Here is a 72,089-nt window from a genome sequence, read left to right as displayed (position 1 = left end):
CGGAAAAATCAGTCCAAGGAACTGAGAGGTTAAACTCCTAGAGGCAGGAAACACACATGTTCACAAAATACCTTGCAAAAGAAAGTGAATGGCAGCATTATTGATAACAATCAGGAAGGAGGATCAACCTCAGCCCCATGCATGGACTGGTAGGTAAGTGGAACAGCCACGCAATTGCACATTACTAAGCCATAGAAAGAAGTCAGGTACTGATGATTGCTAGAACACAATCGCTTACACCTGTAATTCTAGCTACTTAGCATACTGAGACTGGGAGGATTGTGGTCCCAGGCCTACAAGGCAAAAAATTTACAAGACCCTATCTGAATGGAAAAAAGTTGGGCATGGTGGTGCATACCTGTCATCTCTGAGAGTGGGAAGCACTACATGGGAGGGGCGTGGTCCAGGCTGGTTGGGGAAAATGTGAGAATTTTTCTCAAAAATAACCAGAGGGATTCCAAGATGGCAGCTAGAGGGAGGAAGCAGAAAGCAAGCCTCCTATAGTGAAATATTGGAGAGACACTGGAGACACACTATGCAGGCAAAATCACTGAGAAGGGGCAAAACTTTGACCCCTCCACACCTTCAGCTGGCACAGAGAATCTCCACTTCACATTAAATGAAGAAACAAGGAGGGCCCCCGGGCCACCAGTCGCCTGCACCCAGATGGCTTGGGAAGACGCAGACAAGGTGAGCTTCGCGGTACCACGGTACTCCCACAGACAAGCCTGGGCCAGAGCAGCATAGCCCCTGGACAGACTGACCCCCACCCGGGGAAAAAAGAGAAACTGAGTAATAAGCAATAAGAACAATAAAGACACGGGAGAAAAAGGGTGGGGAGCACTAAGCGCTGAAGATTGGGAGAAGGGAATCCTTCCCAGGACTGTAAATAAACAAGCCAGGCAGGCCAGAGAGGCTCTGGCAGGAGTGGGGGCAGGGCGCACAACCAGCAACCAGGAGTGGGAAAGCTGGTGAGAGTGGCAGAGGGAGGAAAACTCCACAGGAGAGGGGGGAAGACCCACTTCCCAGTGACCTGTAAACAAACATGGTGGCTGGCAGGAGGAGCAGCACTGCCCAGTAATCAGGAGCAGGAAAGCCTGTAAAAGTGGTGGTGGGAGGAAAACTGCATAGGAGAGGGGGAAGACCCACTTCCCACATGAACTGTAAATAAACACGCAGGCCTGAGAACGCAGGTGCAGTGTCACCTTTCCCAGTACTTGGAGAGGGGAAAGCTTGTAGCAGAGGCTCACAGGAAAACTCTGCGTAAACAACACCTGCAGGGCCAGGTGAGTGCTAAGCTCACCCCAGAGATCTCCATAAATAATGCTGCCAGCAACAGCAGGCTGACAGCAGCAGGCAGGCAAGCCACAGCTGCAGATACCATTCTCAGAACTGTCTCCAGACTCTTTTTTTTTCTTTTTTTCTCTTTCTCTTTACCTTTGATGAGAGAACAACCGAATTATACCTGCATGCTGAAAAACTTACTGAAAATGTATTGCATTTGAACTTGGGACACTTGGTGGGGATTTTGTGTGTGTGTGTGTGTGTGTGTAGTTTTGTTCTACTTTATGTGCCCCCTTTGATGAGACAACTACAGAACAACATCTGAGGCACCATCTCCAGGATTGGACACTGAGAAAGACACCCAAATTATTAGGACTGAAACTTCATTGCATTTGAACTTGGAGGTTTTTTGGTTTTTTGGTTTTTTTAAAAAAAATTTCTACATTTTATTTTATTTTATTTTATTTTTATATATAGATATTTCTTTCATTTACCTATTTTTTATTTTTATTCTTATCTTTTTTTATTTTTCATTTTCAATCCTCTCTCTGTCTCTCTAATGACTGTTCAGCTTACTGTCAATTAGTACACTAACGCTCCCTGTTTATACTTTTGAAACTTTCTTGTCTGATGCCTTGTTCTGTTTTCTCCTTCTTGTCTGTTTATTTGTTTTTCCCTTTCCGTTAACTTCTTGCTTTCCATCTCAGCTCACCCTTCCGTTCTAAATATTACCATTGTTATTATTACAAGCTAGAAAATATTTAATTGCACACAGTACAGGGACAGTAACAACACCAAAGACAATGACAGGAAGACAGAAAAAACAGGGAAACCAGTTTCCCTACAGCAAAAAATTAGTACAGGAACCAGAGGGGAATGAAGAGGACAGAAACTCAGATCCAGACTCCAACAAAATGAAGATAAATTATGCCAAAGGACCCAATGAAGCCCACAAGAATTATTTAAAAGAAGACATACTACAGGTACTCAATGAGAATTTTATAGAGATGATACTGGATAGGGTCAACCAGAATTTACAGGAGACACTCAAGAAATTCCAAGACAACAAAAATGGAGAATTTGAAAACGCGAAAGAAGAAATAAAGGAAACCATAGAAGCACTGGGTAAACACCAAAGTGAAACAGAGAACACAATGAATAAACAGATAAATGAACTCAGGACAAAACCAGACAACATTAAAGAGGAAACCACTCAGGATATGGAAAACCTCAGGAAAAAAAATCAAACAGAGTTGCAAAACAAAACGGAAGGCCAATCCAGCAGAATAGAACAAACAGAAGACAGAATCTCAGAACTTGAAGATTAAAGGAAAAACCGAAGAACTATTAATTAAACAACTCAAGACTTGTGAAAAGAAAATGCAAGAACTCACTGACTCCATCAAAAGACCAAACTTGAGAATCATGGGCATCGAAGAAGAAGAAGAGGTGCAAGCGAAGGGAATGAGTAATATATTCAACAAAATAATAAAGGAAAATTTCCCAAATCTAGAGAAAGATATCCCCATACAGATTCAAGAGGCCTCCAGGACACCAAACAGACCAGATCAAAATAGAACTACTCCATGACATATCATCATTAAAACAACAAGTTCAGAAACTAAGGAAAGAATATTGAAGGCTGTAAGAGAGAAAAAACAAGTAACATGCAAAGGTAAACCCATCAAAATCACAGCAGACTTCTCAACAGAAACATTAAAAGCAAGAAGAGCATGGGGTGAGATCTTCCAGGCACTGAATGAAAATAACTTCAACCCCAGGATACTCTACCCAGAAAAACTATCATTCAAAATACATGGAGCAATAAAAGTCTTCCATGATAAGCAGAAACTAAAACAATATGTGACCACAAAGCCACCACTACAAAAGATTCTGCAAGGGATTCTGCACACAGAAAGTGAAACCCAACTTAACCATGAAAAGGCAGGCAGCACCAAACCACAGGAAAAGAAAAAGCAAGACAGTAGAGAGTAACCTCAACTTAGGTACACACAATCAAACCTTCAAACAACTAAGACAACTAAATGACAAGAATCACCACAAACCTATCATTACTAATGCTTAATGTTAACAGACTCAATTCACCCATCAAAAGGCACCGCTTGCTGAAATGGATTAAAAGGGAAGATCCAACAATTTGTTGCTTACAGGAGACCCATCTCACTGACAGAAATAAGCATAGGCTTAGGATGAAAGGCTGAAGAAGATTTACCAAGCCAATGGCCCCCGAAAACAGGCAGGAGTAGCAATACCTATCTCTGACAAAGTAGACTTCAAACCTACATTGACCAAATGAGATAAAGAAGGACATTCCATACTAATAAAAGGGGAAATAGACCAAAAGGAAATAATAATCATCAACCTGTATGCACCCAATGTCAATGCACCCAATTTCATCAAACATACCCTGAAAGACCTAAAAGCATATATTAATGCAAACACAGTGGTTGTGGGAGACTTTAACACCCCATTATCATCAATAGATAGGTCATCCAAACAAAAAATCAACAAAGAAATCCAAGATCTAAAATATGCAATAGATCAAATGGACCTAGTAGATGTCTACAGAACATTTCACCCAACTTCTACATAATATACATTCTTCTCAGCAGCCCATGGAACCTTCTCCAAAATAGATCATATCCTAGGACACAAAGCAAGACTCAGCAAATATAAGAAAATAGAAATTATACCATGCATACTATCTGATCACAATGCAGTAAAAGTAGAACTCAACAACAAAAGTAAAGACAAAAAACATGCAAAAACTTGGAAACTAAATAACTCATTACTTAATGAAGAATGGATCATCGATGAAATAAAAGAGGAAATTAAAAAGTTCCTGGAAGTCAATGAAAATGAAAACACAACCTACCAGAACCTATGGGACACAGCTAAGGCAGTCCTGAGAAGAAAGTTTATAGCCATGAGTGCATACATTAAAAAGACTGAAAGATGCCAAATCAATGACCTAATGATACATCTCAAACTCCTAGAAAAACAAGAACAAGCAAATCCGAAAACAAATAGAAGGAGAGAAATAATAAAAATAAGAGCTGAAATCAACGAAATAGAAACCAAAAAAACCATACAAAGAATTAATGAAACAAAAAGTTGGTTCTTTAAAAAAATAAACAAGATCGATAGACCCCTGGCAAACCTGACTAAAATGAGGAGAGAAAAAACCCAAATTAGTAGAATCAGGAATGCAAAAGGGGAGATAACAACAAACACCATGGAAGTCCAGGAAAGCATCAGAGACAACTTTGAGAACCTATATTCAAATAAATTTGAAAATCTTAAAGAAATGGACAGATTTCTAGATACATATAATCATCTAAAATTGAACCAAGGGGAAATTAATCACCTGAATAGATGTATAACACAAAATGAAATTGAAGCAGCAATCAAGAGTCTCCCCAAAAAGAAAAGTCCAGGACTTGATGGATTCTCTGCTGAATTCTATCAGACGTTTAATGAAGATCTGATACCAACCCTCCTTAAACTTTTCCACAAAATAGAAAGGGAAGGAAAACTGCCAAACACATTTTATGAAGCCAGTATTACACTTATCCCAAAACAAGGCAAAGACACCTCCAAAAAGGAGAACTATAGGCCAATCTCCTTAATGAACATTGATGCAAAAATCCTCAACAAAATAATGGCAAACCAAATTCAACAACACATCAAAAAGATTATTCACCACGACCAAGTAGGCTTCATCCCAGGGATGCAGGGGTGGTTCAACATACAAAAATCAATAAATGTAATAAACCACACTAACAGAAGCAAAGACAAAAACACTTCATCATCTTAATAGATGCAGAAAAAGCCTTTGATAAGATCCAACACAATTTCATGATAAAAGCTCTAAGAAAACTAGGAATAGAAGGAAAGTACCTCAACATTATAAAAGCTATATATGACAAACCTACAGCCAGCATTATACTTAACGGAGAAAAACTGAAACCATTCCCTCTAAAATCAGGAACCAGACAAGGATGCCCACTATCTCCACTCCTATTCAACATAGTACTGGAATTCCTAGCCAGAGCAATTAGGCAAGAAGAAGGAATAAAAGGAATACAAATAGGTAAAGAAACTGTCAAAATATCTCTATTTGCAGATGACATTGTCCTATACTTTAAAGACCCAAAAAACTCTACTCAGAAGCTTCTAGACATCATCAGTAGCTATAGAAAGTTAGAAGGATATAAAATCAACATAGAAAAATCATTAGCATTTCTATATACTAACAATGAGCAAACTGAAAAAGAATGTATGAAAACAATTTACAATAGCCTCAAAAAAAATCAAATACCTAGGTGTAAACCTAGCAAAAGATGTGAATGACCTCTACAAGGAAAACTATAAACTTTTGAAGAAAGAGATTGAGGAAGATTATAGAAAGTGGAGAGATCTCCCATGGTCATGGATTGGTAGAATCAACACAGTAAAAATGTCTATACTCCCAAAAGTAATCTACATGTTTAATGCAATTCCAATCAAAATTCCAATGACATTCATTAAAGAGATTGAAAAATCTACCATAAAATTTATATGGAAGCACAAGCGGCCACGAATAGCCAAGGCAATACTCAGTCAAAAGAACAATGCTGGAGGTATCACAATACCTGACTTCAAACTATATTACAAAGCAATAAAAATAAAAACAGCATGGTAGAAATGTTATCATTCGCTGGTAAATGGATGGAATTGGAGAACATCATTCTGAGTGAGGTTAGCCTGGCCCAAAAGACCAAAAATCATATGTTCTCCCTCATATGTGGACATTAGATCAAGGGCAAACACAACAAGGGGATTGGACTATGAACACATGATAAAAGCGAGAGCACACAAGGAAGGGGTGAGGATAGGTAAGACACCTAAAAAACTAGCTAGCATTTGTTGCCCTTAACACAGAGAAACTAAAGCAGATACCTTAAAGCAACTGAGGCCAATAGGAAAAGGGGAACAGGTACTAGAGAAAAGGTTAGATCAAAAAGAATTAACCTAGAAGGTAACACCCACGCACAGGAAATCAATGTGAGTCAATGCCCTGTATAGCTATCCTTATCTCAACCAGCAAAAACCCTTGTTCCTTCCTATTATGGCTTATACTCTCTCTACAACAAAATTAGAAATAAGGGCAAAATAGTTTCTGCTGGGTATTGAGGGGGTGGGGGGAGAGGGAGGGGGCGGAGTGGGTGGTAAAGGAGGGGGTGGGGGCAGGTGGGAGAAATGAACCAAGCTTTGTATGCACATATGAATAATGAAAAAAATAAACAGAGCAAATCCCAGTATGGACAAAATAATTAATATTAATAATAATTATTATAAGTTATTTTAAAAAATGAAATAGAATTGCCTAAGTTTTCAAACATTTTCTAAGATAAACTGAAGCATTTGCTTTTACAAGGAAGGAATAATGACCTTTCTTTATAAGCTATCTGGAAATGTATGAACTATATGTTCACAGATCCTGGGCTGTGGACATGTCTCAGTGGCAGAGCACCTGTATAACATCTATTAGGCCTGGGGTCCATCCCCAGAAAACCATAACATAGAAACAAAAGCCTTCCTTGATGGGATGAAGAATGGTGGTAGCACACTTACCTAAGAATATGTTATAGAATGTCATTATTTTTAGGAGTCTTTTTACTGAAATAGGAGATAATAAGGAGCAAACAGTAACCCTTCTCAAAAAGTAGAAAATGACAAACAAATTATGGTCTCTGCTATCTACATTTTTACTCCTTACCTACCACTGGAAACAATTAAGGAAAACTCCACATTAACATATGAAGGGCATGAAATCACTACCTCAAACTTGAACATAGATTGTTATTAGCTAGGATTTTAAGATCCTGGAAAAATCAATTCTATGGAAAATGAGATACTGGAAAAATCAATTTCTGTGGAAAATGTTAGAAGTCTTCTCCTTGGACGAGGCCATTGAGAATGTCTCTACTGAACTGCTGAAGTGAAATGGACTTGGGTTAAAAGCATTACTTTCTCCAATGGAGAAATACTCTTAGAATCACCCCCGAAGTATGCACAGTGTGTATGTGCACATAGGGTTATTTTTGTATAATAGTCATTGTTTCTATTTTTATTTTCTTTCTTTTATTTTATTATTCATATGTGCATACAAGGCTTGGGTCATTTCTCCCCCCTGCCCCCACCCCCACCCTTACCACCCACTCCACCCCCTCCCTCTCCCCCCCACCCCCTCAATACCCAGCAGAAACTATTTTGCCCTTATTTCTAATTTTGTTGTAGAGAGAGTATAAGCCATAATAAGAAAGAACAAGGGTTTTTGCTAGTTGAGATAAGGATAGCTATACAGGGAGTTGGTTTTAATTCATCCATAACCTCCTTGGTACATTTAGTAGGATTTGAAATCATGAACACAGAAATGCAAACACACATATTTGAAAATAACGGAAAAAAATACTCATTTTCTCTGTCATCACATTTTCTTGCATGTCTTGCAGAAGTGATTTGCCAGAATCTCACCTTATAATATTTAGCATTTTGTTCTTGGGAAAGCCTTCCTCTAACCTATAGATACATAGAATTTTCAGTCTCACACCATTAGAAGGAATAGAAGGTTATTAAGGAAAGAACATTTAAAAAAACCTGTTGAGCTATAGCATGCTTTAACAGCACAAGAAACTTGAGCCCACATGAGTTAGTCAAATTTTCATTGTATAAACGATGGCTAAATTTGTCAAAAGCAAAAAGTGTTCTTGAATACAGAGAATTGTGAGTTAAAAATTCTTTACAAAGCTTTTAACCTGTTTCATTAAATTTTCAAAGCTAATTAACCACATTTTAATATACAAATGCATACATTAACAATTGTGTTAGTGATTAAAACCCAGTTGGTTTCCATTCAGAAAACAGATCAGGAGCATCTATTAGTTACCAAGATTTACAACAAATTATTTTAGCTACAAATATTCTAATTTATTTATTAAATTAAATTAATTTATTAAATAAAATGTTTTTATTTAAGCCTAAATAATACAATGATATATGGCATAACAAAGTTCAATCAACAGCAGCCTGCACATACAGTGATGGTTTTGTAAGATTGTATTGCCTACTGATGGGAGAGATGCCTTAAGTCTGTGCAAGTACACACTTGTGATGTTTGCACAACCACAAAATTTCTAAACACACTTCTCATATAGTAAATCCATTGTTATCAACACATATAAATTGCCATTGCATAATCTGTTGGTGGAAACAACAGATTGTTCTTGAGAACAACTTAGAAAAATTGACCCAAAAAATTTAAAATGTTTCTATACTTTAGAATAATGATTCTATTTGGGATAATTTATTCAAAATAAATAATTAGAAATATAGAAATGATTTATATAAGCAATGTTCCTTGCATAATTAATCACAATTTTAAAAAGGATTATATTTGATACTATAAAATTATCAGATTTCTATACCATTAACATTGATTAGAAGAGTATATTTTAATTATTAGAGGTATTCACAGCTAACAACCTTTTATATTATTTCCAAGAATTTCACAACCACAAGAATAAGAACTTTTCTCCCCTCCTAAACCCCAGAATGCAAGTAAGCAACTGCAGAAATTCTACTCTATGTTTGTACTATTAAGCACATACTTCAAACACATCCTTTTGTTGGTTTTGTTTGTTTGTTTGTTTGTTTGTTTGAGATAGTGCCTCACTATGTAAACCATGTTGGCCTCAAACTCATGATCCTAACACCTCAGTGGGAATTCTGAGTGCTGGGATTACAAGCAAGCACCACCATGCCTGACTCAAAATTTGAATTTTGATTTCCACCATTGTCCATCAATACCAAGGACATACACAGGCTAGGCAAGCACTCTACCACTGACCTGCACTGTAGCCCTCAAACTTTATTTAAAACTTGGATATCATACCTCAAATTGCTGACTTCCTATTCCTGCTCTATTTTATCATCCTTTGTTTCTTAAGCTCCTTTTGTAATATGCTGATAATTTTTCATGTTCTCGGTTTTCCTCATAAGTACATCACAGTGACTAATTTTAACTCACATTATTTTTATATGAATGAACTATATCTTAAATATTCAAAAGGCTATAAGAATCTGTATCAGGGAGAAACTAAGACAGAAATAAAATATATAAACACTTTTTTGTATATGCAGTACTATATATTTTCACATTCACTACTTCCTACATTGAGCAAATGCAGACCAAGTGTACATTTAAAACATATTGCATACTGTGTAACACATTGTAGTAAGCTCTAGAGTAAGAAAGATTAAAACTCTATGGTGCTTAAAGTCTAGTGGAGAAGGAAGACAAATAAAATAACCATTATAAAAGTATAGATGCTGTAAGAACAATGGAGTTCTCTGAACACCTAAGAGAATTTGACCTAAACTAGGACCAGAAAGGTTTCTCAGAGGAAGAAAAGGCAGCACTGAGAAATAAAGGATGAACTATGCAGTTAAGCAAAGAATGACAAGGAGAATTATAGCCTATTTGCAGCATGTGCTGAGGCTCTATTGTAATCTGCTTCTAGCCAAGATGAAGTAACAGGTACCAATTTATGTTACTTTCTGAAATACCCCCAAACAAGACTGACAAAATACATGAAATGACAAATTTCAAGGCAATGGACTTTAGGCAATGAATGATTCTTGAAAGACAGCTCCCTGCAGTGAACTAAATTTCAGGCCATGACACAGGAGAACAATCTGAAGTAGAGCCTACTGGATGCCCAGACCTCATGTGATGAAATTGAGATTGTGCTGAAACAAGGAGATCATAGCACAGAATCCTGGAGAACATAGAGTGATACAGAGAGAGAACCCTGAAGATCTGCAGAGAATATTTGGAACAGTAATGAAAACACATGCATCCTAGAAAAAAATACTTGAGACTGAAGGGGAAAATAACCTGAAAAGTGTATAAAACAGTATGTCTGGTGCCCACACAGTGTCCATTCCCATTAGCCAACCTGGACAAGCTCATACTTCACATTACAGTGGGCAGAGTAATCAGAATGTACTTACCTCAGCACTGGGGAATGAGTCCTAGGCTCACCACTGTTCTGATGCACCTAAAAAATCAGAAGAACAAGACCAAAAATAATCAAGCTCTTTATAAATAGCTGAACCATATCCCAAAATGAAATTCAAAAAGAGAAGTTGAGAAATGAAAGATATTTTGAAAAACAGACTGAACTTGTGGAGATGCAAATCAAACTGCATGTTTAACAAACAAAATTAACTACAGTTGAACTTTCAACTGTGAAGGTCCATGTATATGCATATCTTTTTTTTTGGATATTCAAGACAATTAAAAAAATTTGCCAGGTGTTGGTGGCTCACACCTATATTCATAGCTACTCAGGAGGCAGAGAACAGGAGGATCACAGTTCAAAACCAACCCTGGCAAATAGTTCACAAGACCCTATCTCAAAAACGACAACATAAAAAAAAAAGCTGACAAAGGCAGAGTACCTCAAGTGGTAGAGCACCTGCCTAGCAATTGTGAGGCTCTAAGTTGAAAGTCTAGTGCCACCAAAAAAAATTGCAGATGAATCATGTTGCCTGGACATGTCAAAACCTTAATTAAAAGGTATGTCACAAATGCCTAAGATAAATGTAAATAAGTCTATTTTTATCATTTGTTATCATAAAATACATACAAAGCTATTTTAAAATGTTACAATTCAGTAAAGTGGAAGCCATCAATATCTAATAGTCTGTGGAGTCATTCATTGTCTAGAGAATGTAAACAAGCATGAAGATGTCATATGACATAACTGCACTACTGTAGTATTTCATAGCCACCTACCAGTTGCCATTGTGGTGAGCTCAGTGTTAGGATGATCCTCACTTAAAACACCATGGAGTGTTAGTCACTTTCCTGCTCACAATTTATTTCTCCCATATATTTACTATCACAGGAAAAACTAATCTCACATATTTTATATACCTTTACCATGTATAATACATACAAAATCATAAATTTGTCTTAATCAGCAGTTTATGTTATTCCAAATGTTTCTAGCCATTAGCAAATTATTAGCAATCAAGTTTTTGGAGAGCCAAAATACAGAGAGACTTGTGGCTAAACTACAGGGCCACCCATCCCAACCCAAAAATCATATGAATGATGACTCCTATTTTATAATTGAGTTAACTGAGACTTGATCAGTGAATAGTCAAATGGCAAGCCACAAACTGTGCCAATCAGTTTGACTTTACAGCTTCTGGTAATAAAAATTTTACTTCAAACTAAATTAGTTTGTCTGGATGGGCTAGAGTCATGGTTCAAGAGATAGAGCACCTGTCTGGCAAGTACCAAACTGCGAGTTCAACCACAAGTACCTCCAAAAAACAGTTTGCCTGGAATCAAAAAAAATTACAATTCTTCAAATTAGAAAATACATGTAATATGATACCTCAAAATCTTTACCTGTTTTAATTTATTTACTCAATAAATCTCTAGTGCTTAGGAATAAGTATTTTATTTATATTTGACAAAAAACCAAAATGCAGAACCCCTGCAATTATGTGCTGTGTTTTGGATATACTTTGATCGTGTGTCTAAATGTTCACTTGTTAGAAGTTTGGGTGTCAGGCTGGTGTGAGAGAGAGGGCATGCATCCTTAAAAGCAGAGACTTGTTGGAGGTTACTGGAGGCCCTGCTCTGAGAAAGCACTTGTACTTGTCTTGCAAAATGAATTATTTGTTGGTCAACTGCTGAGAATCAAAACAAATTGTTAGAAAAGGGTGAGCCCAACCCTTGAACCTCTCTCATCTGTCTCACCATGTGATCTCTTCCTCTTGCACATGTCCCCTCCATGATGTAACATAGCCAGCGGTCCCATTCATTTTCTTTGGATTTGTAACTTCCATGTCTATGAGATAAATAAATCTCTTTTAAAATTTTTTCTTAAAAAGCATATGAAATGAAAATGATCTTAAAATTTCAAGGGAAAGACTGGTGGACAGACTGCATTAAAAAAGATACAACTACTCACTGCCTAAAACAAATGCACTCAATGTAAAGATGCAGATTAATTAAAAATATGGGAAACATTGTCATGCCAACACCTGATGAAAGAACACTGAGCTGGAATAACTGCATTAACATAAAGCTGATATCTTAGCAGAGACCACGCCAGCAATAAACAAGGTCATTTTGTGGTCATAAAGGATCAATTAATCAAGACAATGTACAATAGTTAATGTGTATACATTCAATAACAGCTTCACAACATGGGCCAAAAATTGACAGAACTGCAAAAAGTACAAAAAAAAAAATCAAAGTACAATCTGAGACTTAACTACCACTTATACAATAAGTGATAGGACATATAAGCCCAAAATCATTAAGTGTATATTAGACTTGAACACTTTTCCTCTTACCAAAACAGAACACAATCTACCACCACACAACCAATCTTAATAAGAGGGATTAAGTCAAAATCATTTAAGCCTGCAGCTTATGCTTCCTGATCAAAAAAATCAATAAAACTAGAAATCAACTTAAATCATATTTAAATAGCCCTAGGTCAAAAGGTTAAAAATAGAATCTAGAAAACATTTTAAACCTGAACAAAAATAAAACTACAAGACACCAAATTTTACTGAATGCAGCTTTCTCATTAACTCCAATTAGAAAGGTAACCCACCACACACTCTTGCCCCATAAAACCATATACTTTGTATTATTCGTTAGTGTTAACTCTCCCCTCCCCTCCTTATTACCACCCTCATTCACTAAGGACTTCCTAGATCATGAAGATTCAGCTTTGTTCCTATATTCCGCTAAACATACTGGATCAGAAGTGGTGACTGCCTGCCTTTACGGTTTGCCATAATCTCAAAGTTGTGATAGCTTTTGCAGCTAACCTTTCTCATTCTGAGTGCATTAGGGGACTTCACTCAGGGTCTTAAGTATTGAACTCAAACTGAAAAGAGGAATGACAACAATGATCAATGATACTAAAGAGGGATGTATAAGCAGCTTAATGAATTCAGAGTACATAAATAAACAACTGAACTCAAGCTGAATTCAAAGAACAGATGAATGAAATAAAGGAGACAATGCAACATAGGAAAAAGGAATTCAATAAAGATATAGAAATACTGAAAAATAGCAAATTCAAATCTTGGAAATGAAAAACTTAACACTGCAAATAAAATACTCCATAAAATGTTCGGCTAACATAATGGATCATGTTGAAAATAAGAGTATCAGGTACTGAAGACAAAGTACAGGAATTAGATAAATCAGTCAAACACAATGAAAAAATTTCACAAAATATGATTAGAAAATATAAGGCCACCATGACACTAGTAAAAGACAAAATCTATGGATTATGGGGATAGAAGAAGAAGTGATACAAATCATGGGCATAGATAACTTATTCAATAATATCATAACAGAAAATTTCCCCAATCTAATGGAAAACAGGGTCATCCAGGTAAAGGAGGCTTTTAGAACACCAAACAAACAAGATCAGAAAAGAAATAGACCCACACATGTTATAATTAAATCACTAAACATGCAAAGAAAAATATTGAAAACAGGAAATGAGAAGCAAAAATTTGCATATAAAGACAAACCCATCAGAAAAAGCAGCAGATTTCTCAACACAAATTCTAAAAGCAAGGAGGGCATGGAATGATTTATGAAAATCCCTGAAAAGCACTGAGAGTAAACAATGATTCTCCTAGGTAAGTGTATCCAACAAAACTATCCTTCATAATTGAAAAAGAAATAAAAACCTTCCATAATAAACAAAAACTAAAGGAGTTTATGACTACCAAATTGACACTAAAGAAGATACATAAAGAAATTCTATGCAGAGAAGAGGAAGATTAACAGAAAAAGGAAAACACAAGAAAGCATAAACCTCACTAGACAACTAGATTAGCAAACAAGGAATAGGGAAAGTAAACACCAGAAAAACACAATGACAGAAAATGCTACATAACTTTCAATAATAACACTGAATGTTAGTGGTCCCAATTATCTAATCAAAGACACATAATGATGAGTAGGATTAAGAAGCAAGATCCAAGGATAAAAATAAAGATTATATTATATTATGGTATATTATAGTGTAGTATATTTTTTCTAAAAATGCAAGATCCACCCATTTGTTACCTATAAGAAATGCATCTCACTGACAAAACATTGGAAAGGTGAAAATTAGTGAAAGGGTGGAAAAAGTTCTAAGCAAATGGACCCCTAAAAGAGACAGGAGTGGCAATACTAATATCTGCTAAAGTAGACTACAAATCACAACTAATCAGAAGAGACAAAGAAGGTCACTTTATATCAATAAAGAAAACAATCAAGAGGAAATAACAATGGCTCACATATGTTTTAGCAATATTTGCTAAATGCTGGTGTACCTAACTTCACTAAACACTACTAGAATTAAAAGCAGAGACAGACCACTACACAATTAGTGTGAGACTTCAATCCTCAACTTTCACCAATAGATAGGTCATCCAGACAAAAACAAAGACACAAAGAAACTACAGAAATGACACTATAGACTGAAAGGATTTATCACATATCTTTAGAATATGTCATCCAACAGCTACACAATACATATTCTTCTAAGCTGCCATTGTAACTTCTCCAAATAAAACATATTTAGGTCATTAAAAAAAGTTTTAACAAATTAAAGAAAACAGAAATAACCCACTGCATTCTGTCAGAACATAATGGAACAAAATTAGAACTCAGCAGCAAAACAAATTACAAAGAATATTTACAAACACATGCAGACTAAATAAAGCACTGGTGAATGACCACTGGATCATTAAAAAAACAAGGGGAGATATCAAAAAGTTCTTAGAATCTAGTGAGAATGAAAGCACAACCTACCAGAACTTTTGGGATACAGCAAAGCTTTTGCTCATAAGAAAGTGAATAGCTTTGAGCCTCCATACACCTGTAGATAGATATAAAACAGAGACACCACAAGTAACCTAAACATGCACCTTAAGCTCTTTGCAAAGCTAGAATAAGCCAATTCCAAAACAAGTAGGAGGAAAGTAATAATAAAGATTGAAGAATAAATTAATTAAATGAGGACAAAAAAACCCACGAAAAGTTGGTTCTTTGAAACAATAAATAATAATGATAAACCCTAAGTGAATGTGACTAAAAGGAGGTGGGAAAAGACCCAAATTAGTAAAATGAAATATGAAACAGGGATATTACAAAAAATGCCAATGAAATTCCTAAGATTTTGTGGTAATATTTTGAAACCCTATATATACCTAAATAAACTGAAAAATCTAAAAGAAATGGATAACCTTCTAAATGCATTTGCCCTATAAAAACTGAACCAAGAGGACAAAATCTACTTAAATTGATCTATAAGAAGCAAAAAGATTGAAACGGTAATAAGGATTCTCCAAGCAAAGGAAGCCTAGGACCTCATGGTTTTGATGCAGAATTCTACCAGACCTTTGAAGGAAAACCAACAATATTCTTCAAACTTTTCCATGAAACAGAAAGGGATGGAACACTACATTACACTCACTCCAAAACAGGACAAGGACAAAATAACAACAGAAAGAATTATAGACCAATTTCATTGATGAATATAGCTGTAAAAATTCTCAGTAAAATACTTTTGAACCAAGTTTAACTAGATCATAAAAGATCAGATTCCATTGATTGGGAAAAAAAAAGATCTTGCACCATGATCGGTTTCATTCTATGGAGGTGAGGATGTTTCAACATACATCACATACATCAATAAAAAATACAATACATCACACAAACATAATCAAGGACATACCACTCCAGGGCATATATCTAAAAGAGTATAAATAAAAAAGAGACATTAAAGAGAGATATTTGTGTACTCTTGATTATTATAGTTCTGTTCACAATATGCAAACTGGGGAATCAGCCAAGGTGCCTAAAACCAATGGATGGCTAAGAAAAATATGCAGAAATAATGGATGGAACTGGAAATAACCATGCTAAGTGAGATAAGACAGGCTCAGAAAGCCAAATTCCTTTTTGCTAATTTGTGTAAACTAGACCCAAAACGATGATAATAAGAATAATAATGTGCCATGAATGTAAAAGAGGGACTATCTGTGGAAGAATCAGCAGGAAGACAGAGAATGAAAAGGACAATGAGGGGTGAGGAGGACTGAAGTACATTACATACAGACCTATGAAGACAGCATAATCAAACCTACCACACAATGTTTGAAAAGGGTGAGAGGAGAGAAGGGAGGATGGGATTATAATGGATGGGGTGAATTTGTTTAAAATACACTGTACACATCTATGGAGCTATCAAAATGAAACCCCCTTGTATTATTATTGTATGCTAATTCAAAGCTTAAGTAAAAAATAAAACAGAAAAGAGAAAATTGAACCCAAACATAGCAGATCAAGGAAATAATAAACATTTTTATGGTCTATATGTTTGTGCTCCCTCAAAATTCATACGCTGAAATCTAATCGCAGAGCTGATGGTATTAAAAGGTGAGGCCTTTAGAAAGTGATTCTGTAATGAGGTTAGATCCCTCCTGAATAAGTTCAGTGCTCTTAAAAACAGACACATTTGTCAAGTGTAGTATTGGAAATTATTTGAAAATATTTGACTGTGTGATAATCAATAAATATGAATAATGATTGCCAAAAAAAAGGACCCTACAAAGCTCATTCATTCCTTCTGCCATGTGAGGAAACAGGAAGTTGATCACCTGTCAACCAGAAAGCAGATCCTAACCAGACATCAAATCCTCTGTGCTTTCATTTTGGACTTCCTGGTCTGTAGGTTTTTGGGAAAAATTAGACAATATATTAGCTACCTACATTATGGTATTTTGTTTACAGGAATTCAAACATACAATAATATCAAAGGTAGAATCAATTAAGCAGAAAACAAAGATACAGAAATCAAACACTTTGAGAATATCTACAGAAGTGATAAACCTCTGTCTAGATTTCATGTAAAAAGATCTCATAGAAGTAGAGAACATAATACTGATTATCATAGCATAAGAGAAGTGTGGCACAGGGGCGATGGAGAGAGAATGACTAAAGGGCACATAGTGGAGGTTGGATAGCAAGAATCATGTCTATATTCCATAACACAGAACCACACAAAACGCACTACAAACTACAAAGTATTATTGAGAAAATTAAATGTAACATATATAAAGGTATATTCTTTGCTCAGGAACTCAAAAAGTCATTATTAAGATGTAATTCTCCCCAATCTAACTGCCCAGGAGCCACCAAGTTTCCTATTTATAATTGACAATATGATTCTAATATTCATATGATGGCCTGGGTATTTCCCACAGTGGGAGAGCACTTGAGGAGTGTGAACATGTCCCCCAGTTCAATCCTCAGCACCACAGAAAACACAAAAACAAACAAACCAAAAAACTTATGGAAATCAAAAGATCTAGAATACTAAAATAAATGTTGGAAAAGAACAAAATAGGATGGATGAGGGATTTATTTGAAATATTACAAATCTATGATACTGAAAACATCATAATACTGGTAAAATTAAAGAAAAATCAGTCAGAAAATGCAGAAAGAGACCCAACACATGAATAGTGAAGTTATTTTTGACAAAGTCTTGAGGACACTTCAGTGCAGTAGTAAAAGGATACTTCTTTCAACCTTTTGTACTGGAACAAATGGATCATCTCCACAAAATGAACTTGGATCCATACATTAATACAACATACTATACATAAAAATGAGCTCAAACTGCATCATAGATCTAAATACATAGTCTGAAACTATTAAACATCTAGGAGAAAATCTTCCTTACTTTGTTTTAGGTGAAGGTTTCTTTGATATGACACAAAAATCATAATTGAATATATACTTAAATTGGACTGCATCAAAATTTAAAACTCCTCTTCATAAGATATAATTAAAGCTAACAGCTGAGTCCATATTATCATTCCATGTCTGAATATATTTTTAAACAATTTGTTAATTTTGCAAATATTATTTTTAAAATAAGAAACCTTTATTCATAGATCCTTTTGCAACACTCTTCTCAATGAATGTAGATTTATATTTTTTTCAACAAATTCATCAATAAACATCATTCATCTATTCAACTATCAGGAGAATCATTTAACAAATACATATTCAACATATAACACATATTAATGATGAGATTTCATTACTAGAAGTTAATAAATTAAAAGCAATAATCTCTGCTAATTTACTTATCATTTATATGCAGATAAGTTCTTCCCCTTTCCCAAGAAACTACACAGCTATTAAACTGATCCACCTGATTAATTAGAGTACCTTGCACAATCACAGGTACTCATGATGATGCTGGGAAGTAACAAAGAAAGAGTAAATTCTCTGTAGTATGACCTAGGTGTCTACATGCTTTTTAACATAAGTTTTAAAAGCACTGTGCATGGTAATCAATTGTTGGTCATCATTTACATGTTCAATTACATTAGGGTTTCCATATCTGTTCCATTTCAGAAATGGCAACTTCTTCATATATATTGTTACTGATATTCTCTAGTATTAATACATATATACACATGAACATACACAAGAAGAGTTCAAAGAACAATTAATCATAAATTCTCCAAGATGATGTATGAGGCTTTCTGATTCTCAGATGTAGAAACTAAATTTAGTTGAATATTCACACTCTCTACTGGATTGTTTCCAATGGCATAAAAGCATATTCTGACAGCTTTATTTTAAAAGGAAAACTTTTAAACCTAACATTTTTCTTCATTTGTTAACCACTACTGTTGCTTTTCACAGTCAAAATTCTCAAGTTGCTGTCTACACTCATCAGATACAGCTGAACATCCATGCCGACTATTTTTTCAAACTGCCGTTTGGGAAAGTCTCTTGTTCTCATCTTCTTCAGCCTTTCAGCAGCATTGATATAGTTGAATATTCTCTTGCTTTGTCTTCAGACCACACTGTTCTGTTTTATTCCCAGAAAATCAATTCCCAGTAACTTCCCTTCACGTGGAAAGAAAGAAATTAACAGTTTTTACCTTTCTTTCACTTGAACTCCATTCATCCATCTCTTGCACTAACCACCAGTTACTGAAGTGGACTTTATGGACACAGGTTTACTCTCAGATGTGATGGAGGTCCATTTTTCATCTTTATTTTCTTTATTCTCTTCCTATGCAAGGATTGACTGATCCTTCTAAATATTCAAAAAGAGCAAGGATTTCTAATAATTCTACTGGCCCAGATTTTTTAAAAATTAAAAAATTAAGCAATTCCAATGATTAATTTAAAAAAACAGTTATAACGTTCCAGCTAAAGGGCAAAGGGTGTGGCTCAAGTTGTGGAGTGTCTAGCAAGCACATGGCACTCAATTCAAACCCCAGCACTGCCAAAAAATTCCAGCTAAAGACTGCACATGTACATTCCTTGCTTCAAAAAATACCATTATGCAATAATAGTACAAAGTGTCATAGGAATTGATATTTCAATAGTTACAGCTGAGCACATGGAGTGACTTAATTAACTTATCAATCAACATCCTGCCTTTATTGAGAACAATTTACTTATATTGAGCAAAATCTTTTCTAAAATTTCCTGTAAGTTTTAGCAAATAATTCTATATTTAAGAATGTATTCAAAATAATCAGAAAGATAGACACATTTAAACAAACATTACACCTTGTAGCATTAATGTAACACAAGTACATGAACAACAACCCAAAATTATCATTGCCAAGTAAGCAGGATTGCTATATGCTGTGCCTGCTACTCATTAGACAGATTCCCAGATTAAAAATTGCCATGGTATTTCCAAGAATTTCACACTTCACAAAACTAAGAAGCTCTCTCCTTGCAAAACTCCAGAAGTTATTTAGCAACTTAAAATTCATACAAATGTGTAATGTAAAAAGTTGAAACATTTCTTCACACTACCTCAAATTCCAGACTGCTCAATTCCATTATTTCAGTCTCTAACTTAGATTTCATTTCTTTTGTTTTTGGAGATATTTTGTGCATAACTCATGTTATTTAATATTTTAACATCTCTTGTGAGTAGTTCACACTGATAATTGTTACGTTTTACTAGATTTTCATATAAATGAACTCCATCCCAGAAACTCAATGGGCCACCAGAATCTGTATCAGGGAGAAAACAGCACAGAAATAATAATACATATTATCACTTCTCTATGTGAAGTATTGCATATTTTCATGCTCATTCTTCTGTACACTGAACAAATGTAGAGGGCCTACAATGTGTAATACATTATACAAAGCTCTGCAGAAAAACAGATGAGACCCTGCTCTTAGACAGCTAAACATGTTGTGGAAGAGAAAGAAAACAAAATGACCACTATAAATTCAGATAGATGTTATGAGAAAATAGACTCCTGTGATTACATCACCAGAGGAATTGTCCTGAGGAAAAGAAAGATAATTGAGAAATGAAGGATGGGCAGGAATTAACAAGGCAGAGGGTAAAGGGAATTCCAGATTATCTACAGAAATTTTTGAGGCTGTTTGGCTTCTGATTCTATCCAAGATGTAGGAACAATTATTGATTTATATTCCTTCATGAAAGAACCAAAATCAAAACCAACACAAATACATGAAACAAAAATCATTTAAGAATTGGCTTCAGACACTGGATACAATTATCCATTCTTAATGGGAAATAAATGAAGTGCAACACCCCCAGTGTCACAGCTCTCTGTTATGAGAGTGTATGCAGGCTATCATGCAAGTAGAAGGAATACAAGTGTAGTCTACTAGACTCCCTGAGATGAGAGAATGAAGAGAAACCAATGCAGATATGAGATAACACTATTCCCCACAAATCATGTGCAGATGGAAATTAATGTGTTTTTAAAAATGAAAAAACACTATTTTTAACTTTACCAAATTATCTGAACTACCAATATTCTGATATGGAAAGATTTATACACTAAAACCCCCAAAGTATTGCAGGGAAAATTAAATTCAACCTATATAAATAATGATAGACTTTGTTTAAGAGTCAAAAGATTCATTATTTGATTAGTTCTTCCCAATGTAATATATAATTCCCTGAAGGCCAGAAGGCATGTTTTTAATTGAAAACATGGTTCTAAAACTCCTATGGAGTCCAAGCATTGCAGTGTCTTAGAGTTCTTCCCTACCATGCATCGTGACTTTAATTTCCAGCATATTCAAAAAATGTTTTAAATGTACAGAAAGGTAAAGTATCTACAATATCCAAAATAACAGTGAAAAATTATCAACAAAATGGCAGGGTAGGAGAGTGTTTTCATGTATAACAAATCTGTAGTAATCAAACCATGAGTTGATGGTATAAAGAAAGCAATATAAATAAATGAAATAATTGAAAGGTCAGAAATAGACCTACAGACAAAGAGCCAACTTACTTGTGACAAAAGCACAATGTCAGTGCAGTGGGAAAAGCACAGCTTTTCATACACATAGTGCTAGAGGACTAGATAACTGTGTACACAAAATGAATGTTGATCCACACCACAGGCCATATATAAAAATGAATTTAAATGGTTATAGATAAAAATGTAAGGCAGAAAAATACAAAATTTCAACAGGAAGAAATAAGGGGAAGTCTTTGTGACTCTATTTGAAAAAGGATTCTTGAGCACATATATTTAAATCCATAATTTAAAAAAAAACAGAAATTGAATTCCATAAAAAATTTAAAACTTTTAGTCTTTGAAAGATACTATTACGGCTGGTGCTATGGCTTGAGTGGTAGAGTATGTGCATAGCCCTGGGTTCAAACCCCAGTACCCTTAAAAGATACTGTTATCAGGATAAATATGGGGAGTAAATATAATAAAATAACTTACATTTATGAAGTGTGTTATAGTTGAAGCATATTATTTTATGCAGTTAATATACACAAATAAAAATGTTCTAGCCATAGGACAGAGAAATGGAACAGGATGTGTGGCTCAGTAAAATGACCTAGAATGACCTAGAATGTATGAGACTGGTGTTGGATGTCAGTATTGGAAAACAAACACTAAAGCAACAAAACGACAATCAAAAGAGAGAAATTTTCAAGCCACAAACTGAGTGAAGATCCTACTAAACATATCAGTGATAAGGATATGGTATCAGGCATGTATAATGGCTCTTAAAACTCATCTAATTTGCAAAAGTGAAAAAGAATTTGAAAAGACAGTTCACTGAATAAGATACACAAATGGAAAATAAACACATGAAGATGCTGAACGTTGCTAGATATTAAAACATACTGGTATGCAAAATAGACACTAGGATTGCTAAAACTAAAAAAATACTGTGTGCTTTGGAACATAGGGAGTAACTAGAACTCACATTCATCACAGATGCGAACAGAAAATGGTCCAAATGCTTTGAAGAAATACTTAGCAAATTATTAGTAGAGAATGTAAATGGGGAAGAAGAGATTTTGTGGGCGATGGATTTGTTAACCATTTGGATTACAGTTTTTAAATACGTGTTTAGCACATTGTCAAAATTTATCGAATGACACACTTTGTAAATGTGCAGTTCATCATATATCTAGAATACATAGTAAAATATTGAAAACAAAATGTTCTGTGGTGAGAACAAACATCAGACTTCACTAGGGACAGAGAAAAATGCAGGATAAAGTAGTAAGAGTGAGATGTTTAATCTTAGGAAAAAGAGAAGAAATAGCTGGGTCTTAAGAAACAGTTTAACATGATCAGATCTAAATTTTTAAAATGCATATATGAATGCAAACATGACCAACATGATAACACATTAATTCCCCACAGTGCAGTGCTAATTTATAACATATTACTACAATATATATTAAAGGGCTTTATGTTTATGCAGTGCCCTAACTCTACACTTCATTCAGAGTTGTTAATTTACCTGCACAACATCTTTACAGTTAAGGCAAGGCTACTCATAACAGTCTATGACTATTTCAGATGATGAAGCTAAGTCATCAAGGTCTTCCACAGCTTTTGTTTCTTTTCTGACCTATAAAATAAAAAATGCTATTTTAAAATGTTCCAACATATTCTTACCCTATATTGAAGATAACTATTTGGAAATTATGTACCATGTGTATAATATATAATTCCATTGAACCTTCATAGGTATTGGTGAAAAGAACAGGTTTTTATCAAAAGAACACCTTTATCAATGGCTAAGTAAATGTATTTATATAACAAAGGACTACTTTTTCATCCTTTTCTAATATATTTAAAATTTCTATAATGAATCACATTAGCTTTTATGCTGCATTTTTAATAAAATAGTATTTTGATATTGTTTACACTGAAGACCTATAATTACATGTGCTTTCAGTATCTTACTTTTTTGAAAAAATTCAACTACTAAACTTTTATTACATTTAAAACTGAAGTCCAGTAAATCTTCACATTATGAAGTGACTCATGCCTAAAATCCCAGCTGCTTGAGAGGCATCAGTCAAGAGGATTGTGGTTGAGGCTAGCCAAGCAAAATGTCAGGAAGACCCCATATCAAGAACAGCTTGGCAAAGTAGTCAATGCCTCTTATGCCAGCACTGCATGAGGCAGACATAGATGATTCCAGTCCTAGGCCAATGTAGGGGGGAAGGAAAGAAATGAGAGAACCTATCTGCAAAGTAATTAAAGCAAGATATAGCAACTACCCAGCACAGTCTAGACTATGAGTGACACCTCAAAAAAGAGAAGAAAAAATTTCTCAATTTGATAGTATGGGAATCTATTTTAAACCTGTAAAAGTATACGAGAAAAATCAGGTTTTAAAAAAATTATAATGGCAAATAGAGATGGTTTTAGGTACAAAATAATAAAACACCATCCCACACAGATAATGCAGAGAGTTCTAGTTATCTGGTCCATGGACACGAAGCAAGCACTTACGCTCTTTAGGTGCAGTGTGTTTTCATTTGTAATCACTGGGATTTCATATTTCTTTATTTCTTTCTTCGTGTTGGATGACTAAACAGGATGTGATAGGGATGGTAGGCCTGCATTTACTCATCCTCCTTCACCCACTGAGTCTGGGTGCCTGAGGAAATATCTGTTGGTGAAAATGCTTCTTTAGTCTCTTTACCCTCTCTACAAAAATGTGTAAAATTTGCTGCCTCCACACCCTTTTCTCCTTAACAAACATCAAAGAGTTTATTCATATTGGCATCAATATATCTTCCTTGGCACCATTTCTCTTGATGAACCCATATCCTTTCCTGACATTAAACCATCTTACTGTTTCCAAAACTTCCATTGCTATTGACTTCTTATCCCTTCAGATAGTCACAGCCTCTGAGTGACCACACAGATCTGCAGGCCAGGCAGAATGGTGGCAGGCTTGGCCTGGGCAGCACAGAGAGCAGGTGGTGTGGCTACGTCTTGGACTTACTGCTCAGGGATGCCATGGTGCTGATGTCAGATGCTGCAACTCAGGCTTCTCCCAGGGTCCGATGATCGATAGGCCTGCAGTGCATCGCAGCTGCTCAGGGTTCTGGGGTCCTCTCTGTTTCTGCTAATAATATAGCTATGTTTTTTACTTAGTTTTTATCAACACCTGCTCTTTTCTTTAGATGTATTCTTCCTCGGTCTTAAAAAATAACACAAAATGCTTTCAGGCAAGTTTTTCATATATAAAACACAAATAATAGTATTTTAGCAAAATGTCTGAAGTTATAATTTACTTCTATTCACTTTACAGTCTACTTGAAGTGCAATCATTTTGCACAAAATGGATTCAAGTATAAACAGAAAATAAACTTGAGAGACAAACAATAATACTACTAAATAAAACCAGGAATGAGTTTTGAATCTAGCTTTCTAACAGTGAAAGAAAGGATAAAAACAAATTACATTTGCATTATTTGATAGAACGAAACCTGCCAGTTGTTTTGTTAATGTCACGTATACAACATCAAAAAGCCCACAATCTTTTAAGGACAGCAAATTCCTTTTGGAAAATATTACATAAGTCTTCACAATAGAGAGACCCTCTTCTAATGATGCTAGCAGTTAGCATACTCAGGACCTTTTCTACAAACACTATGCTCAACCTCAGCACTATAGGGGTTCAGTTTCATTTTAGTTCTCACAATAAGTATGTGAGGTACATAAAATCACAGGTGTTGGAAGAGTCTAGACAAAGAAAGACCAAGTAACTTGTCCAAACATAGAAGTGGTCAGTAGCAGAGAAAGAAATCAAACCAACGAGTTCTGTTTTCACAACCTAGGCTTCACAATATTGTGCAAAACGATATTTATCTTCAAGTGCTAAGGTGATATAACAGCAGATGAACCCATAATATGAATCCTATTCTGGTTATATTTATAAACAGTAAACTGTGAATCTTGAAAGTACTTTTCAAAAATAAAAAGACTTAATACCTAAGCCTTTTGGGACCCTACTCTCAATAAATTCAGATGTATTTTTTTCTAAAGAAATTTATCAATAAGCAGCATTCATCCTTTAAACTGTCTGTTGAAACATTCATCAAATACCTATTCAGCACACAACATATGTCAGTTACACAGTTACTATAATGAAACAAGGTTTCTAGACATTACAACATTTTGTGCAAAAGCAATAATCTCAGCTAGATTGCAATATTTACTTCTCTATCATTGATAAAATGAGTCTCCCCTTTTCCTCAGGATCAATACAACAATTAAATTGATACACTTGATAATTTGGGAACCTTAAAAAATCATAAGGACTCATCATGCTTCTGGAAAGGCACAAAGAAACTAAATTCTCTGCAAAATGGTCATGGCATCTGAATGCAATTTTTATATAATTAAAAAAACACTGAGAGTAATAATTCAATTTTATATTATCATTCACATGTTAAGCTTCACTAGATATTCTATTTCTGATGCAATTCAGAAATAACTTCTTACTATATATATTTACATTATTATACATGTGTACTGTATATATGTACACAGACACATGAAGAGAAGTTCTAAGGACAATTTTGTGTACTACAAATCCTTCAAGAGGATGTAGCAGGCCTTCTAACACTTGGACATAGGTAATAAATTTATAGACTACACAAGACTTCTCTGATGGATCACTTCCCACAGCATGCAAACATACACAAAAAGCTTCATTTTGAAAGGAAAATTCTTTCTTAAATTTAAGAAATTTAACTTTATTAAACACTCTTTCTTAAATAGTAGTGGGTATTAGAAACCCACTACTGTTGTTTTCCCCAGTGAGAATTCTCTAAGGTTTTGTATAGACTTGTCCACTACAATCAGGCTTCCAGGATGAAGTTTATTCAAACTGCCACTTGTCCAAGTCGCTCATCCCCATCTTCTTCAGCATTTCAGCAACTGATATAGCTGAGTATTCCCGGCTGCAGACTGCACTATTCTGTTTTAGTGCCAGAAAATGAATTACCTTTAGCTTTCTTCACATGGAAAGAATTTATAGTTTTTACCTTCTTTGCTCTTGACTACATCACTTGAAATGCATTCATCCATCACTTGCAGGAGATCGTTGGTTACTGAGGTAAACTTCTTCATGTAATCACAGATTCTATGGAGGTAAATTTTTCGCTTTCACTTTCTTTTGCTTCGTGTAAAGCAGGACCACTCCTTTAAAATTTCATGAAATTATTGTTTTCTAATAATTCCACCACCCAGGATAAAAAACTGTTTGGTAAAATTCTAGTTTTTCTCCATCTGAAATCATGTATTAATTCAACAAAACAATTATAAATTACCAGATAAATACATGGAAATGTCTTCCCTGCCTAAAGTCAAATCAATAAAACAATTAAGGTACAATGTGTATTCAGAGTTAATATATGAATAGTTATGTCTGACCACAGGGAAGGCTTTCAGAAGAGAGAAAATATAGAAGAGGAGTTCACCATGCAAAAAAAAAAAAATAAGGTGGAAGGGAACTGGAATGTAAGCACGCAGCCATCGTCAAGCACTGAAAAGGAACTGTTGAAAACACACGGAAGGAAGTGGCCAGAGATGAACACCACACAAATCTTGAATCCTACACGACAGGGCTGGAGCTCACCGCATACAGGCAAGGACTCTTAAGGCACGGGGATAAGAATTAGATTGCTGGTTCATTTTACATCTCATTTTTAAATATAATAATATCTAAATGTACATAATACCAGAAACATTAAAGAAAAAGGGGGTTTATATCTTTGGGGATAAGCTATAATTTTTCAAATACTCTAATGTCTATATATATATATATATATACATTTAAAAAGCAAAATAATAGCTATTTTTTATTTTCTTTCAAAGGGTTATGATTTGACAAATAACCCTGTATCCAACTCTATTATAAAAAGCTGAATTTTCTTTTCTTTTTTTCTTTTTTTTTAATGTTTTATTATTCATATGTGCATACAATGCTTGGGTCATTTCTCCCCCCTGTTCCTACCCTCTCCCTTACCACCCACTCCACCCCCTCCCGCTCCCCCCCACCACCTCAATACCCAGCAGAAACTATTTTTCCCTTATCTCTAACTTTGTTGAAGAGAGAGTATAAGCAATAATAGGAAGGAACAAGGGTTTTTGCTAGTTGAGATAAGGATAGCTATACAGGGAGTTGACTCACATTAATTTCCTGTGCATGTGTGTTACCTTCTAGCTTGATTCTTTTTGATCTAAACTTTTCTCTAGTTCTTGGTCCCCTTTTCCTGAATTTTCAGCAGAGCATTGTAACTACATTTCATTTGATAGTCATACGATGTGACTATCACATACATACAAAATTTATAAAGACACTGGAATTTATTATGCTATTAATCCCTAAAAAGTACCATAGAAAGCTAAACCAAAATTTAAAAGAACATAGATAACACTTCTAGCTATGTGAACATATAAAAAGGATGATATTCCTGAAAACAGTATTAAACAATTCTTCTTGAGCAATTCTTCTTTAATCAATTAATGACCACTGGTCTCCCTCACCAACCAATCAATGTCAGCCACTTGCCTCCTGAACAACAACCAGTCAAAGACAAGGCACTGCCATAAACATGCCTTGAATGCTAAACTATCAACAATGATGTCACTTGAATTTCCAAGCTGCTACAGATTCAACCCTCCTGCCTTCTTAGTGTTAGCATTCTGAGGGTCTGCGTTTATCCTTAAATTATGCTCTTTCCAGATGTTCACCCAGCTACCTTCTGGAAGTTGCCTGATCCTTAAATACCACTTTTCAAAAACTCTGTCCAAGATAGGCAGGATGCAGTATGAGAAGTCACCATACCTGAGCAGCATAGCTCTCTCTTACTATACAAACACGAAATTCAAACTCTATCTTCAACTTTCAGGTACTGAAGACTTCAGTCTTTCAACAATATTTTAAGCCACTTAAAATTCTATGCTAGTGTACTATTTCCCTAGTAAAACACATATGAGCATTGCAATTCCTTTGATCCATATTACCATAATTAGAACTATCATATATACCAGTAAAAGAATAAATAACAGATCCTACAATATTGGACTTTTCTGCCTAATTGGGAAAGCACTAATATAGAGAATACAGACAATAAAGAGCGAAAAACATCTAACCCATATATTTGCAAGTTAAAACTCAGAATGGACCTGTCAATCTAATTTTAAGAGTCAATTCATGTACTGTTTAAAACCACACTGTGGGTAACTCCATTCCCTCATTAAATAAATACTGATTAAGTAGTCACCTAATTTATTTATTTATTTTTATTATTTTCTAGAGAAAAATCATTTTGTTTTAGGAGTAACTCACTTGCTTGGCTAAACTTTTTGTTTTATTGTTGTGCTGAGGATACATTGTGGCATTTACAAAAGTTCTTAAAATGTATCAACTATATCACTTAAGTTTGCCCCCTACATCATTGTCCTTTACCCACCTCTCCCATTCCTAGAATAGTTTCAACAAATCTCATTTTTCAATTTACATGCATGTGTACACAGTATTTGTACCAACCTCCCCAGGCAGGACATATTCTGCCCTTTGGTCTCTGACTTTATAAGAGAAAAAAATGACATTTTAAAAAATAGCTGTATAGGGAGTTTCCTTGTGACATTTCCATGTATATAAGAATTAGAACTGGAATTGGCTCAACTCTACTTTTCGTAGCCATCTAACTTATTTCCTTTTCTAAGCACTAAGTATGTGACGGTAAACAGACAAAATCCTGCTAATGAATGTGAAGTATACACATAAAAACAATAAACAAAAACAGAAAGGCAAAATGTATATTATCTAAAAGGAGAGAAACTGAAGCATGAAAATGAATTTTATGTGTTTGGGGAGGGGTGATAGGAATATTAGTCAGGATGGCCAGGAAAAATCTTACTGAGAAAGTGGCCTTTAAATAAAGAACTAAAGAAATAAAAGGAAATTAAATTTAAATAGCACACAGAAGTAATAAAAGCCTGAGAAAGGAGATCAAAGACTGAGGCCTTGGGGTGCTTGTGTGTAAAAGGTGGGGGATGCTGAGAAACAAGCAAAACAGACTAAAATGGATGGATTCAAAGCATGGGAGGAAAACCAGGTGAGTTATACTCTGAATCCAAGGGAAGAAAGTGTTTAGAGAAGTAAAATATTGCTGATTGCTCAGTAGAATGAGGCTTAGATCATTTGAGTGAAAATCAACCATAAATTTTCTGAAGGTTGGTGGGAATGATAATTACTGCAGTGAGTTCAAGAATGAGTGCAGAGTGGGGGAGGGTAGTAGCTCAGTGTTCCTGCACTTGCACTGCACATTACACACACACACGCACACACACACACACACACACACACATGCACACACACACACACACACAAATTAATGGGGAAAAATTCTATCAATGAGCACAGACCCTTCTTTCAAATGTATCAGTTTAGTGGAATAATTCAGGATTATCTGATTTATCTCATTTAGTTCTGTTTTACAACTCATATAATGATTATATATAACATATCTGCATGAATATTTGCAATATGACTGAAAAACATTTTTCCAATTTCTGTTAATCTATCAAAGATTTTTTATGCAGATTTAAATATATCCTGCTAATCCTTTGGCAAGGTTCAGATTAATATGAGAGTCTAATATTCCAGCACTCATCCATAGTGAACAACAAACAGAAACCTAATAAGTAACAATCTTATTGGTAACAAAGTAGAGTGCCAGTGAAGCAGTTTGCTTCCTTCTGCACTTAGCAGATTTTATAAGTACTAGAACAAATGTAGCTAATATCATTTTTAAGTAGCTACATACAACACTATTTTAAAGGTGTAATAATATATCTCCTTATTGGTGAGTGTTTATATTGTGTTCATCTAAATGATATTACAATTCTATAATAAATATCTTTAACATACATATGTATATATGCAAAGCATTTGTATGTATCATTAAAACATATATACTTAGTGTATACATTATATGAAATAATTATGTACTATTTTATGTTATTTATGTATGATAAATAAATGTTCTTATCACATGTGTGAAAATTTGACTTTTCAGGGCATGTTTTCCTAGACCCAATACTAGAAGTGAAGTAGTTTATCTTAAAATAATATTCATAGGAAATTTAGTGATACACTACTAAGGTGCACTCCACACATTATTTATGTATTTAATTTTACAACAGTGCATAAGAACAATTTTTCCTCCCATTTGCCAACTTTAGTCATTATCTTTTAAATAAACATTTGTACGTAATTGAAAAGGGCATTCATTGTAGGATTCACTGGTAACCATGCAAGGCCTGAAGATTCTTGATAGAAGAATAAAATGGGTTCATACTGATTATCAGGCAAAATATAACTTTGTTGTCTATGAAAAGAACAATTACCTACTTTGAAATATCTCCATGTTCTTACTTTTCATCTTTTTCAGTCTTCTTAATAGAAAACTCTTGATTGTCAGCTTTTCCACTCTCTCTTTGCAGAAGTAATCCATCCTAATTGTGGTCTGCAGCAGCAGCAGGGACAGCAGACGCAGTGGCTGCAGCACCAGGATTCAGCATCTCTGACACCTTCATTTTATTCTTTTTGCGCTTTTTCCTTTGCTTTTCTTATTTCACCTTCAATGACAGTGTGAGACTACAGATAACTATCACTTCTCAATAAAAATAACTTTCCTTCTTTTCATTGACTGTATCACTTCACTCTTAGTTTGTCTTGATTTTAGTCACTAAAATATTTGTGTATTTAGTGTAATTTTATCATTACAGGTCATTGACAGTTTTCAAAATTCACTTCATCCCTGTTCAATAAAAGAAACCCTTTCAAAATGGGCCCTTCATTTCATGCCTTTTTCATCCACCCCTTCCTAGCCAACATTTTCATTTCCTGTTTAACTGGCAAAAGTAAAAGACAAAATGTGCTCTCTTCTGTCTTTACTACTTAAATTTTACAGTTAGCAGACAGATTTTTTGAAAGTGACTGTATATGATCTCAAGATCGAAAGGAAACTTTCCCTGTTCTGCACTAAACTGATCATCCCCCTCTTCAGTGACTTTTATAGTTCTTTTTTTTTTCCCTTTGGATCCTGGGCTATGAAAAAAGTGAAGGTTCTCAGTGAAATGTATGGACCCAGTGGGGCACAATGAGACTGCTGAGCTGCTAGTATGGAATTCTGGAAAAGGAGATGACACTCAGTTTTCAGTCACCCCCATAACACTTGCCACATGTCTATCCATAACAAGAGTGAAACCAAGAAATATTCAAAGCTTCACTCAAAAGCTATTGAGGACTTTTCATACTGTTTTATGGCACCAAAAGGGAAGATGTAATTCGATAATGCTGAATTAGACAAATTACCCTACAAATCCATTGAATTTGATAAATTTAAAAAGGGTGACTTTTGCTATGTGATTTAACACTTACCTGCATTGGGTGTGAATGCCTGATCTACTTCTACTTTTAAACAATTTCTTGAGATTTTCGCCTAATTTTACAATTCAATGTACATCAGAACTCAGCTGCTTAAAAATTTGGAGTTAAATACTAAATTTTGACTGTGAGAATATGCTACTTGTGAGATAAATTCACACTCCAAAACTTACTGAACTAATGGAGATAGATGATTACACAAATGCAATCTAAAACTCAGAAATGATTAAAAATGTGGACATACATATACTCATTATCAAAACTATTAAAAGTGTTCATGTTGGAACAATGATAAACTGTGAGCAAGATAAATTTATACAAATAAAGCTCAATAAATAGGCTACCTTGGCTGGCAATATTTATCAAAGCTAAATGCATTATCATTTCCCTTCTCAGTCATTGCTTCCTTCCTGTCAAGCTATGTATCCCTATGATAATAAGAAAAAAGTATCTAGAGCTTATTACATTTTTATCAATTTCCTTGAGGAGTATCTTGAGTCAGAAGGTCATTTGGTATAGAACCAAGTTAAATTCCATGTCCTATGCCACATGGAAGACTGATAGAAATCTAAAGATGAAGTTCTGAAAATTTTTTCCTGGGGCTGGCACAATGGTTCAAGTGGTAGAGTGCCGGCCTAGTGAGCATAAGGCCCTGAGTTCCTCCAGTAACATGAAAAACAACAAAAAAAGAAGAAAATGTTCTGCTGAACTCCTATTATTTAGACTGCAGATGTGATCTATATCAAGACAATTTTAAATGTGATTTTTTTCATTAGGAGAAAATCAGAATAAAATTGTTTAACATAAAATAGCAGCAAATAAAACTCTCCCTCTTTCATTGTATTATTTTTTAGAGGTTCTAAGGTTTGAACTAAAGACTCTGCTCTTGCTAGGCAGCCACTTTACTACTTGAGCCACGCTTCCAGCCCTTTTTGCGCTGGTTGTTTTGGAGATAAAGTTTTGCTTTTGGCCCATGCCAGCCTGCAACATGACCCACTTATTTTACACTACCTACCAGACCTCAGATGACAGGCACACACACGATCACACCCAGCTTTTTTTCCCTAGAGATGGGGGTCTCATGAACATTTTTGCTCAGGCAGACCTCCAATCAGGATCCTCCTGATTTCAGCCTCCCAAGTGGGTAGGATTACAGGTGCGAGCAACTGCTGTCTGTCTGTCTCCCTCTTTCTACGGGTGAACGTTTCTACTCCAAAACCAGGACCTCTAATTTTAACATAAGTGTCTCATTCTTAAATCTTTGCTTGTCCTCATTTGGACACAGTTTTGGTATTCTGTCACTTTCAGGTAGGAAAAATCTGACATTTTCTAATTCAGGTTTCATTATGTTGTAGTTATTAGCACTGTGATTATCATATAATGGTTTCTGGGACAATTCCTATATTGGTTTTTGTTTTCTTATAAATATCTTTAACACAAACAGTGTTGCTTTAATTGATTCACATGGTTCATTTCATTGGAGCTGCAAAGCCAGTGGTCCTCTGCTTTACTAGACTTAGGTATATGTCCAATATCCACCATCCAATTAGTGATATCTGATTTTATTCATTTGCAAATCAAACAACATGGCTCATTTCATGTCTACTGCAACTAGTTTTGAGGTCTTTACTCTCATTTTCTATTATCATTATTATTAGAATTCACCTCATTTGTGTCAAAAGCATGTTTAGTGTTTGATTTCTTATTTTCATAGTCTAATTTATTTTCAGGGAAGCAAACTTTAGAAGATGACTGTCGAGAGTCCACGTATCAAGAACATGGAAGAAACAGATTTTCAAGACTGGGTTCCTTTTCTTTGGGACTTGTCTGTAGGTCTACAGTGACAGGCCCTCCAGATGCACTTTTCCCTCACACTCAAGTATATCATTTGTCAGCTTACACAGTGGTAATATTAAGTGTGGTCTTCCTTTAGAGTTACCATGTGGTGCTTCCTCCTTACGATAAGCATCATTTTCATTTTTTCACAGACTTCACAAACACTGTGCTTTAACTCATTTCTGGTGAGCTGTTTCTGATTTCATGCTCCAATCATCCCTGTTTGATGGAAGTTTTCTTTTGTTTTTGCACCACAGAATAAATTTCTGAGTTCACAAATGTGTCTTTTCAATCAGTGTCATGATCCACCTTTGCTTTGTGAGAGTTTTCTTGCAGATGTGAAAGTGAAACATCAAGTTTCTTGGCTTGATTCTCAATTTTTTTTCTATCAGTTTGCATGTTTCCAAAATAACCTTATCCTTAAATAAAGACAAAAATCAATTAAATTTTGACTTTTAAACTTTTTATATGTTTATCTATTCTCAAATAAATTATAATTAGAACTGAAAAATAATTTACTATAGACAAGTATAGGAAAAAACTTGAATCACAAACTAAAGTTTGTCACTGTTGATTGGAATAAACATAATTCATTATGTATTAGATTTTCCAAAAATGAATTAGTTGACTTAATAATACACAGGTGTCCTTCCATAGAAAACCATGGCGTCACCATAACTTACAAAATGAGTCCTAACAGTGCGGTAAAGTGCTGTTTGTAAAGATCAGCAACTGCAAAGTAAGCAATCTTTAAATTATTGTCAGACCAAATCAACAAATACCAATCAGAAATGAAAACAGAGTCCTAAATGTTCTTTTATTTTTTTCATTTTTATTAGCATATATTTATTGTACAAGGGGGGGATTTGTTGTGACAATTCTCAATAGTTTTACATTGTACATTGGTTAGATGACCCCCTACATCTCCCCTTACCTTCCTCTCCCTGTACACTTAAAGCAATTACAAGAGGTTTCATTGTTTTTTTTCCTTTATATATATATGAATCCGTGGTACTGTTTTACCTGCATTTGACTATCTGTATTAAATCCAGTTCTAACATATTCTAATACCACTAAAGAAAGTGGATAAAAACTTTATAGTTCCAGTTTTCTATATCGAAATGAAATAAGGTGGAATGTCATTGTTTGTACACCACACTAAAAATCCTTTTCAGAAAACTATGATTTTCCTAAGAGCAGTTAGGTAGATTTTATGATCCTATTTGCTCAGACTATTAGAGACCATACACCAGAATTAATTCTTTATATTTGACATTTGTAACTCATAATAAGAAACTACCAATTTAAGCCACTAGGAATAATCTGGTTTTAACAAGAACCCATCCCAGGGCCCATTACTGTCACATTGTTCATAACTTCAACTATGTAATAACAGGGCAAAAATTTGTTCTCACATTCTTTATCATTGAAGGAAGTTACATAAGTGGAAGCACATAAAACATTGTATCAAATTCAAAGATAAACTTTAGCCAAATGTTACTACAGATTTTAAGAATATTTTAGAATTAGTTAAAATGTTTTCAAATTCTGTATTAGCTACCAAATTATGGCATACTTACTCTAAAAGGAGTATGCTGCATTTTAAAGAAAGGAAAAAAACTTTCCAAAAGTGTAAATTTAAGTTTTTTCATACCTGAGATGGGTTATTTCCACTGTCATCAGCCTGTTCTGTTCATTCACTTCCAAATGTGTTCATCCTGTCAAATGTATACATTTATTGAGAATAAACTGGTTAGAACAGCTAAGTAAAAGCAATAGTCTATAAAAATAGATATTAAGCTGAGTGTGGAGGCTCACCCCTGTAATTCTAGCTATGTGGGAGGTGAGGATAGGAGGGTGACAGTTTAAGGACAGCCAGGGTAAAAGTTAGCAAGACCCTATCTCAAAAACAAGCAGGGCATGGGGTACAAGCCTGTAATCCCAGCTACTCAAAAGACGTAGGTAAGGAGAATCATGTATCAAGGCTAACTGGGCAAAATTAGTGTAAAACCCTCTCTGAATAACAAGCAAACTAAAAGCAACTAGATTTGGTGTGGCTTGAGTGTCAGAGTTATTGCTCAGCAAACACACAGCTGAGTTCAAACTCTAGTACTGTAGAAACAAGAAACTCACAAAAACATAATAATGATAATAATTTAATTATATTTTGAAAATTGAGATTAACACTAGTTGAATACTTCTATAGGAAATATTTGTACATATAAAATCTTTAAAAATGTTTTAGACAAGATATTACATATAACCACATTCAAGACATACAAACATTGACCTGACACAGTAGCTCATGCCTGTAATCCCTGCTGTGTTGAAGGCATAGGCAGGAAGATCATGCTTCCAGACTGGTGCAGGTGAAAAAAAATGAGACTCTATTAAAAAAATAATAACCTGAAAGTGATAAAGGGTTGGAGGCATGGTGCAACTAACAGAGTACCTACCTACCAAGCAGAAGGCCCTGAGTTCAAACACCAATACCACCAAAAGAAACACAAATACCTAAAAGATTTATCCACAAATATGAGCACAGAGAATCCCTCTATTTCCCCAGACCCAGACCTCCACCAGGGTGTTTACTATTGAATCTTGAAACTGACTGCTCGACCCTTAAATGGCCTGACTCTCAGCCCACTTTTGCACTAGTTTGGGCATATTGTTGCTTTTGTGATGGTTTATTTTCTCCTCCTTGGGTTGTACTGAGGATAAAAGGCCTCAAGAGAAGGCTCTTTACTAAGATGAGTCCACAATAAACATGAAAGACATATTCAGGTGGACAAATACACAAATTGCAACTTTGATTCACAAGGAACATAAAAAAAAAAACAAGCCAACATAACACCTTCTAAATTTAACTCTTCAATAACTGAATCCAAAGATATTTAAAAGGATGAAATGCCAGACAAATAATCCAAAAGTCTAGCTCTAAAAATGATCAGTGACTTCAAAGTGGATTTAAACCAATGATACGTGAATAAAAATAGCCAATTCAAGACCTAGAAGAGAACATCACAACATCGAGGGGAAATACAATGACCTGGATGACAAATCCAGAAAACTGTTAAGGATTCTGAACAAAAACAACAAAATGAATAGGAATGTTCAAAATGAAAAGCTTAATAAATCAATTGAAGCACCCAATGGAAAGTATCACCAATAAACTAAATCAAGTACAAGAAAGAATATCCATAAATGAAAACAAGGTTGATGAATTATTACATTCAAATATTAATAAAGAAAAAATGCAATCATGACTCCAATATCCAAGACCTCAGAGACATGACTAAAAGATCAACCATGTGAATCTGTGGTATAGAAGAGGGCACTGAGATAGAAACTGAAGACATAAAAACAAAAATGAAATTTTAGCAGAAAATTTCCCAAATCTAGGGGAAAAATGAATATCCAAAGAGATGAGGCACTTCCAACTCCAAAGACAAATGGCCAGTAAAGACCTCTGTGTCAGGATCCAGTGGCTAATGCCTGTAATCCTAGCTACTTGGGAGGCACAGATCCTGGTGATTACAGTTTGAGGGAAGCCTGGGCAAACAGTTTGTGAGAACCCCACCTGCAAAATAACCAAAGTAAAATGGGCTGGAGGTGTGGCTCAGGCAGTAGAGTGACTGAGTTTAAACCCAAGTCCCACCAAAAAACAAAGAACCTCTCCATATCACATTATTAGACAAAGACAGCCTCTTCAAAAAATGTTGCTGGGAAAAAATGGATATCAAAATGCACATGATGGAAACAAGATCCCTGCATCAAATTAAAAAGCTTCTACACACTAAAGGAAACAATTATCAGAGTGAAAATATATCCTGCAAAATGGGATATAGTCCTCAAGAGCTATCCATCAGCAGGAGATTAACAAAAAAATAACCAGAAGAACTCAAAAAACTAAACACCAATATAAAAAAAAACAATCAATAATGGGTTAATAAGGCCAGGACCAGTGCTTCCTGCTTATAATCCCTTTTATTTAGGAGGTGGAGATGCAGATGATTGCCAGTCAAAGACAGTCCAGGGAAAATGTGACAAAGACTCCATCTCAATGATCAGGTGGGGCATGGTGGTCCATTCCTGTGATACCAGCTATGTGTAGGAGGATTGTGGTCAGAGTGTGGTATGGCAAAAACACAAGACCTTATCTGAACAAAATAAAAGAAACAAGGGCTAGGGATGCAGTGGTAGAGTGCCTACCAAGCAAGCATGAGTCCCTGAGGGCAAACCACAGTACTGCTTAAATAAAAATAAACAAGCAAATACGTGCAAAGGAACAGACATTTCACTAAAGAAGTAGAAATGGCCACAAACACATGAAGATATCCACATCTTTTGGAGTCAGGGAATTGAAAATCAACACTACATTGAGATTCCATTTCACCCCAGTCAGAATGACTCACGAGAGAAAGAAATTACAGTAAATTCTGGCCAGAATGTGGGGGAAAGGGCACTTACACATTATTGGTGGGACAGTAAGTTAGTCCAGCTACTATAGAAATCATTATGGAAGTATCAAAAAAATTTTTAAGATGCATGAAAGTAGAAGGGACACTATGTGGGAAGAGGAAGGTGACAATTGGGGGAAAAAGGATGACAAGAAAGGGAAAGTGTGGGTAAATATGATCAAAGTACATTATATACACATGTGAAAATGACATGAAGTAACCCAAGAAAAATGTTCAAAACAATCAATGCAACATCATGAGTTGTATCTCAAATTGAAGAATTTGAAACAGAAAATAATTAATTTTCATTATGTACTTAGGCAATCAAATAAGGAAAATGATCAAATATTTTTCTTTAGTTTTAGTGACACAAGTCACACTGTAGTGGAACACAAAGCAGTGTAATAATGAAAGGGATTATAAAAATGAAATAGAAAATCCAATTTTATAACAAATTCAAATTGCTGTAATGTGACTGTAGAGGAAAGATACATCATACTATTTTTAAAAACCTACTTCTTGTTGATACAAAGATAATATAACTTTTCTAGTGGTAAAATTAAGTAAACCACCATTTTCATCAGATAATATGTTTAAGATTGTAATTTCCTATAAATAATCTCTTAATTAATGATAAACTCCAAGACTACTAGGAAAGAAATTTGGAGAAGATATGTAAACACAATATACACTTAAATTGTTTGCTTTTCTGTGGGGGGGATCAAAGTTTTTTCACTCTTACTTTCTCATCTTGGGTAGAAAACTAAGGTAATTCAGAATCAGAAATATTACTTGAATTGCCATGTGAGACACTTTTATGTATCTTTCCTTCATATTTCAAAAACATTTGCCTAATGCTATGAGTTTAAAATTTGATAAATAAAATTACTATTTCAATGTTGGTAAGAAAATATTTATCAAATACAAGCAATTCTTTTTTATTCTCATTAAACTTTGTTTTAATGGGCAATGAATTCTTAAGAGTATTTCAGACAATATCAGTGTTCCCATCAGATCTTTTTGCTTCAACACTTTGAGCTCTACAAAGATTTATTGAACTTGTAATTAAAGTAGAAAAATGAAAGTGACTTTCCTGCATAGACGGCAATAAAACTCAGCTGATTAACTACATTGATATGACACAGTGGAAAGTCTTCTAAATTCAAAATAAGTCCAAACTCTACAATGAACAAGTATTTGTTCTTGGACAAACCATTTCTCCTAGGTTGAAAAATCTTCTAAAAAGTAAGGATTTCACAAGTTTAGTTAGCCATATTGTTATGAAATTGTGCACAGAAAAAAATGAAAAGAATATTTTTTAAAAACTGAACTGTACTGGAATTCCAAATAAAATCTAACATATATGTGTTCAATATTAAGAGTTCAATATTAAAACACTGCATTTACCAGAAAACTATAAGTCTTAACTTTGCTTATTCTGTCCTATTCTTTGCACTTTTTAATTAAGAACAAACCAGCTATTTAATAATTTGTAGCTAACATTATATTAGTATATTATCCCATTAAAGTAGATAACATAATTTCCCATATTATTGAGGTAATTGGGAGGAAGACCTGGCTTGGACTACAAGTATTCCTATGTGACCTAATCAAACTCAGAATCAGTAGATCAGTGATAGAATGGCATTTAGTTTCCAGGTCTATTTCCAGCTGACTTGGAAGACAAAACCTTCTTTTTTACTTAGGTACCAAGGAGTCATTGTTAAAGTAGGCAGATACCCAGACATGATCAGGAAAGAGAATGTGCCTATACTTCACTTCCACATCTCTCTGGCCCTTCCAAATATAAGAAACACCCTAGACTTGTAATTAACGAACATCCCCTAAAGGGGCCCATTACCTCTTTTCAGGGCCTAACATGTGTATACTTAGAATGAAAGCCACAGATGACCACTGTGATCTTCTAGAAGTGGTACCAGATGGAGAAGGTCAGAAAGGATCCACCATGCATGCGCCCTCTCGCCACTGCCCAGGTGCCAGCCTTTGCACAAACTTGTTCACATACACCCATCTGTCTGCTTTAGGCAGATTCAAGGTTGGACCTAAAATTCCTGCCAACAGATTTCCCCTCTGTCTTACACAACCCTACTTCAGCAAAGGACCCCTACTGCAATAGATTCTGGGCAGTTGGATTCTGCACACCCCACCCCCAATTCTCCTCAAGGCACCAGTTAGGTGTAAAAGCAGCTCCTGTTCTCCTCTGTGCCTGCTTAGTTTACTTTCTGCCACCCCCACCTCCTCCCATGGTACTCTATGTTAGACATCACCCCCACCTACAACCAATAATATCATTATGTAGCTTAGCTCTCTTGAATACACAAATCCACTTCAGATTCAGAGAATTCTGCACAATGGCTCCTTTTGGAAGCAAAATTCGAAAATATTTGGAATTTAAGGCAGAAAATAAAGTAGATTAGGAGTATTTATTACCATGGAAAAGAGATTATGTAAGCAGAAAAATTAAAGTTGACGCCCATCTAAGGGAAGGGTAATATGGGATTCCCTATAACCTCAGAAAAGGTGCTACAGAAGATAAAAGGCACCTTTTAGTACAGATCTAGTAGTAAACAGAATGAAAACTGGTCTCTTCCTACAATTTTATCTGAACCAATTTCATAGTTTACAGTGATCATAACTAATGACTACTAGCAGAAAAGGCAAAGGCCTCAAAGGAAAACTTTCCTTGGACATGCAGGATGAGTCATTTTGCCAGCAATGTGTCTGGCTAAAGCTAGAAGGCCCAGATGACAAGGTAGAGTGTTCCTATTGGAATTATGGCTGAGTACAATAGCATATGTACATGTGAATTAAAAATAGCAACTTTTACATCTAAATATATCCCTGAGTATCAAAATCATTAAAGACGAAGAGAAAAGGCAAAATGTTACCAGGCTGAATGTGAATAACAAATCAGCAGCCACAAAGTCAAAAAAACAAAAGAATGACTAAGATGTTCTTCACTCTATCTGACTTGTAAAAAAGATTCTCTTTCTAGTACATAAAGATATTCTTAGATTGTTATTCAAATAATGATGATTTAAGGATGATTATGGGGAAGATGACTAATAAGGAATGGTAACCACATATTTTTGAAAGGATATTTCCTACAAACAGCTAATTAGAAAAATCAGAAGATAAAATATTTGTAGCCTGTGCATAGTGCTTGATATCAGAATGCTGTGATCCCTAAGGATAAAGGTTTTAAATTCCTAAGACAGAGGCTAGGTATGCACCTGACTAAAAGAATGGTTGACTAGCACATGAGAAGCCCCAGGTTCAATCCCCAGCACAGCCAAAACAACTCCTGAGAATCTGCACCCAATGCTACTTCCGTCTACTGTAGTCTTTTGCTTGGTTTCTTGGCTAATGAAGTTTTTTAACTCATTACCATTCCAAAACTACCCGAACTACAATATGAAATCTCACTGGATGTATGATTATGCTACTGTTGGAATTTTGTGAAACTCAATTTAATGCTAACTAGCATTTAGATATAAATACTTACGCATTATCACCTCCACCAACAGCATAATGCGATGCAGTCCATCCAAAGCATCTTTAAAAAAGACATCAGCACCTTGCTGAAGAAGAAGGTCTACCTGTGTTTTGAACTGCATTTTACCGCATACATGAGGACAGATCTAAAATAACACAGGCATAACTTCACCTTTAGGTACTTCAATACACCTATTTATACACATGATTGGACACATTTCATGAATTTGATATTGGGTCAGTATGTGTAAAATATTTCTGACTTGAGTGACTGTAACTCACACTGGAACACACTAAGATATTGAAAAGGATAAACAAGTATAACTAGAGCCCACAAAGATATTGAAAAGAATAAACAAGTATACCTGCTCAGCTTATCAACTGCATGTAGATTTGTTTCTTTCTTTAAGAAAAGTTCAACCATATACTGTTTGATCGTCATTAGAGCAAGTAAAAGTGGTGTGAAGCCATCCTGTGGGGGAAGACAAAAGACTCAAAACACCTTTTTCAAGACATTACTAATTTACATCCATTTGTATTTAATTACTCAGACTATTAATTAAATTAATAATGAGTTTAAAGGATGGATGAAACTAAATGGTTCAAAAAATTCTCAACACTGGTTCTACTAGCTACATTTTTCAGTGTTTAAAATGTCAGGCTGATGATGTAGGCATCTCTGAATTAAGGGACCCTGAGGACTGCCACCATACAACATCAAGTGAAAATAAGGTTCGTGATTTGCTACTGTTCTCAAGAAGAAAAGCTTGCTGGTTCTTGACATTTGTTGACTGATGACCTGAATGATAAAAACGAGCCATGAAATCTTTAAATGACAGTCTGTGTCTATTACTTACTTATCATAATCCAATTTCTAACTTCTCATTGGCAGTGAATGACTTATTATTGGATGGAAAAGGGTGGTACTGTTAGCCAATAGCTACGGCCAATAATATTCCTATTCACTTCCCAACCAAGGAGGTGGAGAAAGACAGATGAGAGACAGGCTAATGTTATTGGAAATGAGAGATGGGAAGACAGGAGTGCCTGTTCAAACTCCAACTCTTCTACGTTTAAGTTTTCAAGAATAGAGAATTCATATATTGTTTTTCTAGAATACATTTATCATGAATCATATTTTCTTGTGCAAGAATTTCATCACAATTTTGAGGAAATATTTTAAAATATCCATGTCCAGGCCTTATGAGACTTACTGAATCAGACTCTTCAGGGAAAGACTGGACTTGCAATCTGTCAAAACTTTCCCCAGGTCATTGTTATGCACAATATAGCTGAGATCAGAGAAGCAGGTTATTTGGGTTTTATCGTTCATCTACCTGAAGAATTACCTTTGTTATTTGGCATTTTGGCAAAAAGGGGAAAATAGAAAGACACAGTCACTTACTGGCAAATGCATTATATTTAATCTCCTTGGCCAGGAATAGAATGGAAAACAGAAATTGCAAAATGCAACTTAATTTCATTATACAAAAATGCAATATGAAATATCACCCACCTCTTAATAAGAGGTTATATATACTAGAGCAGATTTAGACTCTCATTAAAGTGGCTCTTTCTGCCAGAATAGATAATAGGACAGGGAGTTATTTAAACTTCGCTTTCGTTTTCCACATTATCATCACCTAGTCACTGCCAGTCTGGTTTCCTCAGATTCTACTAAACTTGATCTCTACAAGCATATTTGAAACACAACCATTTTCTTTCTTGAACTAAGAATTATTATTGCCCAAAATGGAGAACATAATTTGTAAGCACATAAATTTTAAAAAGAAGTTCAAATAAACAAAGTTCTCTTCCTATTTTCCCTCTGTTACCTAATATCCAAATTGGATTGCACACTTGTAGTCACTTTCCATTTCTTATTTTTCTTGCTTCAGCCTCACCTCCAAGAGAAAAATCATTTGGATACAACTTCCTAACAGCAACAAGATTTCCATTTGTTATAAAGTGATTGTGTTTTGCTTGAGTTTTAAGATACTGCCATTTCCAGAGCTCAGTTTGCTTTCTCTGTTGTTTTCCACTGATTAGAAAAAATGGTGCAAAATATATTAGGAAAAAAGAAAAGCTTTACCTTTAACAATATTAGTACTTTTTATACATTTGTCATATGTGGGTAAAAGAAATCTGGACTCTGAAACTTCATCAAAAGTATCAATATTAAAAGTGAAATTATGGAGAACTATGTCACATTGAAAGATTTTCATTCAGGCAATGCTTGAACATCTACATTTGGAAAACATGCCACCACATGTCACTGTTAAAACACCAAAACAGTGTTAAACTCCTAATATTTTGGAAATAATCTTGGGTGGCATATACCTTGGTTTGGGATTCAAAATTTGCCTTGTGTACAAGGAGTTTGGCAGCCATTGATGTATTTGCATTGCACACAGAGTAGTGGAGAGCAGTGCGGCCACTGCAGTCCATCACGTTCAGATCAGCAACATTTTCCAAGAGAATACTCACACTTTCCTCAGGTTGGTATTGTCAGGCATGTGGGAATTGTTCCAAAAAAGTGAACAATGAAACCTGGTGAAACTGTTCTAAGAAGGAAGAAGAGGGAAAAGAGAAAGATGGAAATGGGGAATCTAATTAAGATACATTGTAAGCACTATGTAAATATCACAATGTACCACATGTGCAACTGTAACAGCTAATAATAAAATACTTAAATTCCAGAGACTCAAGAGAAACATTCCACAGGTTTCACCAACTAGTTATATTTAAATGAGATAAATTCACTTTTATTTTAAGCATTTTTGTTTGTTTGTTTGTTTGTTTTTTGAGACAAATTCCCACTGGCTTTGAGTTCAACCCACCCTTGAACTCTCTATATGGCCAGGCTTTCTGCACTGGAGATCTTCCTGCCCCAGCCTCCCAAGTCCCAGGACTACAGGATCCACAAATACGCATGGCTATGTAAACATTTAAATCAAACTCATCTCCTGCTGAATCATCCTACCTTAATCAATGCAATACTGGGTTCATTATCACAGGCATCAATCAGACACTTCTGAACTAGGAGAGTCACAACATCTGGATGGCCATAAGCATAGGTATAGAACACAGCAGTTCTGGAAGTTGAGAGAGTGTTTTAGAAGCTCAGATGAAAGTACTCAAAATTATCCATGTAGTTGCAGACATGAAATAGTAGGTAATTAATATTTCAGAATGTAATTAATTTCAGAACAATGATTAGCCTATTTGATCAAATTTGTTTTGATTTTGCTTACAGTGCTGGTGATAGAGCACATGGGCTCCCTCACACAAGCCAAGTTCTCTACCATTGTGCTACATGCCCACCCAGAGCAGCCTGTCTGAATAAAAGAAGTACAGTCTTTAGATTTAACACTACTTGGAGGTCAATACTACTTTAAGATGTTATTTACTAGCTCTTTCTTAGTTTTCTGTGAAGACAGTGAGCCACCTTTCTCTTCCATAAAATGGAGATTCAAAGTAGCAGTTATGTTACAGAATACAATGTTATTCCTCTGTCTAAGGGAGCTATTTTCAATAGCTTCTACCACATGTCAATCACTACCTGTGAGATATTATGAACAGTATCATTGCTACTACTAACAAATACAGCATTTCAGTTATGCAAAATAATACAATTGCATCTATTCTACAGAAGTGTTTTAGGGTCTATGCTTTCAATGAGTCTAAGTTTATGTTTTTCAGTTGTTTTTTCTTTAATTGCCACAGTCTTGGTTAAATTTCCCAGGCTGGCCTTCATGTCAAGATCCTCCAACTTCAGCTACTTAGTAACTAGTATTTTAGGCAAGTTCACCCTGCCTGATTCAGATGCCCTTTTCACATTTTTATTAATGTGTATTAATTTTACAAAAGGTTTTCATTGTGTATTTCTGTTCTTGCATTGACCATACCTTGATCAAAAATGAAAAAGATGTTGACTATTGTCTACCTGAATTTGGAACAAACTGAAAAAACAAGGTGAGTTGACGCTTTAAGATGTGGAAAGTTGCCAGTGTACTCTGTTCTTCATTAGAAGTAACTGACCTTACTGAATGTCTTTTAGAAAATCCAAGAATTGCCAACAAACCCTCTTACAAACATGGTTGGTTGATCAAGATGGCACTGTGTAACTCTTCACAACTAGACTCACTGATGAGTAAAAAGGCACATGAGGAATATGTAAAATTTACTGAGGAGTGAACACTGCACACCTAGATAGTGTGAAAAAGCTTCAAAATAAAAACTGCATGGCTCCATTTCCCTACTTAAATGATTCCTCACTAAAGAAACTAATACATGGGTATACACTGACAAAACATGAAGTGGATATTCGATTTTATCTGAACTGTTTATCCCAGAAGCTGATACATTCTGGGAAATATTTGTCTCATTATGCAAGTTCTCACAATATATATGATAAAAAGAGTTCTAAATGTATATAAGAAAAACAAAACACTACATGTACTAAATTGTGCTAGTAAAATAACTTTTCAATGATCAATAAAGTTCTAGAAGGGGAATTATGGGTGGATTTGGTTTGCTGCTCATAACAATGGCCCGGCCACTAGACCTCTCCAAGTTATGCAGGTCCCAGGTGCCTAGGTGCCCTGTTGGGGACAGTACAGCATCCTGGGTGAAGTCACACCCACCCCTCTCCCTTTCCTCTCCCATCCCTTACCCCTCCTCTGGGTCAAGCCTGGGAAGGAGGCACTCCTCCCAAACTGCCTGCCTCCATTGGACAACACTGCCTTCACCCCAAGGCCCTGTCACCTGTTCTCCCGATCAGTGTCATTCACATGTTTCCTGCCTTCCAGCATTTTCTGTACTTTGGCCACATGGCTGGTGCTCGCAACTTTGTGCATCTTTCCCACCGCTTTGTAGCACACGAGGTGGACTGGGTGTGGTGTGGCTTTCGGTATACACACCTGCACACCCACAGCACAGGAAGGTCCTCCACCGGTGGGTGGAGGAGCCCGAGGGTGCTGGGCACTGGTTCCCCAACCAGAAGACTTCATGGCAGTTCGCTGGCCTCACAGAGCCCCCTCAGGTTCTCTCAGCTGTCACAGCCTCAGGAACACAATACTATTGCTTCTTGTGAGCCTAACATGAACTCAATACTGTCACTTACAATGAACGAAGCAAGTGTCTCCACTGTATCACCACTGAACAGCTATGTGGTTAGTACCTGTCAATTGGCAGGTATTCCTGGCCTAGCAATGCTGGTAAACACAGGTGCACACTTGGGCTTGTGAAAGTGGTGCTGTGCCAGTGGTGATAGAACCAGGAGCCAGGAACATCACAAGCACATGTAGCATAAATCAACAAATCTCAGCTCTTGAGCCTATCTGTTTCCTTCAAAAAGCTGCTCCACAGGGGGAAATAGATCTGGGCTTGTCACCAACTCCCAAAGACAAAACTAGAGCTTATACATGAGCCAACCAAGTCTTGTCAAAATGCCCTTTCCAACAAGGAAGCTGGTGGTTTGGTATCTGTCAATGGCAGTTCCCTGTTGCCAAGCAATTCTTGTAAACACAAGTAAGCAGCTGAGCTCATGCAAGATCCTCTGACAGTGGTGACAACTGCTAGCCCAGAGTTCTCAGCGCACATATGTAGGGTCCAGGCTGTGAAATGCCAGCTCTGGTGCAGATGTGCATCCCCATCAAATGTCAAACATCACTGGGACTTGGATGAGCCCTGGGATTCATCCCTAAAAGTTGACAGACATCTGTGGGAAAGTTGTCGTTATATTTAACTGGACTTAAAGTGTAGTGGAACTTGAGGATGATGAAGGCCTTGGTGCCAAGAAAACTCTTCTACAAACAAAATCCCACAAACCCACTTTTCAATGCCCACACACTCACTGAGTCCAGACAGTATCCATGGGAATATAGTGGATGCACTAACAGAAGGCTGTTTCAGTGATTTCAAGATGATGGCAATGTGTGTCCTCAACTGAGGAGAAAGCAGTGCACATTTTCCAGAGGCAATGAAAATGCATGGCTGCATGACTCCTACCTCTTCTCTTTGACTCAGGCTTTTTGTTCATGTTCTCTTACTTTTATTTTATATTATTAAATCTATAATGAATCCACAATTAATTTTGAAGCATGGTTGTATATTATTTTGATTTTTTAAATTAGTCACTCATTTGCCCATGCATCCATATTTCCAAACTATGTAGAAATATCACATTAAGAAACTCTGCATTCCCAGTATTCGAGATTGAGACCTCAGCCCTATATGTCATCCCCCTCCTGCTCCTTCTTTTCTGCTTTCTCCTTGCTACCCTTCTGCCACATTTGTCTCCTCCTTCTGCAGCTGTGAGGGTCCAAGAGTTTCATTCCACAGTCCCAATTAGGCCACATTCCCAACTCCCTGAACACACTATTAGACAAGTGACTTTGCCCATATACGTTCTTCCTGGCTTACTTCCTGCCTGTGTTCTCCAAGTTTCCCTCCCAGATCTTGAATGTCTCCATAACCCGTGCCTGAGCCCTGCTTGTTCTCTCCCTCATACTTCCTGGATCACAGAACTAGGAAGTCTGAGTCCAACTCACCAGTACCTTGTCTTCACACTCACTTCCCACAGCAATAGTTGTGGAGCCTGTTGGCATGGACAGGTGAAAATGAGCACTGCACAGAGTGAAAGGAGATCAAATTACTTGGCAATCATCAAAGCAATCACTTCACTCAACACAAATGACCAGAGCATAACCAAAGTATGTGAAATTTTAAGAAGAAGTCAGATATTTACAGAGTCTCAAAGTGTCTTTGAACAAGATTTTTATTAAATACAACAGAGCAAATAGCAACTATACCATGGGCAAATGTGTCAGATAGCCCTTAACCACAAATATAGTTAACATTGACCAATAATGGAACCAAGTGACAGTATTTGCTGTTCTATTTCCTTATGACTATAGAACTGAGGTCCCCAGCTATTTCTTGGCTCTTGGTTTATAGCTACCTTCAAGTCCTAGGGGTCATCTCCAATTTCTAAGACTGTTCACAGTTCTTAGTCAGGTGGGCTTCCTCAACATGCCTGCTGACTTCAACAAACCAGGAGGGTCTGCGAGTCCACAGGAATCTGATGCATTACAAAGGACTCAGCATCACCTGTTTGACACTACATCCCACATGGCATAATCATGTGGAAACATTGTACAAACTCAATCTGAAGAAAAATTTGCAAAACAACTGACCTATGAGGTACAAAAACATAAATGTGATGAAAACCAATGAAAGACCTGGGAAATATCCCACATTAAAGGAGACTAAAGAAACAAAACCATGAGGTGCAGTGAATGATGGAGTACAAAAATCCACCATCTTGGATTTTCTTGGCTACACTGAACATCATTGAGATTACTGGCAGAATCTGAATATGCTTGTAAATTATATATAACTATTGAACCTATAATTATATTATAGCCATATAAAATAATTCATTATTTTTAGGAAATACAAGTGTTTGGGAAAAAAGAAGCAGCATGCCTGGAACTCACAAATGGTTCAGAGAAAAATCTTTACTATAAACATACATTTATATTTATCTAGCAAGACACAGGGAGAGGGGGAAAAAAGGACAGCGCTCATGTAGTAAAATGTCAACATTTGGGAATGTTCTTTGTACTGGTCTTACAAATTTATATAATCCTGAAATTGTCAAAGTAGAATATTTCCCAAAGAAAAATAAATTTTAAAATGACATTAATAAATTGTAGCTCACTGCATATATCAAACTAAATACATATAAATGAAAAAATTACAAGTTTTATTAGGTACAGGTATTTACATAATCTCAAAGTACTTGCCCCAAAGTAATTTAATTTAATTTAAGAATATACAAACTTAAAAAAATTATGAGAGAGAAGCTACCCAGCAGATACCATTAATGACATAATTAATAATAGAAAAATCTAAATTACAGGTCACATGACAGGATTCCATGAAAAAAGTCACACAACAACTTGTGTGATACTCTTGCCAAAAACATATGCTCTGGCTAGAATCATAATTATGCATCAGAAAAATTCCACTGAGAGACATGCTGTATAAATTCTACCTTAAACTATTCAAGATCATGAGGGTCAAGGAAAGATGATGGAATGTGGCAGAATGAAGGATGTGAAGAATACAACAATGGAGTACAATCCATGGATCAGAATGGGATCACTTTGATATCAAGGACAATATGCACAAGTGGGGAGACCTGAAAACGAATGTGAGGATGAAATGATAGCATTTTTCAGCGTGAACATTGTGATTATAAAGGTTGTATTGTGGTTAACTGGAATGTTCTGACTTGTACAAAATACTAAGATAATATGGGTAGTGACATCTCTCAGCAGTTTACTCACAAATGGTTAATAGCTGGAAAATTCTTGATATTAGAACTGGAAATTTCCTCTAATTTTAAGAGTGCTTCTAAAAATTTAATCAAGGATGAATAAACAAGTAGAAAAAGTAAAAGACCTGAGCAATACTTTCTCCAGAGGAAAGAATTAGACATAAGTGTTTAAAATTGAAATTATTTTTTAAAATTACATGAGTTTAACGACACTATAACAATTAGAATACATTAAAACACTGACCATGGCTATAGTAGGAGTGGGACAAAATGATCTTCAGATCATTATTGTAGTGATAATAACTGAAAAACAAAATGACCTTCACTAAAGTGAAGTTTATCTCCATGTAAATACAAATGACAGTTTGGTTGTTTGGGAATTGTTTAAACTGTTAGCATTTAGGTAGTTCAAGTGCATAAAACTGCAAACTGGCTTTAATTTGAAGAATCCAGTTAAGAGATAATTAAATATGCTATGAAACAATTTAAAATATTGTATGATTCTTCCTCATCCACAAATGAAACAAAAATATTCTCCTTCAAGAAAGGTTTCACATCATACATTTAATAGGAAAAAATTCAAATGTTATTTGAACAACTCAATAAATAAAATATTTATTTCTCTGAAGTCTCTGCCTATTTTAGGATGCTTTCTTTAGAAAGACTTTGACATCACATAAAAGTAATTTGTAAGGGAGAAATTCTAAAGGACCCAGATTCAAATTAGTGGGACATGCAAAGAAAAGATGTCAAAGTTTATGAAGCATGAGTTGGTTTTAAAATGTGAGGGCCATATTCATATTAATAAGAACAAAAACGGTATGTATGACTATAGTAACAGTTACCATTAAACATAATTTGCCAGTATTGCACCCTGAAGTATTCATCACTGTGACTAACCATCAGAGATTCTATTTTTCCCACTCTGTCTTCATTTACCAATGGCTATGTGCTAAGTCACCATAATAAGCACTGGAATTAGAAGATGAAGATGATACAGTCCACTCCTCAACAATCCTGCATGGTAAAAAGGAAAAGCAGACACACAGGCAATTTCCACACAGAGTCATACACACTACAGCTCTTACAAATCAGGGCATTACTGGAACAAATAGAAGGGACTTATATCTCAGTTTTACATCAATATTGTAAGCTTTGATACAGGTGATATGAGTTGATATCTGAAGAATAAGGAAAAAACATACCAGAAACAGGAAAGCAAGTCTGCAAACAGCTAGCGGTGAGATAGGACACTGTGGAATGGTTAAGTAGTCTGCATTGGTCCAATGCTGGAGGAAAGGTCAGAGCAGAGTGAGTGGTAAGAGATAAAGGTGAGTAACTTGGCAATAAACAAATTGATTTGGATATTTTTAGTCCATGCCAGGGAAAGTTAATCTTTTCCTGGTGACAAGAGGCAAACCAATGAGAGAAAAAAATGACAGGATATTTTAAAAGGCATATTTCAAGTGATTATTTATGAACCATAGTTGCTTCACTAAGTATTTCCAGAGAAATTCAGAATCATCTCCAGTTAAATGGCTAATATGATGCCTGGCACAACTGGCTAGAGTCTGGGTTTTTGGTCATAAACCTAAGATGATCATGATGCCTTTGTTTTTCATGAATGGTGTTAGTTGTATAGGCTGTCAGTTTCTTAGGAGGGTAGACATGAAGAAAGTATTGAAACAGAAAAAGAGATGCAAAGATGTTTTGAGATTTGCCTGAATAAATGAGAAATGCGCATATACTTCATTAAAAATGGTTATGTTTATCACACCTTTCATTTGACCAGTGTATGAAAACAAAGGGAAGGATGTCATTTGCTACTTAATGGTTATTTCAGGAATCAATTAATCTAAGGTTAATTCATAAATGTTGGCAACATACCTTCATTTAGATCTCTAGTTACTGCTTCATTCAACCCTTGCAGCATCTGAAGGAAAACAAACATTATTAGTTATGTTCAACATGAACAATGCACCTCATCATAAAATGATATATCACATACCAAATGTGGGGTTTAAATAAGATTTGAGAGACTAAGCCTAGATTAAAGAGTCCTTTAAAACTCATAAGTAAAATAAAATACCTACTTATTTTAACTTTTGATCATATAGAAGTGTTAAGTTGTTTGGATTAATAGCTTTAAAAGTACAATTAATATTGATCTTCTGAAGATACTTCACTTCAGAACATTGATAATTTTGTGTTATTAATAACAGGTTTATAAGTCAAAACATATTTTATACTGAATGCATCACTTTGTAATTCTTAGTGAAACTATACATTTCATAGAATATAATCCATTTTTCACTTAAGCATATTTTTCCTTAAAATGAACTTTGCATTATATACTTTTAGAAAAGTAGAAATTAAACATATGTTCTAAACTGTTAAATTTTAGCAGAGAATCATCAATACATAAATGAAGAAAGTGATATTTTAAAATGTCATCTGAAAATTCTACTGGCAAAAGATTTAAAATATACTACCTTGAAAAATTTTCTTTATCAAGACTTGAAAATTTCTAAAACTTTCCTTGATAGATACATGTTAGTGCTACATTTAAGACGTCAGTTTCTTTGATCCATACATTTTTGGAATTAGACAAAAGTAAAACAATACACAGTTACTTAATCATGATTGAATTTCCATTACAAATTAGGAACAATTGTTTGTGAGCATGTGCACACACACGTTGGCATGTATGTGTGTGCATGTGTGGCATGTGTGGTTTTTAGAGACAAGGTCTTGCTATTTATCACTGAACTTCTGATCATGTGGCCTAATCCACTTGGATTATAAGTAGACACTATCATACACAGCATAGAACAATTTTTTAAACAGTTAAAGATAATTATCCACTTTACTATGGAATGTATGAGAATACTTCAAAGTATAGTGGGTAGTTCCAAGAGACACCTATGACATTCCTCTTTCTCGATTAATATCTAACAAAATAACAGATACATTCCTCTTTCTCAATTAATATCTAAGAAAATATCAGATACATGGATTCAAGGAAAGTAAATTTAGAATAACAAGGGAGGGCAGCAGAAAAATGGATAGTTACAGAGCAGGGTAAGCTCAGAATATAAAAGATACTGAACTTTTATGTTAACACAAGGTGAGGTCAAGTTGTGTAGATTTGTTTCTCACAGAATCCAAAACCATTCTAATGAATCTGCTTTTTCTTAATTTTACTGTGCTCCACTAATGTATTCTTTTTTCTCTAACTATTCATCTATTTTTCCTGACCTTGCACCCAAGCATGGCAGACAGAGAATGCAAGAGGCCCAAGATTCTATACTAGCTGTTTGCAACGGGGAAGAAACTACAGTAACTGCCACAATAGTTTTTCTTGTTAAAAAGGACAGAAACTGACTTAATTTTTCTGAGGGATGAAAGAAACTGAGTGTGGGATGTCCACAAGGCCCAAGGAGCCAGGGATGGCAAATTATGAAGCAACATATTGTGACTGAAATCCAGATGAGGTAAAGTCAGCTGGATCTTTGCCTCTGGATCTTTTGACTCTCTGGTATTTGCTTCTAATGGCAGAGTCTATTTCTCAAAGCATTGTGGCTCTGAAAAGAATACCCCTGCTTCTGAAACTACACAGGAAGTAGCATCCATACCAGTCAGACTGCAAAATCAAGGCTTGTCCAAGAAACAATTCAAACAATGAAGGAGAGAAGAAAATGCAAGTCCAACATAGCCCAGGCCCAGGACAGGCTATGAAAGAAGAATCTAAAAGAAAAGAAGATTGGATCATATCAATTCTACAAGGAGCACCCAATGAACTTCACCTTACACTTCAATCAAGTTACAAAAAAGGGTGCTTTAATCCTTACCTTACCCAGTAAATTCACTACTCAAATCAATTGAAATAGTTTCAGAATAACTATAATTGCTAAACCTCAATGTGTCTTTCCTTCCTCCCCAAGGATATTAACTATATATGCATTATATAATTCTAGTATGTGTTAGAATGTAAAATATAAAATTATGAATAACTTTTATTAATGAATATTTAAAAGAACCATTGAGATGATTCCCCTAAAAGTGTAAAGACAGACTATCATGTCTGCCTTTCAGGGCTTCAGCATCTCAGAGCTCAGTCATTAAGGGGCTGTTATAGCTCTACTGTTATAAGCGCCAACCAATCCGGCTTTGTGGTTTGGAATCGGGTCTTGCTATTGGCTACTTCATAGCTTTAAACTGCCAATGACATCATTTGCCCACCAAGCCTCCTGCCACGTGGGTAGAATCTTGGGGTTTCCATGGAGTTGTCTGTAAACAAATTTGAATCATTGCAAGTGACCAGTGACCAGTGACCAGTTACTAGTGTCCTTCGGACTTGACACACGCACCGAACAGCTTCAGCTACCCAGACAAGTTTCATCTCCTCATTTCTTGTATCTGTAGTTGATGTTAACACTTCTCTGACCATGTTGGGTAAGGAAAGAAAGGTTTTTTAAACATAGCTTTTGAAAACTAATGAAAAAAATAGCTTTCATCCATGACTAAATTTAGTAGTAGAGTAAAACAGCTTAGAATAATGGGGAGGGGGAGTATTACAGTAGATATATGGGAACATAATTTCAATTCTGGCTTTGACTTTACTAGGTATGTAACTTTGGACTGATTGTATACTCACTCAGTAAATGTTTCCTCATCTGCTACATGAGGATGGTGTTAGGCCCGCGTTCTGTTCCTTTCCCTCCTCTAATATCGAGTGTAAAGGGCATGTGAATAGTGAAATCAGAGACTTCTTGAGACTGTTAGTTTCATCAGAACCAGAGAAAAAACTAGATGGTATTAAAAATGACTACTATATGCCAATATGTTTCATCTACAACAGTCAATCCCTCCCCTAATACCTCCACTTTTGTGTTTCAAATTTACAAGGACCAAAATTATCTTTGGGTTTTGGAATTTTCTGTTTAAACTAGGTAAAAAGAGACATAAGAAGGAAAGAAGGAGGAGACTGAGTTATATGAAGGAAAGATTTTCTAGAGTAAGGAAGTTTGGGATTGTTTTCATTAAGCATAAGCCAAGAGTAACTGGAGGGGTGAAGAAGATGTAAAAGTGAGGGAAGAAAAAAGCCTAACAATGAAAGAGATGCAGAAGAGGGAGACATTCTCAAGAAAAAAGAGATGACCTGGGGCAGTATTTTGAAGAGAACTAAAAATTTTTAAATTAACACACAACACACATAGAATGAAATCTACTCAGAGCAAAACAAACTGAAGTTAGTTTTGGGAAATGCTTGTATTGCTGGATTAGGAAGGTAAATAAGAGAAGAATAGGGTATCACCCATAAAGGCAGTTAATCAGAAAAGTTCCATTTGATTATATTTTTTCTATTGACTCTGGACACAGATGACACTTGACAGTTTTGTATATGAATAATTTAGAGACATATTTTAGAAATGATTCTGCCAATAAACACACTAAGAAGGGGCTATAGAGAAGGCTGGTATAACAGAATTATCAGTGTCCTATTTCATTCTGATTTTTAAAATACATGGATTTTTAAAAATCATGCATCTTAACTTGAATCAGTAGAAAGTTTCAAGTTAAAGCTACTTTTAATCTTTCAATAATATTTTTCCTTTTTTGACACTACTGGGGTTTGAACTGAAGGTCTAACATTTGCTAGGCAGGCACTCTACCACTACAGCTATACCTCCAGCCCAATTACTCTCTTCCTAAAACAGAATACACAGTTATTAATAGTCAATAACTGTTTTTAGACACAAGATTCGAAAGAAAGAACTTTCTAAAAATAAAAAGTCAGTCTCCACATCTTTAATTCCACATTTATCTAAAACAAAGTTGTGAAATCATTTGAATTTTCAATATTTAAAAGAATTGTTTTGGGCTGGAGGTGTAGCTCAAGGACAGAGTGCATGCTTATCAATTACAAGGCCCTCAGTTAGTATTTCATGAAATACCACACAAAATTTTTTCATTGCATCAGTTGAATTTTAGTGGTAATTTTTTCAGACTTTAGGTATGATATTTTCCTATAAGTTGAAGATGACCATTAGCTAGCTTTTGAGGATAAATATAGAAATTTTAATTATCTTCTGAAACACTTTTTAAATGTTTTTTCTGATTTTTATGTGTCTACATTAATTGGACTATCTGTCTGGTAAGATTAATATCTGCTACATGGTAGATAATACTCAGAAAAATATGATTGAGCACCATAACATAATTCCTTTACATTTTTTGCTTTACTCTCAACTTTATTCCATTTTATTTTGTTTTGTTTTATTTGTTGGTTAGGGGATGATGTCTTGCTATGAGGCTCAATTTGCCATCAAACACTTGAGCTCAAGCAACTCTTCTACTCAGAAATCGACAGTTCTGTGGCTACAGATGCACCCAGATTCATACAACCATTTATTGAAACATTGCTCTGCATAAAATATGACTTCCTAAATGTTTATATTTCCTGCATTTATCTGCTTGTTACACACTTTTAAAAGATATAGTTTCTCTGTGTTTATGTAATGATTAGAAATACATTCAAAAGAAATCAAGGTGTGGTGTTTGGTGCTTGTAAACCCAGCCACTCAGAGACTGAGAAGGGAAGATTGTAAGCTTAAGGCCAGTCTAGGAAGTTTCGATGCTGACTACATATCCAAATTTACATTAAAATCTACTTATTCCTTTTTGGTTTTTGTAGTTTGTCTATCTTTGCATAGATTACTATGTATTCCTCCATACAAATCATGTACAAATGTCACTTTTATTCTTGGATTGAATACCACTATTAATATTAAATGATAATAATATTGAATAATAATACATGAAGTATTGATAAAAATTCAGTAATGCTGCATGACACTTGTGGCTGACAAAGTTTAAGTAAATTTTTCCCAAAAAGAATTATTTTTGAGAAACTATCTCTCAGGTAGTTATTTTGACATAGGATCAGAAGTCAGACTTTACAAGGTTAAACATGACTCTGTACATTTACCACCTGGTCTCTGTTGTAAGTGAACTCCATGAAATGACGTGTGACTTGCAAAAAGAAAATGAGACAGTGAAGGAATAGCATACTGTTGCTTTCCTTCCTTTCTTCCTTCCTTTCTTCCTTCCTTCCTTCCTTCTTTCCTTCCTTCCTTCCTTCCTCTCTTTCATTCTAGGCAGTACTAGGGATTGTACTCAGGGCTTGCTGACTGCAAGGCAGGGGGTCTACAATTTAATTCACTCCACCAGCCATTTTAGCTCTGGTTAATTTTGAAATATGTCTCACGTTTTGCGTGGGCCGGACTGGACTGTGATGCTTTTACTTTATGCTTCCCATCATAGCTGGGATGACAGGTATTGGTTGAGATGGGGTCTGGTGAAATTTTATTTCCTATGCTGGTCACATATAACAATTCTCTAGATCTCATCCACCCAAGTAGCTAGAATTACAGGCTTGAGTCATGCCCTAGCTAGTAATACTAGTCTCTAATGAATAAAAAAACAAAAATCAATTATTAAAAGCTCTGTTTCTCCTGGTTTTTGGTCTTTTCTCAGAGGACAGTACCTGGTAAGAGAGTCAGGTTCTATAACATGATACAGATAACAAGTAGATATTTCATTGTACTGGGGTCTGAGCTCAGGACCTCATATTTGCTATTAAGGCACTATACCAAGTAAGCCACTTTGTCAGCCCTTTTGCATGGGGGTATTTTGGAGAAAGTGATTTTTGAACTACTTCCTGGGCCTACTTCACACCATAATCCTCTTAATGTCTGCCTCCAAGATAACTAGGATCACAGGCCTATGCTACCACCTCCCAGCAGTGGGAGATCTTGATGGGAGAACTTGAAGGCATAGGTCTGGCCTCTCAGGCCTTCAGTTTGTTCACTTATACAGTGGTAATATTAGAAGTTCTCTAAGGATATCTTAGTCTTAAAATACTTCAATTCTAGAACATAGTTATGAGATCATACTAGGGCAGCCTCATGAAAAAAGCATAAAGAGACAGCTGCTTTTAGTCTTCGGAACAATGTAGAAACCAGGCTACTTTGGATCTTCTGTGCACAAATTAGACAAAGGTAGTTCATCAGAAGAGGACCAAACTGCTTCACCAGTTACAGGCATCCTACACTGTTTGATTTTTGGTATCTCAGTGAGTAATGGTATTAGAGACTTCTGGTTTACAACAACCTTAAGCTAATAGTGGTCAGCAAATAAAGTGAGAGTTTGTCAATCTCATCAGTTTACATCACCCTCTTTCTTCCTACAGAAAATTTCCAAAATCCACATTTGCTTGGAATTGACAATTCTCTACAGGTCTCTCTTCCTGTGCTGAGCAATGCCACTTCCCTAACAGGAAGAGTCTGCAACTTCTCCAGAGATTCTGGTCCAGATGTCACTCCAGCATGGCTAGAGCCATCAGTCTCTGACACCTCTTTCCAGTCACTCATGGGTAGTGCCTACCTTTACCAATATTCTAGCATAACCATGTCATCTCAATTTACTGCCCAGAGCCAGATCTCTACTTCAGCTGCCAACACAGTGGTTCCCCTCTATCCATCATTGCCGCCAACTTTGTTCAGGTTGCACCATCTCATATTGCAAATCAAGGACATAGCCTGTCACTTCCCTACCAGGAAAGAAGTGAGGTCTATTATTATGATCAAAACACATTGGGGCCTCTGATATATCTAGAACATGGCTGCAGCCTGCAAACCTATGGCACTGTTTGGTATGCAGGGGGTAGGGCCTCTATCCCGCAACCAGAAATGGTGATGGTACAAAAGGAGGGTCAGACTACAAACATTATAACACCAGTTTCCACCTCTGGAGTCTTCCACTCTGGGACTGCTCAACCCATCACAGAAAATTTGAGTTTACAAGGTGAGTACAAAGGTCAAAAAAGGAAAAGAATGGTTAGCATTCAAAAGGACAGCCAACTCTTCAGATGAGTGGTGGTTAGTCCACAGATAGGAAGAGTCCAAGTCCTGAGATTTCAATCACTGTTCTCACTCAGGACTGTGAAGTTTCACATTCTAAATAAGGTGGAGGGCTGAGGCCATTGCTGAAGTGGTACCGTGCATGCCTCACAAGTTTACAATCTGAGTCAAATCCCACAAACACCAAAAATTAAATAAGTAAATAACTGTGGAAAAGCAGAACTCTGTAATGCATCCATGATGCATTTCAGAGTCACTTAGAAGCACACTGAATAGGCCTCTCTGCCCTGGCAAACCCCCTACAATGTAACTTAAATATCTTCCCTAACCAATTGCTCTGATTTCTTTGGAAAACATTTCCAAACCTTCATTTTCCATTTAATTTTCTTTAATTTCCTTGCTTTAAGTGATGTTCTAAAAGGATCCCAGTGTGCACACAGCATGCCCTTCTTTATGTATTTCATGAGGAAGGACTCCTCTTTATCTCCCTAGTTGGTGGTTTACCATATTCTTGTATTCACAAGGAGGGCAGAGAGAAATGAGTGTACCATTTATGAGAATGCAAGTCTTTAAAAAATTATTTTCATTTTTATGTGCTTGTGTTTAAAACCAGGGCCAAGAGCATAGGAGACAAGTGCTCTACTACTAAGCCAAACCACAAGCACAAAACATTTCATCTTCTTATCAATCACTTTCACTTTTTTAAACTTACAGAAATCTTATGAAAAATTACATCAAAAGACCAGCAGTAGCATCTCAAGCACTAATCACCTATCACCTAACAGAGGGTATACCATTGTCTTAAGAAGAGTCAGTCAAAAGGTTTTGCTCACTGTTGGCAGGGACTTGGTTGCTACATTAGTGTATAGCTGGGAGATCCTACTTACCATGGATTGGCTCCTTTTTTGACTACCTTCTACTGATGGAAATTTCCATGGGGATGGAGAATTCCTAGACTTGCAACCTCCAACCAAGCCCGATATTTTGCCTTCCACAATCTCCAGAATTCCTCAAGTCCTGCTGTAGTATAAATGCTCAGATACTTAAGAGTAACCCACCACATGAACATGGGGACATTTCATTAATTGCTCCAGTCCAAAGTTCTACCAATACCGTGGTCTTGTCTCCAGCCCCATACAACAAACAAGTAGACAATGAGAATTTGGTTGAAATTAAAACCAAGCTTTCAAAGCCTCTGGATGCCTTCTAGGTCCCAATCAAAAAATATTAATCCTCACATACTCCTTTAGAAATTTCTGACATTCACCAACTTCTGGCCTACATTAGACTTTTGGGGTAAAAGGGGAAGTCTGGTTCGGCAAATGCCAATTTCTGAAATAATTGCCTAAGTCTTGAGGAACAAGGGACATTTAAAAACAGGAATGAGTCTAGCAATAGTATTGCAGACATTGCTACATTGGTGGAAGATATTCACATCTTGCCCATTTTCAATTCATTGACAGGCTTGGAACAATCCAAAGTTGCCACAGCTGTCAAAGCCAATGATACAAACAACATCAAGGTGGAAAAGTCCAGCATCATAAAGGATCCCACTGGCCCACTGAGAAAAAAGGATGGAGTTCCAAAGGCCAAAATTCAGCACCAGAACCAAAAGTGCCTGCTGGAGGGAGAAGTGGTTGTGTGCACTGCTGCATCCAGTGACAGACCTCCTGTGAACATCAACAAGCATTCTCACAACAAACCTCCAAAAGCCACATCCAGCAGGGCCAGCAAAGCTAAAGGCCAGGGACAGGAAGATACCAAAAAGATCAGAGAAAACCTCTCCAATAAAACTGAAGAGAGTAAGCAGACAGGGAGCAAAAGGAAGTCAGAGAAGACAACCATTCCCAAGGCAAAGCGCAACAAAAATCAGTCTGAGTTTAGCCAAGAGAATTTTACCAAGCCTCAAAGCTCCCTGGGCATGCACCTGCTGGAATCAGTGCAGGTTTTTCATGCACTGGGGAAGAAAACTGATAAGAACATTGGGCCGTCTTCCTGTCGGGCCCTGGGAAATTCAAGCAACACCAAAGGCTCCCAGTATTCTCCAGCTATCAAATCACAGCTGCGTATCCCACATGAGGGCAAAGAGCCTAGAAAAATTCAATTCAAAGCCCAGAACAAAAATAGCAGTGCTGGCAAGGAATGTCCATCTCCATCCCAGTATGAGCTGCCCCCTCCTGGAAAGGTCAAGTTGGTACCTTTAGCTTTTCCAAGGCTGGACAAGCCTCAGCCTCAACCTGTTTCTTGCAGACCACAGTCTCTTGCTTCGTGTAGGCCCTCGGCATCTTACCCTGTCCGGCCTCATTCTAACACAGCCCAATCTAAGGCAGTCAATGTATCTCAACCAGCTAGTGCCAACACATCTTCGATTGGTCCTGTCAAACCAGCTCAACCAATTTCAACCAATACAACACTACGGGGCTTGACCAAGCTTATTCAGCCAAATATATCTCAGTCTGCTGCTGCTAGACCTACACCCTACAAAACATCATCTTCCACTTTTTTCCAGTGGGAGCCTGCTTCCACTGCTGTGACTAAGATCCAGCAACCACCGAAGCTACAAACCCAATTTCTACTGCATGATTTCAGCTTGCAACCCATTCCATGGAGGAAACCCAATGTGCCTGAGCCAGTAATGTCAAGCCCCATCACAAAAGAGCAGAGGCCAGAGCGTGAGGCCATGAAAAGGAAGGCTCAGCAAGATCGTGAGCATGCTGCCAAATACCCTTTTTTGGGAAAACTTCAATTTTTCATCGGGAGGGAAAAAGAACTGGAAATTTCTCAATACTATGGTTATGTAATGTAAGAACACCTAAGATTTTTGGTACCACCATAGATACCAAATGATTTTACATATACATATACATAAGTTTATATAAATATATGGATATATAACTACATACAATCTTTTAGATAAAAATGTAGATGAATTTTTAATTATTTTAATGTATTTTAAAAACTTAAGTGTTGTCATAGATTAGTAGATGAGCAATAAAGAGGATGTTGGTGCTTTGAGATGCAGCTTCCTTGGTTTTCATTGGTAGAGGTGGGCATCAAAGTCTACATTTGACCAAAGAAACTGAAAGTTGGATGGGAGAACAGGGGCAGAAGTGTAAGTGGGAAAGGAGGAGGAATATGATCTGGGAGTAGATGATCAAAAGAGTGGAGATTATATAGGTTGCTAAGAAGAATCATGGATAGGTAAAATGACAAAGTCATTTTAGACACTCAGGACAAAATTCAACATGTTTGATTATCTAAGATAAAAGATGAGAACTGTGAATACAATGTATGGGGGATCTACCACAGTAGTTTCAAGAGTTCAGTCATCCTGGGAGCAACTGATAACTTGGGTCTAGCCAAGTGAACTGCAACAACTTGAGGCCCACCCTGAAAATGGCTTGAAGCATAAATCACCATTCTTTCACCACTCAAGCACCAGGGCAACATGAGTGTCCTTTCATTGCTCTATTCATGATTTTCCTGGCTCTTTTGCTTTCTATATTTGTGATCTCCTGTTTTCATTTTGTCAAGTAATGCTATAAATCCTTTGAATATTGACATTGGAATTAATAATGAAAAACAGGACAGTAAAATAAGTACAGTGTGGGGGGTATATGTGGGAGGGATAGGTTAAATAGAGGAGATGAGGGTGAGGAAATATGGTTGATCAGCTTCATATACATATACAAAAGAGAATAATGAATCCACTTGCAATTGCTTTAAGTGGAGCAGGTTGGGGGAGTCACAGGAGGAGATGGTGAGGATGATGTAAACAATGTTCAATGTGAGGTTATTTGGAATTGACACAATAAATTGCCACTGTGCAACAAATATATTCTAATAAAAATGGGGGAAAAACAGTCTGCACAGGTTCACTGACTGCTGCACTCATGATCTATTCTTTGCATCCTTTCAGGCATTCCACTGTAGTCATACTGAGCCCCCTTGCTGTTCCCTGCATAAAGTGCTCTTTTTACCTCCTTCAAGTCTTAGCTCAAATCTTGTAATATCACAGTTCTTTGACCATGTATTTTGAATATACAATCACCTCTCTGTTCTCCCTTTCCTCAGTCTGATTCCATTCACCATAGCCTATTTCTTCTGTAGAACTTCAAACCTTCTGAAACACCACATAACTGACTTCTTTATCATATTTTTCATAACTTACTGCTAGCTCTCACATCATTAAAATGTTAGATCTTTGAGGGTGCAGAGTTCCCTCAATTCATCCTTCCTCTTCCTCCTCCTCCTCCTCATCCTTTTCCTTCTCCTCCTCCTTTTTTTTCTTCTTTCTTCTTATTCCTTCTCCTCCTCCTCTGCCTATTCTCTTTTTTCTTAGAGAGGGACTGAATAGAACTTTCTTCCCAGAGTAGAAAGTAAGTGGCATGAAAGTTTTCATTCATCATTAATAGTTTCCATGTCTCATCATATCCCAGAATTTTTTAATAATTAATATGTGAACCCAATATAAAGTGATAAAATCTATCACCAAGATTGTGCTTTTCAAATAACACTAAAGTCTCTTATGTCATTTAATTCTTTTTTAAATTTGTGAATTGAGAATATTCTCTTACCAAAAACAAAGGTCTTGACTTATCTGGAAATACATTATACTACCCTCAGGTATTTAGCAGATAACAGAAAAAAAATATGTTTCACATAGAACTTCTTCCTCATGTACTTATAAAACTGATTTCTCATTTAAGCATCAATTTTTAAGTTTTTTAAACTTTTGAGAAAAGGTCTTTCTATGCACAGCAGCCTGGCCATGATCTTACAGTCCTCCTACCTCAGACTCACAAGTGCAGGAATGTAGACATATAACACCATGCATAGCAGAATCTTTAATTGTAACAATATATACATGTTAAACATCTTTCCAGAATGCATACTACCTTATTTTCCAAAATCGTCATTTTTTTCCTGGTGACAGATGATACCAATCTTTGAATAAACTATAATACAGCTCCAGATTCTTCTCAGTGTTACTGGTTTTACTACAGCCTTCATCTTAAAAAACAGCTTCATCAGATAATTCCAACTCCAAATGAAAAGGAACATAATTTGTTAGTGATAAAAATGCACTAACTTAAACAACTCCAGTGCGTTTGCTATGTTTTCCTGTCTTTGGACCAGTTCATCACACATCTTTTACTTCCTGAGTATTTACTTTTCAAATTCTATCATCTGACATTCTCAGTTGGTTCTCAGCAAATATTTTAATAATACAAAACTTTCTATTCTGCTTTTAGAACATTCTTTTCTCTAGCAGTATTCAAGCTAGGCTCTTCAAGTGTCAAGAGTATATAGAGCTCATTTAGCATCCCTTTGAGAATCTTGCTACTCTTTCAACCATGATTTTCCTTCTGATGTCTCTAAGCCCTTATCTATGAAAGCCTGTAATAAATAGAAGCTGAGATTTTCTCTTTCATTGTTGTAGGCCCATTGGTTGACATAAAACAGAGTCAAGACCATGATAGTCTCTCAATAAATATTAGCTCAATGAAAGAGATTGTTTGCATTGATGTTTTCTGCTTCCTCCAATTGCCTTGTAGAGAATCTTGGTCCTGAGAACATAGTGGTCAACTTTTCATTATTTCTCTCAATGTTACCATAATTGTTTAGACCATACACATAATTCATTGGGAAGATAGTGAGACAACAATTATTTCAACAATACTTGAAGGTGGGGGTGGTGGCTCATGCCTATAATGTTAGTTTTTGGGAAGTGGAGATTGGGAGGATGGTGATTCAAGGCCAGCACAGGCATACAGTTGAAAAGAACCCCATCATTAAGTGAAGGTGTAGCTCAAGCAGAAGAGTGCCTGCTCTGCAAGTGTGAAGCCTTGATTTCAGACCACATCCCAACAAAAAAAGAAAGAAACCCCATCTCAACTAATAAAAAGGTGAGTGTGGTAGTATAAACTTATCATCCCAGCTATGTGGGAAGCATAAATGGGACAATCAGAGTTCAGACCAGCCAAAGCATAAATGCCAAACCCTATTAAAATAACAAAGCAAGGGACACCACGATGAAGGATAGCTGACATACCCCAATACTCTGAGTTCTCACAACTATGAAAGAAAACTTTGAATTCATGGTACTGAGGGCTGGAGAATCTGGCTTCTCTACCATGTAAGATATCACCAATGAATAGGCAATCCATTGGACAATTACTAACTTTAAACTACCTTATAATAGCATGAAATAGACCAGAAGCCCAGGTGCTGTGGTTGTTGTCACACTGGAACACCAGTAGCTGTTTCTCCATTTTTGTGTGTTTCTGGTTTTTTTTTTTTTTTTTTTGCTTGTGGCTCTTCTCCTGTCACTGTCCAAAGAGCAAAAACTAGATGTAGGGAACTCCAGAACCAGTTCTGAAAGTTCCTGGGCAGTCCTAGACCCACCAAATTCATGGACATAGAAGCTCTGAATGCCATCTGCCTGTGACCCAGGCCTTTGACCTGCAATGCTACAACTCATTCAGGTGGGGGTGCAAAACCATCTGCTCTGGAGGAAAGCACATAGTCCAATGCAGCTTGAGGGTATTGATTGCAAGCTTCCTGGGCAAAGCTGTTTGTCTAATTTATGGAGGGAAACCAACAGCCCTGCCTGGTGTGGGAGGGGTACCACAGCTTGGGACCATCTTTATAAAGTGCTGGTCTGATCTAGCCTGTGTGGGGAGTGGTGACTCAGGCTGTGTAGACTGGGGAAAAAAGAATTAATTCAAACATCTTGGAGAAACTGATAGCAAGCTGAAACTAACAGCCTTCCCAGAGAAGAATATTCAACTAAGTGGCTAACTTCAATTCCTAGGCTTCACCTCTGAGTGACAGGGGCTTGCCTGTGATCACATATCATCTCCTCCTGGGACCACAATAAAGTACACAATTACACCCCAATGTGTCTGGTGGAGCAGAGCACCATCAATTGTCACCAAGCCCAGCAAGGACCCCGAGCAAGACATTATCAGAAGGAACACCACCTGTATTAGAAATCAGAAGAAAACATCCAGTGCACTCACTGATCTCAGAGGAAGCCCACTCCACAAAACAACAATAAATAATTTTGGGCAATAAATATATTTTTAATTCTTTTATTTATCTCCTATTTCCATTTGCTGAAATTCTAATTTGTTTATCCCTCCCTTGTCCCAGTTTCTTCTCTTGTTCCCCACTTTTTGGTTTTATGCTTTTTTCTTCCTTTCTTATCTTTATCATGTTCTCTTCTCCTTTTCTCCCCCTTTGCCCTGCCCACTCCATACAAACCACTCACAAAGTAGTTTATTATAACAACTGGAGACATTGCTCCTCATCCTTCCTGTTCTTCTGCAATCCATGACAAGAGCATCCTCCTACAGAATAACTGAATTTTCCTTTACACACATTATGGACTTGTTATCCCACAACATACACCCCTCACACCTTTTCTTCCCCTGACTCCATCATCCATGTCTCCTCTTCTATAATCAATTTCATTACTTAAGTTTTGAGCTGTATGTAGATAACTGTATTTGCCCAATTCCCACTGTTTTTAGATAATACTGCCAAGGAATTTACATATAATGTAAATTACTGATTCACAATTGAATCCATGAATTTCTAATTGCTCAGTAAATCCTCCAGGTTTGTGAACAGAAATGTTAGAGCAGTTCAGCTAACAACTAAGCTGCCCAAAGCCTAAAATTTAGTCAAGAGGGAGCTAAGAGGGGATTAAAGGCCCCAAGCAACTAATCAACAAAGATATAGAAAATCTCAAAGTAAAAAAAAAAATCAAACAGAAATGCTGGGAACAGAAAGCTCCTTAAGTCAAATAAAAAATGCTGTTGAAAGCCACTCCAGCAAACTGGAACAAGTGAAAAACAGAACTTCAGAGCTCAGAGACAAAATAGATGTTAAAGGATAAACAGAAGAATATGGAATAGAGTTGCAAAAGGAGTATGCAATAAGTGCACAAATCCATCCAAAGGCCAAACCTGTGAAGCATGGGCATTAATAGAGGAGAATAGGTACAGGCCAAAGGCACAGGAAACTTAAATATTTAACAAAATAATAGCAGAAAACTTACCAAAACTCAAGAAAGAGATTCAAATCCAGGTGTAGGAAGTCTCTAGGACACCATACAGACATGACCAAAGCAGAATCTCTCCACAGCATATGTCAGGTAAAACAATTAGCACAGAAAACAAAGAAAGAATATTGAAGGTGGAAGAGAAAAAAGCAACTAACATATAAAGGTAAACCCATCAAAATAACAGATTTCTCAACAGAAACCAAAAGGCAAGAAGGGCATAGAGGAAAGTATTTCAAGCAATGAAAAGAAACTACTTCAACCTAGCAAAACTATAATTGGAAATGGCAGAGAAATAAAACCTTCCATGATAAATAGAAGCTAAAGCAACATATGGCCACTAAACCAGCACTCCAGAAGTTTCTCAGAAGAAAACTACACAGTGAAAATGAAAATGAACTGTCATGAAGGGATATGAATTATTAATCTCAAGAGAGCAGCAGACAAGTAATTAGAGAGTAGCACAGACTTAGTTCCACAGGCACAAACTCTTACAAAACACAAGGACAAAATGACAGGAATTACCACATCCCTCTCAATATTAACATTGAATGGCCTCAACTCCTTCATCAAAAGACATCAATTGACATACTGAGTTTAAAAGGAAGACCCAATAATTTGTTGTTTACAAGAAATTCACCTTATACGGAGAAACAAACATTGGATTAGGGTGAAAGGATAGGGAAAGATTTACCAAGATGAAGGCCCCCAAAGACAGGCAGGAATAACTGTTCTTATATTGGATAATTTAGACTTCAAATCTAAATTCATCAGAGGAGACAAAGAATGCCATTTCATACTAATAAAAGAAGCAAAGAAACCTCAAATAAATGACCTCATATTGCATCTCAAATTATGGTGTATTGTATTTTTATTTTTGTTCAGTTCAAAATGCTTTCTACTTTCTTTTATCTTTTTGACATAAAGCTTTGTACATAAGTGTTACTTTGCTTTCAAATATTCATGTATATTCCAGAGATTTTTTTAAATTGATTATTCTAGTTCAATTGCTTTTTGATCTAGAAACAGACTCTGCACGGTTAAATGGTTTTGATTTAATACTTCTTATTAAGATTTATTTTATGGTGGTAGATTGTGTTCTGTTTGGCAAAAGGAATGGTGTTGTTCAAGTCTAGTACAATCTTGCTGATCCTTTACCTATATATTCTAACACTTATTGAGTAAGGGGTAGTGAAATCTCAGAATATGATTGTGATTTTTCTACTATTTGCACTTCTATCAGTTTGTACTTTGGATTTTGATGCTGTTACTGGGTACATAAAAATTCAGGGTTGTATATCTGATTAATTGATCCTTTTACAATTGCAAAATGACCTTTTTTGTTGCTGGTAGTAGTTTTTACTACAAAATCTATTTTGGCATTAATGTAGTTATTATAGCTCAGTTTTTTTAACTCTTATACTTGATTTTATTTGTGTAGATTTGTCACAGGATTTCGACATGCAGAAGACTAAAGCTAATTTCCACTGACCTAGAATAAAAATAAATTCCCAATGAACTGACAATCCTAATATGTGAGCAGACTTTGAAACAAATAGAACAAAACAGAGAAAGCTCTTGAAGATTTAAGCATATGTAATTCTTTTATAAGTAAAATGGTGAATTGCACAGAAAATAAGATCAAGAATTGAAAGATGAGATTGCAACAGATTAAAGAGCTATGCATAGCAATGGAAACCAACAAGAATCAAAGCAAAACCAAAAGAATGTAAGAAACTCTTTGCCAGTGAATCATCAGATAAAAGATAAAAAGCCAAAATATATAAAGAGCTGAAAAATTAAACACCAAAAGAATGAATATTATTCAATTAATAAATGGGCAAATGAATTAAACCATTTTCAAAAGAACAAGTAAAAATGACTAGCAAATACATAAAGAAATGTTTAATATCTTTATAAAGAAATTGATATCTTTAACTATAAACCACTTTTGAATCACTGACATTCAATCTCACCCTAGTTAGAAAGACTAAAACAGAAACAACAAATGTTGGTGAAGATGTGGAGGAAAGGAAGCACTTTTTACATTGTTGGTTGGAACATAAATTAGTCTAGCAACTGTGGAAAACTGTATGGATCTTGCTCAATAAAATAAAGAAGGAACTACTAAATGATCTATTTTAACACACCTGGGCCTATATCCAAAGGAAGATAAGTAAACATGTAATAGAGATACCTGTACACTAATGTTTAACACAGCCCTACTCACAATAACCAAACAATAGAATAAGCCTAGGTTTCCATCATCCAAAGAATGGATAAAGTATGTGTGGTTTACTTACACAATGGCATATTTTTCAATCATGAAGAAGAACAAATTATGTTCTTTATTGAAAATGGATGGAAACTAGAGGTCATAATGTTAAATAAAATAAGCCAGTCTGAGAAAAACAAATATTGCATGTTGTATCTCATATATTTAGGGGCAGAATCTACCCCTTAAAAATAAAACACAGGAATGTAAAACAGGTTCTATTTTAAGGTGGGTGTGAGTAGGAGAGATGTTAAAGGAGAGGGTGCAATAAAGGTAAACATGGTCAAAGTACTTTTTACACATGTATGGAAATACAAATGATGAGCTGGGCGATTGTAGCTTAACCTGTAATCCTAGCTACTCAGGAAGCAGAGATCAAGGGGATCACAGTTCAAAGCCAGCCCTGGCAAATATTTTGCCACAACTTATCTCAAAAACAGCCATCACAGTAAAGGGCTGGTGGAGTGGCTCAAGTTGTAGGCCCTGTATTCAAACTCCAGTATCTCAAAAGAAAAATACAATGATGAAATCTGCTAAAATTATTTTTAAAAATAGGGGTGAGGATGAGTGGAAATGATAGGATAAATTTGATCAGGGTACATTAATGCAAAAATGGAAATATTGTGTGAAAGCCTGTGTTCAACTAATACATGCTAATAAAAATGGGGGGAGAAAAAGAAAAATTTGGTTGAATTTCAGTAGTGTTGAGTTGGGAAGAACTACTTTCCTTTAGGTACAATGGGTATTTAGTGGGGTTGTTTAAAACATTTCCAAGTATTCCTTGATATTGCTCCTGGGAGATTCCCACTGCAGAATATGAGCTGGGCTTTATAACTGGCTTCTAGTGAACAGAATATCATGGGCCTTCTCTGTGACTACTAAGGCCAGGTTAGGGAATGTAACCCCTAGGGAATCCCACATGACTTTCTCTAGGAGAGCCACCCTTGGAATCAGGCCAACATATTATGAAGAAGCTCAAGTCCCACAGTGAATCCTTATACAGAGGTCCTGCTACAGCCACTGCTAAAGGCTCAGTCAAATGCCAGCTTTACCAGTCAAGCATGTAAAAGAACAAGACTTAAATTATTCTAGTCCCTAGCTTCAAGTCAACCAAGGTGAGGCCAAGAGGAGATATAAAGACCTGGCCTCCAGCCAAAATTGCTGATTAGGAACAAAATAATAAATGTCACTTTGGAACACTGAATTTGGGGTGCATCATCTCAGTAACTTGCAGATGCTGTTACTAAATGTGAGTCACTGTCATTTAGGAAAAAATAATACAACAAACACACATAGAATGGCTTAGACAAGAAAGTAGATGGAAGCAGAAATTACATAAAAGAAGAGAAAGACAAGAGGGCTTCAAAAGGACTTTACATGGAAGGCTATGGTGTCATTTTCACTCTTTGAGAGCAGTTTTAAAAACTATTTTTTGATTGTTCTTGTAGCAGAGCTTAAACACTAGTAGTAAAACCATATCCAGACCGGCATTATTCTCACTAACCAAAATTTGGAGAAAAAAACCTATTTGTCCTTAAATGGATGAACAAGCAAAAATATTGTATACAAACATGGTTTTTAGACAATCAGAAACTTTTTATCAATATATTAGTACCTAAATCATTAATTTTATGAAGTCAGTAAATTTCTATAAATAATTACACTACTGGTAGCAAGTAGTATCAGCAGGAGTATAACAAATATTTTATCAATGAGATTTTTATGCTATCTAAAATATTCATATATACTAATAACCAGAGGGAAAAAAGCTTATATTTCACTCTGACAGCAATTAATAAAGGGAGGACTTAAAATTTTTTCACAGAACAGATTTTCCTTCAAACTTTCAATTTTCATTGTTTGTTATTTTTTATTATAATATTTGACTTTATTTTTCAAGTTCAAGACTAGAATGTATGTTTTAAAATATTCTCACATGCCAATTTTAAAAATACCACATAATTTTTGAGCAAACATCTGAAACTACTTGATTTCATAAAACTTTAAAAGTAGATGATTTGGTAAATGTATCATTTCTCTTTGTTTTGTTTATACTAGGGAAAATTTTAGGTACAAAGTGAAAAAATAAGCATCTTTCCTTTCAGCTGTTTATTCATTTTATTGGCCTACTTTTTGCTGCTGGGATTGAACCCTTGGCCTTGGGCATAAAAATCACGCACTATACCACTGAGGTCCACGTTCAGCCCTAAGGCATGCATTTCAAGTAACGTAAAGATGAAGTGTTTCCCAGGCGTCACATAAATGTACATATCTTCATGGCACACAAAATTCTCAATCCACACTGCTTATTTGCTTTATAGACACTCAAGTATTTATATTTTTTCACACGTTCTTCAATCTTCTCAGTATGTTGTCCAGTCTTTGCATGTGGATCCAATAATCCCTGTGACTAAAACACAGAAAACAAGGCTTTATAAACAATGCAGTGCAAATATGTCCATCCTGACTTTTTGT

The 72,089-nt window shown here is 35.8% G+C and overlaps 2 long non-coding RNA genes and 1 pseudogene across 5 annotated transcripts in view; 1 reads left to right on the top strand and 2 right to left on the bottom strand.

Annotated features, from left to right (window-relative positions):
- Window positions 1–12,244, bottom strand: part of LOC141417207 (uncharacterized) — a 14,687-nt gene extending 2,443 nt beyond the window's left edge. Inside the window, exons 1-2 of the long non-coding RNA XR_012441799.1 lie at window positions 12,128–12,244; window positions 10,363–10,409 (exon numbers count right to left, since the gene is read on the bottom strand). This is a non-coding gene — a long non-coding RNA (uncharacterized lncRNA). The remainder of the gene's footprint in view (window positions 1–10,362; window positions 10,410–12,127) is intronic.
- Window positions 12,245–30,800: 18,556 nt separating this feature from the next.
- Window positions 30,801–51,647, bottom strand: LOC141417206 (uncharacterized). 4 transcript variants are annotated; one of them, XR_012441797.1, is made up of 8 exons: window positions 51,550–51,647; window positions 48,552–48,627; window positions 44,981–45,092; window positions 44,485–44,561; window positions 42,363–42,469; window positions 42,008–42,143; window positions 35,676–35,739; window positions 32,967–34,440 (listed from the first exon to the last, which is right to left on the bottom strand). It is a non-coding gene; the product is annotated as an uncharacterized lncRNA (long non-coding RNA). The 4 variants fall into 4 exon arrangements; XR_012441796.1 differs by lacking the exons at window positions 32,967–34,440; window positions 42,008–42,143 and adding an exon at window positions 30,801–31,374; XR_012441795.1 differs by lacking the exon at window positions 42,008–42,143.
- A 1,380-nt stretch (window positions 51,648–53,027) lies between these two features.
- LOC109678328 (uncharacterized protein C2orf78-like) lies at window positions 53,028–62,074 on the top strand (annotated as a pseudogene).
- The last annotated feature ends 10,015 nt before the right edge of the window (window positions 62,075–72,089 follow it).

Source organism: Castor canadensis, chromosome 15, assembly GCF_047511655.1.
Source record: "Castor canadensis chromosome 15, mCasCan1.hap1v2, whole genome shotgun sequence".
Taxonomy (NCBI): domain Eukaryota; kingdom Metazoa; phylum Chordata; class Mammalia; order Rodentia; family Castoridae; genus Castor; species Castor canadensis.
The sequence above is the reverse complement of the archived record's forward strand: the minus strand, read 5'-3'. Positions and strand labels throughout refer to the sequence as shown.